We start from the raw sequence: 72,089 nt of genomic DNA, 5'->3' as shown, positions 1-72,089 counted from the left end.
GTGCAAGTTCCCTTCTGAAAGGGAACAGTTACTTTTTTAACAGAGGTTAATTTTGCTTTAATATAAAAATAAACTCCTCTTTTTCCCCTTTCACAGACACTGTGATCAAACAATTTCCAAGACGTCTGAGGTGCGAGCACTGATTCGAAGGAAATGCAACGAGGCAAACTCAAAGACCAATCACTCCAATTCACTTGAAGGATGAATATGGTTTGAGTTGTAAAAGTACTGTAACTGTTTGCAGTTATTAATGACTGCACTTTATTGACTGTAGTTAGATTTATTGACTCTAGTTAGTTTTTTTTGTTTGTTTATAATACCACTGCATATCACTGTATTTTATGTTAATGTATTTTTTTTTTTTTTTTTTACAGTTAACATATGCTGCTGTACTGATGTACACTGGGTGTAGTACGTTAAAGTTTACTAGCTTTCAAAGTGTGTGTGTGTGTTTTATACATATATTTTTTACTGTGTTTTACGGAATGATAATTTTTCACTGTATTTGTAATACATTAAAATATATTATTTTCATACTGAATGGTTTTATAAAAATGTATTTTTATTATACTAATAGTGGCTCTTATAGTGTTCTTCCAATACATTATTAATAATCTGATACTATATTTAAAATATACTGGGAACACATTAATGTGAAGGTAAAAATCGTCTCGGTTACGTATGTAACCCTCGTTCCCTGAGTAGGGAACGGAGACGTTACGTCGGATGACGACGAATGGGGTTTCGCTTAGAAATCCTATCATCTTCGAGTATTAAAACACGAGCCAATGGCAAAGAAATGCCATGGGTCTGCGGAATTTGCATAGCGTAACTCCGCCCCGCCCTGGGGGTATAAAGGAAGTCGCTGGCAACATGCAGATATGTCTTCGCTGAGGAGCCGAGACTGAACTCAGGCGTTCCAGCGGTACAGCGGAAGTGGCAGGGAGACGTAACGTCTCCGTTCCCTACTCAGGGAACGAGGGTTACATACATAACCGAGACGTTCCCTTTCGTTGTCACTCCGAGTTACGTCGGATGACGACGAATGGGGTTCCCGTATAATCACGCCACCTCTCGACTGTCTTCCAGTGCCCTGCGTAAGTCTGAGCTCCCTGTCGTGAGACTAGCACGGACGAAGGAGTCCTACTTAACACAGGAATACCAAGGTACACTGGGAAGCATATCCAGTGGAAATATGCAATCATGCCCAACCCGAAGGGGGGGACTTGGAATACACATATGACCCCGAAGGGCTGCATACGGAGTAAGGCAAGGCAAGGCAAGGCAAGTTTATTTATATAGCACATTTCATACACAATGGTAATTCAAAGTGCTTTACATACTATTAAAAATAGAAGAAATAAGAATATACAAAACAGTTTAAAATAAAGAAACAAGAAAGAACTAAAAATAATTAAAACAGTTTAGAATAAAGAACAGTTTAAAATAAAGAAACGAGAAAGAACTAAAAATAATTAAAACAGTTTAGAATAAAGACTAAAATAAGACACAGTATAAACAGTCGGACAAACAGTGACACAGTGCTCATTCATTAAATGCAAAGTTAAACAGATGTGTTTTGAGTCTGGATTTGAATGTGACTAATGTAGGAGCACATCTGATCTCCTCTGGAAGCTGGTTCCAGCTGCGGCTGGCATAATAGCTAAAAGCAGACTCTCCTTGCTTAGAGTGAACTCTTGGAACTTCTAGCTGATGTGATCCTAATGATCTGAGTAATCTGTTGGGTTTGTATTCCGTGAGCATATCTGCAATGTATTGAGGTCCTAGGCCATTGAATGATTTATATACTAGTAATAATACTTTAAAATCAATCCTATAAGTAACTGGCAGCCAGTGTAATGACCTGAGTACTGGTGTGATATGATCATATTTTCTGGTTCTGCTAAGAATCCTGGCTGCAGCGTTCTGTATGAGCTGCAAATGTCTTATGGTCTTTTTGGGAAGGCCAGTGAGGAGTCCATTACAATAATCCACCCTGCTGGTGATGAAAGCATGCACTAGTTTTTCTAAGTCTTGACTGGAAACAAAGCATCTAATTCTTGCAATATTTTTCAGATGATAGTATGCTGATTTAGTTATTGCTTTGACATGACTATTGAAACTAAGGTCTGACTCTAAAGACACACCAAGATTCTTGACCTGATTTTTAGTTGTTTGACCTTTAGAGTGAAGGTATGCGTTCACCTTGAGAACTTCATCTTTGTTTCCAAACACAATGATTTCAGTTTTGTCTTTGTTTAACTGTAGAAAGTTTTGGCACAGCCAGCTGTTGACTTCATCAATGCATTGAAGCAGAGAGTCAATGGGGCTGTAATCATTAGGCGATAGGGCTAAGTAGATCTGTGTGTCGTCTGCATAGCTGTGGTAAGAGATTTGGTTCTTTCTCATTATTTGGCTCATTGGGAGCATGTACAGGTTGAACAGGAGTGGCGCAAGAATTGAGCCTTGAGGGACTCCGCATGTCATGGGCGTCCACTCAGACTTATGGTCACCTATACTCACATAATAACCTCTCCCATCTAAGACCTGAACCATTTTAGAACTGTCCCAGAAAACCCCACCCAGTTTTCCAGCCTGTCTAGAAGTATTTTGTGATCGACAGTGTCAAATGCAGCACTGAGGTCGAGTAGAACCAGCACTGATAATTTGCCTGAATCTGTATTTAAGCGAATATCGTTTATTATCTTAATGAGCGCCGTCTCTGTGCTGTGATGCGATCGGAAGCCAGATTGAAAATTATCAAAGTATCCATTTGAGTTTAAGAATTTGTTCAGCTGGTTGAAGACAACTTTTTGTCAGACTCAGGGCTTATGAGGCTCACCTGAGGAATATTGCACGTATCCCGTCCGTGGAGAGGAATGGCGAGCAAGCGAAGACACCTGAGCAGAATCTAGCACCGGCTAGTTGAAGCGAGTACATGAGAAGAAACTGGCTCTACTCGGAGATTGTAGAATCTCGCGAATGTGTTAGGTGTCGCCCAGCCTGCAGCTCTGCAGATGTCTGTTAGCGAGGCGCCATGCACTAGAGCCCAAGAGGATGCCACACTCCGAGTGGAGTGGGCCGTCACACCAAGGGGGCACGGTCGACCTTGCTGCTGGTAAGCCAAAGCAATGGCGTCCACTATCCAGTGAGACAACCTTTGCTTGGAGAGAGCCTTTCCCTTCAGCTTCCCACCATAACAGACAAAGAGCTGGTCTGAGGTCCTGAAACACTGCGTTCTGTCTACGTAAGCACGAAGGGCGCGTACTGGACAGAGCAGTGCCAAGGCTGGGTCTGCCTCCTCCAAGGGCAGCGCTTGCAGGTTCACTACCTGGTCTCGAAAGGGTGTGGTAGGAACCTTGGGCACGTATCCAAGCCGGGGTCTCAGGATCACGTGAGAGTTAGCCGGCCCGAATTCCAGGCACGCTTCGTCAACCGAAAATGCCTGCAGGTCCCCCACCCTCCCGATGGAGGCCAATGCAACCAGGAGCGCTGTCTTCATTGACAGGAACCCAAGCTCCACTGATTGCAGAGGCCCAAAGGGAGCACTCCGCAGGGCAGCCAAAACCACTGAGAGGTCCCAAGAGGGTACGAGGGGAGGACGAGGAGGATTTAATCTCCTGGCTCCCCTCAGGAACCTGACGATCAGGTCGTGCTTTCCCAAGGACTTACCATCAACTGCGTCGTGATGTGCGGCAATGGCGGCAACATACACTTTCAGGGTGGAGGGAGACAGCCTTCGCTCCAACCCTTCTTGCAGGAAGGAAAGCACGACACTGATGGGGCATTTTGTGGGTTCTTGATGTTTAGAAGAACACCAGTTGACGAAGAGGTTCCACTTCAACGCATAGACATGTCTCGTGGACGATGCTCTAGCGGAAGTGATGGTAGCCACCACCGCTGGTGGTAGGGTACTCAAACCTGCCTCGTCCCGTCCAGGAGCCACACGTGGAGGTTCCAAAGACCGGGACGAGGGTGCCAAAGGGTGCCCCGTCCCTGAGGAAGGACCTCCTTTCTCAGGGACGGGGCACCCTTTGGCACCTCGTGGGTGGCCCACTTGCGGAGGCCCCGCGGCCAGCTGTGCGCCAGTGCATCCGTGCCGAGCGTGCCCTCGGTCAGGGAATAAAACAGGTCGCAATGGGACGAGTCGTGGGAGGCAAACAGGTCTACCTGTGCGTCGCCGAACTGATCCCAAATCAGCTGGACCGTCTGGGGATGGAGTCGCCATTCTCCAGAGAGAGGCCGAACTCGAGACAGCTCGTCGGCCGCCTGGTTCGGGTGTCCCGGGATATAAATGGCTCGAAGCGACCTCAGATGCTTCTGACTCCATATGAGGAGGTGGCGGGCGAGTTGTGACATACGGCGGGAGCGCAGACCACCTTGATGGTTGATGTACGCTACTGTCGCTACAGTACGCTACACTTTCAGGGTGGAGGGAGACAGCCTTCGCTCCAACCCTTCTTGCAGGAAGGAAAGCACGACACTGATGGGGCATTTTGTGGGTTCTTGATGTTTAGAAGAACACCAGTTGACGAAGAGGTTCCACTTCAACGCATAGACATGTCTCGTGGACGATGCTCTAGCGGAAGTGATGGTAGCCACCACCGCTGGTGGTAGGGTACTCAAACCTGCCTCGTCCCGTCCAGGAGCCACACGTGGAGGTTCCAAAGACCGGGACGAGGGTGCCAAAGGGTGCCCCGTCCCTGAGGAAGGACCTCCTTTCTCAGGGACGGGGCACCCTTTGGCACCTCGTGGGTGACCCACTTGCGGAGGCCCCGCGGCCATCTGTGCGCCAGTGCATCCGTGCCGAGCGTGCCCTCGGTCAGGGAATAAAACAGGTCGCAATGGGACGAGTCGTGGGAGGCAAACAGGTCTACCTGTGCGTCGCCGAACTGATCCCAAATCAGCTGGACCGTCTGGGGATGGAGTCGCCATTCTCCAGAGAGAGGCCGAACTCGAGACAGCTCGTCGGCCGCCTGGTTCGGGTGTCCCGGGATATAAATGGCTCGAAGCGACCTCAGATGCTTCTGACTCCATATGAGGAGGTGGCGGGCGAGTTGTGACATACGGCGGGAGCGCAGACCACCTTGATGGTTGATGTACGCTACTGTCGCTACAGTACGCTACACTTTCAGGGTGGAGGGAGACAGCCTTCGCTGTCTCGTGGGTGGCCCACTTGCGGAGTGCCCCGTCCCTGAGGAAGGACCTCCTTTCTCAGGGACGGGGCACCCTTTGGCACCTCGTGGGTGGCCCACTTGCGGAGGCCCCGCGGCCAGCTGTGCGCCAGTGCATCCGTGCCGAGCGTGCCCTCGGTCAGGGAATAAAACAGGTCGCAATGGGACGAGTCGTGGGAGGCAAACAGGACCTCCTTTCTCAGGGACGGGGCACCCTTTGGCACCTCGTGGGTGGCCCACTTGCGGAGGCCCCGCGGCCAGCTGTGCGCCAGTGCATCCGTGCCGAGCGTGCCCTCGGTCAGGGAATAAAACAGGTCGCAATGGGACGAGTCGTGGGAGGCAAACAGGTCTACCTGTGCGTCGCCGAACTGATCCCAAATCAGCTGGACCGTCTGGGGATGGAGTCGCCATTCTCCAGAGAGAGGCCGAACTCGAGACAGCTCGTCGGCCGCCTGGTTCGGGTGTCCCGGGATATAAATGGCTCGAAGCGACCTCAGATGCTTCTGACTCCATATGAGGAGGTGGCGGGCGAGTTGTGACATACGGCGGGAGCGCAGACCACCTTGATGGTTGATGTACGCTACTGTCGCGGTATTGTCTGATCGGACTAATACGTGCTGACCCCTGAGCAGCGCATGGAAGCGGTGCAGGGCGAGACGTACAGCCAGCAACTCGAGGCAATTGACATGCCATAGGCGCTGGGGTCCTGTCCAGGAGCCCGCGGCAGCATGCTCTTTTCCCAGTTGACCCGAAGGCCCAGACGGGCTAAGTGTTGGAGCATCAGATCCCTGTGTTCGCAAACCTGGTCTCGAGAGTGAGCTAGGATTATCCAGTCGTCGAGATAGTTCAGGATGCGAACCCCGTGTTCCCGGAGGGGAACAAGGGTTGCCTCGACGACCTTCGTAAAGACGCGAGGAGACAGGGCTAGCCCGAAAGGGAGAACCGCGTACTGGTATGCCTGCCCCTCGAAAGCAAACCGTAGAAACGGTCTGTGTCGAGGTAAAATGGAGACATGGAAGTAGGCGTCCTTCAGGTCGATCGCTGCAAACCAATCCTGTGGCCGCACACACTCGAAAATGCGTTTGGCCGTGAGCATCTTGAACGGCAGCCTGTGAAGGGAGCGGTTCAGGACGCGCAGGTCCAAGATCGGTCGTAACCAGTGTTGGGTGTAACGCGTTACTTTGTAATATTATTACAAATAATATTACTGTAATAATATTACTTATAATATTACTTACTTATTACTTACACAACTAGTAGTGTAAGGCATTACTTGTCTGAAAATAGTAATATTATTACAGTTTTCCCGAGCTAGTTACTTGCGTTACATTTGCCAGTAGCACCTTCATCACACACAAGGCACACAACACAGAGAACAGAAGGGAAGGGGAGGAGGGCGTGAATGGAACAGTGATTGGTCTGGGTTTGGCACGAGGTATCATTTACCATCACCGATTGGTCGACACGCGGCAGTTAAGGCCAATCAGGGATGACTTCCCTAATGAATATTCATGAGTCTTCCCCTACCATCCTGGGAAAAAAAATATAGCGCCCCGGACACCGCCTTCAAACAACACGAGCGCTGTATTGCTCTCTCTCCCTCGCGCATATAGTAAAAGGTCGGAAGACCGGTTGTGTTTTATAGACAATTTTGCATATAAATGACTATTTATAGGGCTTGAATTACAACCTGAAACTGCGCATGCGCGGGTAAAACTGCTGTGGTGAAACTGTGGCTCTGCGGCTCTGCAGACAGATATTATTGGGACAGATGGGGAAAAATGGAAGCGTCAACAACGGCAAGTACAAGTACAGTTGTTTGTAGTTATTTGTGCTAGACAGTGCCAGTCTGTTGTTGGCGTAATAAAGACCCTAAAGAACACTCCTCCTTTGTATGTTCTCCCTCCATCTGATGCATCTCAGGCAATTATAGAGTAATTAAGAAAAAAAATGTAACTAGTAATATAACTAGTTACTTTCTCCAGGGAGTAATAAAGTAAAGTAAGGCATTACTATTTTTGAGAGTAATATGTAATATATTACTTTTTTGAGTAACTAGCCCCAACACTGGTCGTAACCCACCCGATTTCTTCGGAACAATGAAGTAAGGGCTGTAGAAGCCGGACCTCATTTCGGCTGGAGGGACAATCTCGATCGCACCCTTCGCCAGTAGGGTGGCGACCTCCGCTCTCATGACAGGGGCATTGCCACCGACCATAGTGAAGCAGACCCCACTGTAGCAGGGAGGAGATCGCGCGAAGTGAAACGCGTAGCCGAGCCTGATGGTTCTCGCGACCCAGCGGGACAGTCTGGGAAGCTCTAGCCAGGCTTCCAGAAAGTGCACCAGCGGGGTCATACGAACCACAGACGTACCGTCGGGGGTGCAGCGAGGCGGAATGACCGGCCCAGGCGTGGGTGGCATAGCGGCCCGGTGCGGGGGCACGGTCATTAGCCGCGTCCTGCCAGAGGAGGCCAGGGGAGGACCAGCGTCCCACGGGGGCGTGCTCTGGCAGGGGTCTGGCGACAGAGGGGGATGAGAGGAGCGTGGCCCGTGGGCGGTGCGTGCTCTCATCCACACACTCCGTGTGCTCAGAGATGGGATAGTGAGTTCTTTCTTTAACCATTTTAGGGTGCTGCCCGTCGTGGGACGAGCAGCGGGAATGGGAAAACCAAGGATTCTCCCCCGGCCCTCCACCAGGGGAAGGAGCGGCCCTGCTACCGGCTCCTGTACAGAACTCATCGCCATCTCTGAGCAGCCCGTCTCAGGAGCGCCGCTTAGCCTGGTGTTTAGCGGGGCGCGGGGCGGGAGAGGGCTGTGGCGCCTTCCTACGGCTTCCTCTACGACGCGACCCGGGAGCAGCGGACTGCTGGGGCCGATCGGGAGGGGCGGGAACCGCAGGAGGGCGCCCCCGGCGGCGAGCGGGCTGAGGCACCTGTGCCGACGGCTGCGCCGCCGAAGCAGCGGGCCGCCGGGGCAGGACATGTTTTAAAGCCTCAGTCTGCTTCTGGGCAGTCGAGAACTGCTGGGCAAAATCCTCGACTGCACCGCCGAATAGGCCAGCCTGGGATATGGGGGTGTCGAGGAACCGGGTCCGCTCGGCCTCCCGCATATCAGCCAGGTTTAGCCATAGGTGTCGCTCCTGGACCACCGAAGTGGCCATCACCTGACCCAGCGAGCGTGCGGTCACCTTCGTTGCTCGGAGAGCAAGGTCGGTGGCGGCACGAAACTCATCAAAGAGTGCTGGGTCAGACCTCCTCCCCTCGTGCATATCACGCAACATCTGGGCCTGGTAGACCTGCAGAGTCGCCATGGCATGCAGTGAGGAGGCCGCCGTCCCCGCAGCTCTGTAGGCCTTCGCCACAAGGGTGGAAGAGAACCTACAGGCCTTGGAGGGGTGCTTTGGGTCCCCGCGGGAAGAAGCACTCTGAGGACACAGCTGCATCGCAACAGAGCGTTCAACCTGGGGAACCCCAGTGTACCCTTTGGCGGCCGCCTGATCAAGGGGAGGCAAGGCGGAGGCGGTCGCCGAGCGATCACGGGAAGACAATGGTGCCTTCCAGGACCTCGTGACCTCCTCATGCACATCCGGGAAAAAAGGCATTGGGGTTGACCGCCGACGCGGATCAGCAGCCGCACCCAAAAACCAATCGTCCAGCCGCGAACGAACCGGCCCAGGTGGCGGGGACCACTCAAGACCGATCGCCGTGGCTGCCCGGGAAAGCATGGCCGTCATCTCGGGATCAGACACGGACAATGCTGGGACACCCGAGGGTGGCAGCACAGCCGAATCCTCACTTCCCGAGGACTCCTGCCCACCTTGTGATGCAGCGATCGACATCACGTCATCCTCTGGAGCGCCGAATGAAACTCGCAGCAAGTCCGAGGACTGTACAGCGGTTTCCACGCGGATACTCGCGGGTTGCACGGGAACAGAGGGAAGTGTGGAGCGTGGAATAGTCGGCGCTTTGTTCCACACTGTAACCCTCAGATCACCCTGGCCGCCAGCCGAAGTACCAGCCCTCTCGGGACCAGTAGATCGGGGTGCGGATGAGGGGACTCTCACATGAAGATCATTGAGTCTCGATCTCAACCGTGCGATGGGCATGTTCCCGCAGTGGGAACATGACTCATCCACAAACGCTGCCTTAGCGTGCTCGACACCCAGACACACAAGACAGCGATTGTGCCCATCAGAGTCAGACACAAATAGACCGCAACCAGAAGTGCACGGGCGAGGCATCTTTAAAAAGACGTGCCGCGTGCAATGCTCTTTTGTGAAAGGAGATTTCTCCGCAGAGTGTTGAAGCGACCAGGGAGAGAACACACAAACTCTGGCAAATCACTGCACAGATCAGCAGGGAATGTGCACTCGCTGGAACTCGCTGTCACACCAACACCTGGAGAGAGGCTCGTCAAGAAGAGATGAAGAGATAAACTCAGGATTTAGCTGTGGAGTGAAGTACATCAACTTGGCTCCGAAGCGAAAACATATCTGCATGTTGCCAGCGACTTCCTTTATACCCCCAGGGGGGGGGGGCGGAGTTACGCTATGCAAATTCCGCAGACCCATGGCATTTCTTTGCCATTGGCTCGTGTTTTAATACTCGAAGATGATAGGATTTCTAAGCGAAACCCCATTCGTCGTCATCCGACGTAACTCGGAGTGACAACGAAAAGGAAATATAGCTGCGAGCAGCGATTACGGGCCCAAGCCGGTGGCACCGCAACCCCGGTGCCTTTAGGGTGGCGGTGCCGCCGGCTTTGGCCCTTCATCGCTGCTCGCAGCTATATATATATATATATATATATATATATATATATATACATACATATATATATGTATGTATATATATATATATATATATATTTATTTATTCATTCATTCATTCATTTTTTTTTTTATTATTATTATTATTATTTTTTTTTATTATTCAGATTTTATGATACACTCAAAATATTCCACAACAAATCCTTTAAATTTAATGTAAAAGTAAAAATGAAAGTAAGAAGTGTTGGGCTCACGTAACCCTCTCATCAGAATCAAAATGTTTCAACATTTGCGATGTATTTGGATGCTAAACTATTCTTTATTATAGGCTTTGTTCTTCACTCGTGTTCCAATATTGATGGAAAAAATCATCCTCTTCACATGCGCAAAAATTTGCTTGGAAACATCACAGTGGAGCGAGCGGTGCTTACTGTGAATGTACGAATTGTACTACTGACTATTTAGAGCAGTGTAATTTTTATATGTTAGGTTGACTATTTTATTATTATATTTTATTAAGGCTATAATGAACAGGCTGCGATGTCAAGATTGTAATGCTGGAGTGTGTGTGTGTGTGTGTGTTCATGTTTTTCTATCCCGGTGGGGACTTTAACCTGAATGCACACAGACTCATGGGGACTCGTGTCACAGTGGGGACCTAAATAGAGGTCCCCATGGGTAAACAAGATTATAAATCATACAGAATGAGTTTTTTTGGAAATGTAAAAATGCAGAAAGTTTTATGGGATAGGTAGGTTTAGGGGTAGGGTTAGTGTGAGGAGATAGAATATACAGTTTGTTCAGTATAAAAACCATTAAGTCCATGGAGAGTACCCACAAAGATAGTAAACCGTGTGTGTGTGTGTGTGTGTGTGTGTGTTTGTGGCGTGGGCGCGATTGAACAGTAGACACATAAAAACATACTCCGTCATTATACAGGACGACATTCAAACTGCAAAGTGTTAACTTATATTTGTGTACAGTTGCAATAAAACACAAAATTGTGCTTTTGTAAAATAATTTCAAGCAATCCACCCCCCGAAAGGCGCTAATTTTAAAATGAAACTAAAATGCTCATGGCTGCACGGGCATTCATAATGGTGCGCGTCCACGGCGAGGAACGAGCAGAACAGAGCGAACGTTTTTCAGTTAATTCCTACTTCCATAGGAATTAATTTGAAACGCTCGCTCAACCAATATAAATGTCAGTGCGGACGAACATATTTTACTTTCGTTTTTAAGTTAGCGATTAAAAAGCCCCCAGCGGTGTCACACGTCAGTTAACCGGTGGTAAAATATTCTCACCGTCACATACCTAGTATATTTTTATATAGATATAATAGGCCTACCTGATTTTGAACACAAGAGGGCAGTATAGCACTATGTTTGACTTTATTTATGTATTGTTTAGACTAAACAACCATTCTGGCAGTTTTTAAACTTAAAATTCATTCTTAAATTGAAAAAAAATAATAAAATGTTTAGTTGTGATGTTTGTATACTTTTATATAGAAATAAATGGTATATAATTACATTTTTAGAAAATTTGAGGCTTTTAGTTTTTCCTTTTTGGACATTACTTTAATCCCTCGCCATAGCAAAACCGTTTGAGATATTTATTATCCGTTCACAATTTAGCATATTTAATGTATTTTCATCATGTTGAAAAAGTTTGGTGGGAATAAAATAAATAGTTTAAGAGGAGTGGCTAAAAATTCATAGGCTGATTTTGCAAAAAAATCCACTTTCAGGCCAAAATATCTGACTTCCTTTTGCTCTGAGCTAATGAATGTAAATTAGAAAGTTGTCCGGCTTGATGAGAACAATATAAAAACATTTTTTTTTTTACTGTATTTAAAACTAACCCCCCCACTTTTGTCAAAAGTATGTTGAAAGTGACACACTTCCTGCTGCCAGTTAGTGGCGCTATAACTTTGACTCACAATAGTCACATCCATCTGATCGGCCTCTTACCACGAACACACTGCTGAAGTTTCATCAAGATCAGTTGATGTATGCAGAAGTTATAACACTTCGTGTCTCTCTTTTCTCGCCATAAATTCGTTTCCTCACCACGGCCAAACCGTTCAAGATATCAAAAATCCGTCCGCAATTTAGCATCCTCAATGTCTTTACTTCATGCTGACTGAGTTTGGAGGTGATTGAATGAATTCTCTAGGAGGAGTACATCACATTCCACAGCAAGCGTTTTCCAAACAACCCATAATAGCTGACTTCCTGTTGGGCTGGCGTGAAACTTGACAGAGGGAAAGTTGTTCGGCCCGACGAGATCTATATGTGTACCGAGTTTCATATTAATTCATGCAAGCGTATTTGATATATGGACCAAGTTTTCAGACCCTGTTCAAGAGGGCGCTGTTGAGCCCCCCTGCCACGCCCGTTTCTGAAACTTTTCACATGTCTACTGGCTAATAAGTGTTATGTGTCTGTCGAGTTTCATCCAATTTCAAGCATGGTAAGAGTCTCAAACGCATCCGAAAAGAATATTAAAACTTGATGCGTTGCCACGGCAACAGTATCTAAGGTATCAATAATCCTTTCACAGGTCTACATCTGCCCTGTGTTTACATTATACACAGAAAGTTTGAAGCAAATCGGGTAAAATTAAGAGGGTGACTTCAAAGCATTTTGAAAGTGACAAACTTCCTGCTGCCAGTTGGTGGCGCTATAACTTTGACTCACAATAGTCACATCCATGTGATCGGCCTCTTACAACGAACACACTGCTGAAGTTTCATCAAGATCAGTTAATGTATGCAGAAGTTATAACACACTTCCTGTGTCCCATTATTCGCCATAAATTCGTTTCCTCGCCACGGCCAAACCGTTCGAGATATCAAAAATCCGTTCGCAAGAATTCATCCTCAATGTCTTGACTTTATTCTCACCGAGTTTGGTGGCGATCGGATGAAATCCCTAGGAGGAGTATTTCACATTCCATTGTATGCGTTTTCCAAACAACGTATAATAACCGACTTCCTGTTGGGCTTTTGTAAAACTTAGAGCACGAAAGTTGTTCGGCCCGATGAGATCTATATGTGTACTGAGTTTCATATTATTACATGCAAGCGTGTTTGATTTATGGACCAAGTTTTCGGACCCCATTCCAGGGGGCGCTGTCGAGCCCCCCTGCCACGCCCCAGTACCAGCTTCAGCCAGACGTGTGTGCAAAATTTCAAGAGTTTTTGAGCATGTTAAGGGCCCCAAAAGTGGCAAAAAGGCAAAAAAAAAAATAATGAAGAAAAAAAAAAATAATAATCCTTACGGAAACAATAGGGCCTTCGCCCTTTCAGGGCTTGGGCCCTAAATATAGTAGTTCTAATAGCTGTAGTTCTAAAACATATTTAAAGTGTATTAAAAATACAATTTAAAGAAGTGCTATTAAATTACACTAAATGTACTTAAAATAGGTCCATTTTAACACAATTAAGTATATTAAAATATATTACTATTACCTTAAAATTGAACTTAAATACATATTAAAGTACATTTAGTATACTTTAAGATGTCTAAAAATAACACAATTAAATATATAATTAATACAGTACACTTAAAATACATTAAGTATATCAAAATAAGCACAATTTAAATATATTTCCTTTTCACCTGGGTACATTACCCACATATCTGTCATTCTATCAATGGAACAAGAAACATTGTGCTGTAGTTTATTGAAATGTGCAGACATGCTTAGGGTTAGGGTTAGGATCTCGTTAAAGGAGTAATTTCTCACAACATAGAGACACTTTATAGTTAGCTTAATGTATAACTAATGTAATAATAACACCAAACCATACTTTGTAACATGAAGCGCCATTTTATATGGGTTAAACGATTGTCCAATCACAGCGAGTTCTGCGATAAAGTCACAGCCAATAACAACCCAGCTGAACAGATGCGTCACACTTACATGCCCATTTATGGTAAATGATGACAGATCTCTTCTGGTTCCGGCTGCAGGGATAGATACCTTAAATATTTTATATTTAGGCTGTTAAACATGTATTCCTTCTAATTAAATGATAAAACTCATATTTAAAAACAAAAGACTCCTTTGTGTGGTTACCATCCAAAAACGAGTTCACATGATCAATGACACAAATTTGCTTATTTGATTAGACTGATGCATAAATACATTTGAAAGATAAACTTTTTCTAAGCAATGGCCTACAGCAGGGGTAGTTTTGCAGTATTTTAATTAAAGATAATTACATGTACTAAAGTGCTTCTAACATTTACAGTGTATGTATAGTATATTAAAGGTATATCAATTATATTCAAATAAATGTAACAAAAGCACAATGAATGGACACAATTTTGAAAGCTTATTCCAATATTTAATGTCAAACTGTTTATGTAGCGCCAAAACTACTGCACAACAGTATAAAAATCAGTTAATTAAAAATATCCAGATACAGGGGCAATCTATTATAGTGACACATACATTAAATGGATAGTTCACTTTGAAATTAAATTTTGGTATGTTTTAGCTTACCTCAAGGGCATCCAAGATGTAGGTGTCTTTTTTTCCGCAGTAGTTTCAATTTTGATATTTTTAGGTCAAACCGTTCTTGTCTGTCAGTCATATAATGCAGGTCTATGGTCACGGTCTCAAAGAGCATGCACAGAGTCCAAATTAAAACAATTCCCCATCGTCCAAATTAAACAATTCCCCATCGTAAGTACACATTGATGGCCTAAGACACGAAACGAGCGGTTGTTGTGAGAAAACGAACAGTATTTATATAGTTTTTAGCTCTTATACACAGCCACATCCAAGTGATCTGAGGGCGCGCGCGCATCCTGGTGTGTGACGTGTACGCAGACTGGTGCATAGATATATACCCTAGATGTCGCCTTAAAGACATTCGTTCCAATGAACTGCCATAGACAAGGCGACATCTAGTGTTTTATATGACTGACAGACAAGAACGATTTGACCTAAAAATATCAAAATTGAAACTACTTTGGAAAAAAAGACACCTACATCTTGGATGCCCTTGAGGTAAGCTAAAACATACCAAAATTTAATTTCAAAGTGAACTATCCCTTTAACGTTAAAAAAATTGCTATGATTAAGTTGTATATTTACAAACCAAGAGATGAGATTCAACTTTGTTATGTGAAAATACATTTGTTTCTTCGCTTTAATGAACAAATAGGCAAAAACATAAGCACTTAGACATATGAAATTTCATTCTATATCCTTGTGATTATTGGTCACTTTTATTGTAACTATGCAATGAATATGTCCTCTAACATATGAGCGGTTCATTCATTCATCCTTTGGTTTTGAATCACGTGACTCATGGCTCGGTGTATCTACAACAATGAACATTCCTTATGAAACCCAAAAAGCTTTTAGCCTCTGAACTCATGTATGTAAATCAGACTCTCTGCGAGCTAACTGACCAGCCTGGTGCCAGCATGGCTGGGTTAGATGGCTCTCTAACACTTTTTACGAGCCTCTAGACACACTCCAGAACCTAAAATCAGCATTCTTCTTCCCTCTGGGGAGCTTCAAAAGGACCCACAGAGAGATAGTGAAACTTTCTCCTGCTACGTGACATCACACCCACACACACACACACACACAAACAAACATCCCTTTGCATTTAATTCCGAATACAAGTGATTCAGAATTTGTAGGTGACATATTAAAGCACGCATGTTGATTAGTTTTGTGTTATTCTATAGTGTGATTCTCTAGTGTGTAGTTTTGAATTCTAAGTGGGTATTTTAAGAATGATACACTATATTTGCCTTGTACCCTACCTCCCACCAGACCATAAAATTTTATGGTCCTAACGGAATGTCAGCCAGCCAGGAATCTCACTGAGATTCTGGCAGATGTAAACCTGAATGTAATTTCCCCTTTTCATGATTGTTCTTCTATGTGAATGTGGTTCTGTATTCTTTTAAACCTTAATGGAATAATGCTCGAGAGGTGCACACTGTGGTGAGATCATAGATGTGTCGTGTTGGTCTTTCTAAAGTCCAATCTTCAATTCCCACTTATCAATGTACATCACATGTTGGGTTCATTTTATTCCTAGGTTGTTAGTTTAACCTTTAAGCTTATTTTTACAGAATAAGAATCTATCTCGACGTGTACCTTCGAAACATATCTAATTCGGTATCCACGTAAAGTTCTCCTTGTACTGAAACCAAATATATGCATCAGGATCTGGTAAAATGTATTATACTATTTTTACCATCGTTAGAGTATAACTGATCACATAATAACGCTGCCATAAAACATGCAAATTAAACTGGGAACTAAGACAAAGAAAGTTTCTTCCCGCTCGGAATGTCACGTTCCAATTGGCCCAAGCCCAGGGAGTGAAATTTCTGTACCCTAGAAAAGCGGTTACACGGCGCGTTCAGTGCAGTTCTGTATTTTCTTTCGTCTTGTTTTGTTCCTGCTTTTTCGTTATTTTTCTTTCTTTTACGAACCCTTCTCATCAGCGAGACCATCCATGGCTCCCTTTTAGGGAGCTTTCCTCCGTTTATATTTTCCTTTCCTTGCAGTCTTTTAGTTTTGTTTCGTCTTCGGACTTCAGTCGACAACTTCAACTTTAAAGAGACTTGAATCTCCCGCGGCGCGCGCTCCTCTTCCTTAAGGACGTGCACGAGCACTACGTCTAAGAGAATTCCTGGCTCCATGGCTCTTTAGGGAGTCCTCATCGCCGTTTTATTTTCTTTACTAAGTTTTATTTTCATATTCGTTTCTCCCTCCACAAAGGGAAATGAACTCTGAATCATGTTTCTGGCAACTTCATGTTCTGTGAACCTTTAAACCTTCGCGCGAGTCTACTTGCACCGGAAGACAGGAAAGACTGCACAGATCCAAAAGGACAACCCACGCACGCGCATCTTCTTCAGCAACAAAGAGAACCATTTTGCAAGATAAGTTTATTGAACTTTTAATGTGATTTGATTCCTTGTTGTCTCTCAAGGTTACACTGCCTGTGATTTTGCCATACTGAGATCATCTCGGTGATCTCTCTCATCCTGACCTTTAGTTTCCCTTTTTCCTTTCATCCTCTCTCTCTCTCATCTGTTATCCGTTTGGTCTTGTAATGTTTTCGTCCGTATGTTGCTGTTGTAAATATATGTATTTACTCTGTGTATACTCGTAGTTTCGATGTAGTCTTAGTCCAATTATTAAAATTCCATATATCTTTGATTGTCTCTGTTTTAAATGCCCATAGAACCAAGTCAATGAGATGTTTCGATCTTAAGCAACAAAGCTGATTTGTTACTTTTAAGTAACCTAATCTTATAAGAACAGGAGAGTTGTTTTTTTGGCCAGAAAATAGCTTTCTTTGAATTGTAAGAAAGAGATAATTTTTGTTGAGAAATTGTCAAGTTAATCTTACGGCCGTTTTGCTGGACAAATAACCGTTTGATGATTACATTCATTTCCATTAAGGGTTATCTCATAATCGATCTGAAATAGGGTTATTGATATATGAATGATGAATTTCTAATTAGTTGTGTTTGATTATTCATATATACAAATCGATCTATTTTCAACTTCGAATATATTAATGTAACTGTAATATGCAAAATATTAATCATATTCATGATTAATTATTAAAATTCCCTATAAATCATTTGAGCTAATGTTAAATGTACTACTAATGCCAGTGCGGTTACAGCACAATAACTAACTATATAAATATTGGTACTTTACAAGCCTGTAACTCCATATTTAGGACTGGGGGGAATAGTGAATGATCACTTGAAAAGACTAATGGCCCTGGTGGTTCCCTATGTGTCTGCATGGTTTTTACAACTGTAGTACTGAGGTGGGAAAACATAATTTCTTCAGAGTTTATCTGTAACTTATTCAAATGATTAAAATAATAAAAGCACAAATGGCATTGCCAAAGAACAGGACACGTATTTATGTGCTAAAGAATTTAAATGAAGAAAAGCATGTATTTATTAGAAGTGGCAATTGCACCAACTTTTGGGAATTTACAGAATCAACCCCCAATTTGCTCAAAATGGGGCTTAATGAATGACTGTTTATTTTTGGACGGTTCCTGTGTACAGCATCACAGTGATGCCTGCAGACACAGCAAGGTCAGACTAGAAAACAATGAAACTGACTCCTTTCAGCTTAACAGGCCAGGAAACATTCGAGGACATGAATATCTCTTCCAGCAATAAAAGCACTCAAGCTGCTTTACAGCTGGTATCAGCATGCAGCAATACACAGTACATAAACTGCCATCACACATAACATCAGTTTAGTTTTTGCACATTGAGAATGGCAGACCTTATCATTGTAGAATGTATCTGGATACCCTAGTGAAAACCTCTATACTAAAATGTACATTGCCAAAAGTATTGGGACACCCCTCCAAATCACGTCCAAATTATTTTATTCACTATCATCACCACAAGTGTAAACAATAATTACTGCCATCACACATAACATCAGTTTAGTTTTTGATCATTAAGAATGCCAGACCTTATCATTGTAGAACGTAGGCTATCTGGGTGCCCTAGTGAAAAAACCTATACTAAAATGTATGTAAAATACATTTATTTCATACTAAGTATACTACAAATCCATTAACACTGACATATTGCTTGACAGTAACTGATATAAATATAACATTTTTTTATAACTTTATTGCACAATGCACATTTCTTAATATTAAGCCTAACGTGTTTAATATCACTATTAGTAAGGATAGTTGTAAATATAGTTGATCACTGTATAATATTAGTCTTTAAATGCAAGATATGCAGAGTGTACCTAAAGTATACTTGCAATAGTTCCACTTTAGAACAATCAAATATACTTAAGTATATCTTTAGTTGGACCTCTTCAATATTTCTGGATAACTAAAGTGCATTAAGTACAAAATTAGAAGATCCATTTTAGCAGACTTTAAGTATATCAGTTTAGTATACCAAAAGTACAATTGCATTATTTATATAAGTACATAAATATGTAAATATATTTGCAGTATACTTAGAATAAAATAAATGTATTTCAAATAAATGTTGGTATATTTATTTTTCACTAGGGTGTAATGTTGTTATTTGCTGTGCCTTATATTTTTTTATTATTTATTTTTTTGCACCCACTGGAAATTGCATTTGACGGCCACATACGTCATTGGGACAGCCTCATTTCTGAAAAGTTACCATTACATTCCAAAGTAAGAAAGAAATTGCAATATCTTATGTTTCAGTGGAAACAGCAGTCAATTTTATGATGGTTACTTTCTGAAATTATACATCGTCAATGATGTATGTGGCCGACAAATGTGACCTTCGGAGGGCGCCACCTTTAAAATGAGATAGTTAGTTGCATGCATGTTCAGGGTGGTTGCTAGGGCATTGCTAGCCTTTTTCTGCCGTGCTTTGGGTGATAGTCAGTGTGTTGCTTGATGGTTGCTGGGGAGTTATGGGTTGTTGCTAGAGCATTGCTAGGAAATTCTAAGTGGTTGCTAACTGGCCCAAGGCCAAGTCTCTCCTTCAGTTTAAGGATATGGAATCTTTTCATTAGCTTTATCGACGACAGGCAAAAATCCTAAAATAATTTAGTTTAAATCTCTTACCCCAGGTATGAGCAATAGTCAAGTCAAGTATACTGTAACACTTTTCACAGTAAGAACTGTCTTTAAAGATTGTTTATTCCCTTTCCAGGAAAGGTCATCAGTAGCCGCGTTTCCACTGTCGGGCCAGGGCCGGGCCGTGCTAGTGCGTGCCAGGGCCAGTCGCGTTTCCACTGTCACTTCCGGGGCTTGATCGGGGCTTACTCGGGGCCAACGGCCAGGATTTCTGGCCCATCGAATACCTTGGGCCAGCTCGGGCTAGAGGCGTGGTCAAGGTAAAAGGTGGAATTTATCGGTGTTAGGGAAAGTTATGGTCTCACTTTTTTATATCGCGAAAAATAAATGCTGCTCGAAATGGAGAATCGCCTGTACTGGTCTGTCGAAGATACAGTACCAAAGCTCTTTTGAGCATTTGGGCAGAAGAAAGTGTACAACGTCAATTTGACGGCGTGTGCAGAAATGAGGACGTTATAAAATACATCGTTGCTGAACTTGCTAAGCTAAGCATTCAGCGAACAACGCTTCAAGTTCGGGAAAAATTAAAAAAGTTGCGGGTGCAGTACAAGGCGATTAAAATGCACAATGGACAAAGCGGTGCCCAGAGAAGGAACCTTCCATGGTTCGACTTGGACGGTGTGCTGGGTCACCGTCCCTCTGTTAGTGGAGAGACAAGTCGACACCCGGTATGCAAAAAATATACAAAATACACCACAGAAGTATAAACATTTTGTTAGTTTCTTGTCAGTATGTAATTATTCTAAATATATGTTTATTACAGAGAGACATGACGGCCCTGAAGATCTAACCATAATAAGAGGAGGATCACATCACATTCCACAAAGGACTAGACCAGGTATTTTTGCAATTAATGTACCTGCTAAATATATGTAACAAACTTTACAGTTTGGTATACTGTATGTGCTATACCACAATCTATAATCTATCAGAAGACATCCCAAATATCCTGCTTATTTTTGTGTCTGCTTTTACAGAGAGTCGCAAACGCAAAGCTGCAAATTTGGCATCAAGGGAGTTTTTGCTGTGTATGCGGGACATAACTGTCACGGTTTTCAGATGCATTGTTTCCTTCTTGTCTCGTGCTTTTGTTATTTGTGTGTGTGTCTGTGTCGCGTGGGTTGGGCGTGGCCCAAACAATCCTGTTCATTCATTCAATCTCTAATCAGCTCGGCGCCAGCTGCAACTCATCTCCATAGCCTATTTATACTCACTGGTTTCTTCTCTCCACTGCCAGATCGTTGTCGATGTCTAGATGTCTGGTGTTCCTCGTCTGTGATCGTGTGGTGTTGTTCGAGTTTCCTGTTACCTGTTCCAGTTCGTGTTCACGTCGGATTCATCATCATCATCACATCACCCTGCACCAGCTCATCTCACTGTGTTTGGCCATCGAGGTCCCTGCGCTGCCCACCCACCAGTGTTGTTTGTTGCCTCTGTTTAAACTTGTCTCTAATAAAGAGTTGACTGCACCTGCTTTTGCTTCCTCATTAATCCAGCATGACAGAACGATCTGGCCAGAGCATGGAAGCAGCGGGCGGAGCTCAGAGCGCCATGGAGGCATTCATCACTCGCAGTATTCAACGCATGGATGCCCAGGAGGACGGGCTGAACAACACTGGTCGTGCGGTTCAAGCTCTGGTGGCGCAGGTGTCCGAGCTCACCCAGCAGATCCAACAGCTGCGTGTTCCCACTACGCCGCCCACACCGGCCGCTCCTCCTATACCATCTGATCCTCTCTCCCAGTCGGAACCTCGTCTGCCTGCACCCGAGAGGTATGCCGGAGAACCCAGTTTCTGTCGAGCATTCCTGAATGCATGTTCCTTGCACTTTGCTTTACAGCCAAGAACCTTCAACAATGAGCGAGCCAAGGTCGCCTTTGTGCTGTCACTACTGACTGGGAGAGCGGCACTTTGGGGGACGGCGGTGTGGGAGAACCAAGACCCTTGCTGCGCGTCGTTCCAGGCACTCTCCGCCGCCATGAAGCAAGTGTTCGACCGGGCGGTCACTGGAAGAGAGGCGGCAAGAGTACTCGCCGAGCTTCGGCAGGGTGATCGCTCGGTATCGGATTATTCGATCGAATTCCGGACCCTCGCGGCAGAGTGCCGATGGAACGACGAGGCGCAGTGGGACATGTTCCTGCATGGGCTGGCTGACCGCGTCCAGAAGGAAATCTACGCCCTGGACCTGCCCACTACGTTGAACGGACTTATTGACTTAGCACTACGAGTGGATGCTAGACTGTCGAGAGTCGAGCAACATGCCCTTTCCGATCGTTCGTTTGGAGCTACAGAGAGTCTGCGGTCCAGCGGCATGGACGCGGTCAGCCCTACCCACGATCCCGAGCCCATGCAGGTAGGGCGAGCTCGGCTTTCCCGGGAGGAGAAGGAAAGGCGGAGGTCCCGTGGCCTTTGCCTTTACTGCGGTGGAGCGGGACATTTTTCCATCACGTGTCCGGTAAAAGGCCACGCCCGATAGTAACAGTGAGGCTACTATCGGGTGGGATCTCCGCCGAGAAGACCTCATCGACATCTACTCTCCTCCCGGTAAGACTAAGATGGTCAACACTTCAACACGACTGTCATGCACTATTGGACTCCGGGGCGGAAGGTAATTTTATGGACTACACTCTTGCACATAACCTCCAGATCCCCCTTCAGTCACTTCCTCAGGACATTTCTGTTCACGCTCTAAATGGTCAAGAACTTCCTAAGATTTCACTCTCCACTGGTCCCATCACCCTCATCACGTCTGGTAACCACTCAGAGACTCTGTCATTTTACATCATGGATTCACCTCTTGCACCCATAGTACTCGGACATCCCTGGTTAACAAGACATAATCCCAAGGTGGACTGGCTCCGTAAATCCATCACGGAGTGGAGCAATGAGTGTCATGAGTCCTGTCTTTTGTCTGCCTGTTCGTCTGTTCCAATGTCTGTGTTACAGGAGGAAGCAGTGGATTTGTCTAACGTGCCCGCGGAGTACCACGACCTGAGGGAAGTGTTCAGTAAGTCTCGAGCTGCTTCTCTACCTCCGCATCGTCCCTACGACTGTGCCATAGATTTATTACCAGGTAAATCTCCGCCTAAGGGCAAGTTATATTCACTTTCTGCTCCAGAAAGGGAGGCCATGGAGAAATATATTTCTGATTCTCTAGCAACGAAGTTCATTCGCCCTTCCTCTTCTCCGGCGGGGGCGGGGTTCTTTTTCGTGGGGAAGAAGGATGGATCTCTGCGACCTTGTATTGACTACCGGGGGCTGAACAACATCACGGTAAAGAATACTTATCCTTTGCCGTTGATGTCTTCAGCTTTCGAGAGGTTGCAGGGAGCGTCACTTTTCACGAAATTGGATTTACGTAATGCTTATCATTTGGTCCGCATCAGGGAGGGGGATGAATGGAAGACTGCTTTTAACACCCCCAGGGGTCACTTTGAATACTTGGTCATGCCCTTCGGGTTGTCCAACTCCCCAGCAGTCTTCCAGGCTCTCGTCAATGACGTGCTGCGAGATATGGTCGATCAGTTCATATATGTTTACCTGGATGACATATTGATTTTTTCTTCTTCTCTCCAGGAACATGTGCAGCACGTCCGACGAGTGCTTCAGAGGTTGCTAGAGAATGGGCTTTTTGTCAAGGCGGAGAAATGCGAGTTCCACGCACAGTCGGTTCCATTTCTTGGGTACATCATTTCGTCTGAGGGAGTACGTATGGACCCTGATAAGGTTAAGGCTGTGGTGGAGTGGCCAATCCCAGATTCTCGCAAGGCCCTGCAGAGGTTTCTGGGATTCGCCAACTTTTACCGACGTTTCATTCGTAATTTCAGCCAACTAGCCGCACCTCTGACTGCCTTGACCTCCCCCAGAACTACGTTCAGGTGGTCAGACGCGGCTGAAGCCGCGTTTGCCAAACTGAAGAGCCGCTTCGTTTCGGCTCCCATTCTGATAGCCCCTGATTCTTCACGTCAGTTCGTGGTGGAGGTCGATGCGTCAGAGGTGGGGGTAGGTGCAGTGTTGTCCCAACGTTCTTCCACAGACGAAAAGATGCATCCCTGCGCGTTTTTATCTCATCGTTTGTCCGCTGCCGAACGTAACTATGACATTGGTAATAGGGAGTTGTTGGCAGTCAAGTTGGCGTTGGAGGAATGGCGTCACTGGTTAGAAGGGTCGGGGGTACCTTTTATCGTCTGGACCGATCACAAGAATTTGGAATACATTCGATCTGCTAAAAGATTGAACTCCAGGCAGGCTCGGTGGGCACTTTTTTTCGGTCGTTTTGATTTTACTCTATCGTACCGCCCGGGTTCTAAAAACATCAAACCCGATTCCTTATCTCGCATTTTTGATCGCTACGAACGCCTGGTTACTCCCGAGTGCATTTTACCCGAGACCCTATTTGTCTCCACACTCACATGGGAGGTCGAGTCGAAGGTCAAGAAGGCCTTAGAAGGGGTAACGCCCCCGGTCGGTTGCCCACCGAACCGTTTATTTGTGCCGGAGGGATTACGGTCAGACGTTATTCAGTGGGGACATTGTTCCAACGTAGCCTGTCATCCAGGAGTGACTCGTACTAGTTTTCTGGTTAAACAACGATTCTGGTGGCCTCTCATGGCCCGGGACATTCACAGTTTTGTTTTGGCTTGCTCGGTTTGTGCCATTGGTAAGTCTTCCAATCGACCCCCAGATGGGTTACTTCAACCGCTGCCTGTCCCTTCGAGACCCTGGTCCCACATCGCGCTAGATTTTGTTACCGCCCTCCCACCCTCCCAGGGCAACACGGTAGTTTTGACCGTGGTGGACCGGTTCTCGAAGGCGACTCACTTTATTCCCTTGCCCAAATTACCCTCAGCCAAGGAGACAGCGGTGGCTGTCGTGGATCACGTCTTTCGTTTACATGGCCTTCCGATTGACGTGGTTTCCGACAGGGGACCCCAATTTGTGTCCAAATTTTGGAGAGAGTTTTGTAAATTACTGGGCGCGACTGTTAGTCTGTCCTCAGGGTTTCATCCCCAGAGCAATGGTCAAACCGAGAGAGCCAATCAGGATCTGGAGAGAATGTTGCGGTGTTTGGTATCCAAGAATCCTTCTTCCTGGAGTCAACAACTGTCTATGGTGGAGTACGCCCACAATACATTACCAGTGTCATCCACGGGTCTATCTCCGTTTGAGTGTAGTGTAGGTTACCAGCCACCTATTTTTCCCAGTCTGGAGTCCGAAGTCGCGGTTCCCTCCGCACACGCCTTTGTCCAGAGGTGTCACCGCACCTGGACTAGAGCCCGTGAGACTTTACTCCAGGTGAGGTCGCGCACCAAGGCTAAAGCCGATCGCCACCGGTCGAAGCCTCCCGTATACGTCGTTGGTCAAAAAGTGTGGCTTTCTACTAAGAATATTCCTCTCCGTTCCGTATCGAATAAGCTCGCACCCAAATTTATTGGCCCGTTTTCTGTCACCAAGATCATTAGTCCGGTGGCAGTCCGCCTCAACCTTCCTCCCGCGTACAGGAGAATTCACCCCGCTTTCCATGTATCCAAGATTAAGCCTGTGTTTCGATCAGCAATTAACCCGCCAGTTCCGGTTCCTCCCCCGCCGCGTCTCGTAGATGGGGAACCTACTTATTCGGTAAATCGTATTCTGGACTCTAGGCGGAGGGGACGCGGAGTCCAGTACTTGGTGGACTGGGAAGGTTACGGTGCGGAGGAGAGAAGTTGGGTTCCTACAAGAGACATTCTGGATCACTCCCTTATCGATGATTACAATCGACAGGTAAGGGAGTCTGGGGACGCCAGGAGGCGTTCCTAGGAGGGAGGGTACTGTCACGGTTTTCAGATGCATTGTTTCCTTCTTGTCTCGTGCTTTTGTTATTTGTGTGTGTGTCTGTGTCGCGTGGGTTGGGCGTGGCCCAAACAATCCTGTTCATTCATTCAATCTCTAATCAGCTCGGCGCCAGCTGCAACTCATCTCCATAGCCTATTTATACTCACTGGTTTCTTCTCTCCACTGCCAGATCGTTGTCGATGTCTAGATGTCTGGTGTTCCTCGTCTGTGATCGTGTGGTGTTGTTCGAGTTTCCTGTTACCTGTTCCAGTTCGTGTTCACGTCGGATTCATCATCATCATCACATCACCCTGCACCAGCTCATCTCACTGTGTTTGGCCATCGAGGTCCCTGCGCTGCCCACCCACCAGTGTTGTTTGTTGCCTCTGTTTAAACTTGTCTCTAATAAAGAGTTGACTGCACCTGCTTTTGCTTCCTCATTAATCCAGCATGACAATAACACAGCAACAGATGGAAGAAGAGCGGGAGCTGAGAAGAGAAGAAATGAAGAAAGAAATGATGATGAGACGAGAGGAATTGGACTATGATGCACAACTCAGACGGGAGGAGATGTCACAAAGACAGAAAGAATCTGAGTCTTTTGCATCAGTCTTCAGTAATTTGACTGCAGCCCTTCTCCAGCGGAAGTAGATGGACAATACATCTATCTTTCTGTTTGCCTTAATGCCTTAAAAGTTTTTTTTTCTGTAAATAGTAGGCGGCTACTTAAAATCACCTGCCGTTTCGTTTGTGTGCACATTTGTAATAGTACTTTTCAAAAGCACCTGTTTTGTTTCATTTGTATGTGTATGTATGCACATTTGTATGCACATTTTATAAGCACCTTTGTATTTTTGCACTCTGATGTGAACTTAATATATAAATAAAGTAATAGCTGTGCTATTATAACTGAGGCAAATGGAAATCATGCTTATTAAGGGGCACATTATCAAAAGCAAAATACACATTATTATAGTAAAATATTATACACATATTATAAGGCATACAGTATATGTAAAATGAATGTTGTGATGTTCTCATTTGAGTATTTGACAAGAAAACAGACGTGTGCATTCAGTATACTTTACTGTGATATCAGCCAGTTATTACACAGACAGCCGTCATCCCTCATGGGCTTAATGCTAGTGCTCTGTTGTTTACACAACGTAATACGGCAGGCGTACCCCCGTGTGTCATAACGTAAAACAGCACTGTCGTAAACCTCATACTGCATATCCTAAACACTACATCACTCCTTTTTTTTTTTTTAACAACTAGATCCACTACTTTGGACATATGTGACTTACTTACTTGTCGTCTGTAACAACAACATTACTTGTCATACGTAGCTCGGCAGTACAAATGTAAACATATAATTCAAAACTTTGCTAGAACAAACACATTCAGGTAACTTATCAAGTGTGCTTAGAATGAACAGTATCAAAGTGCAACAGTACTTCATAATCACTGAAGTACATTCTTATGCATTGTGCAAATGGTTTTGAAAAGAGAAAGAACAGTCCTTTGGGAACCTTTAGGTTAGTCTTTTAGACAGAACAGTCATTCAGAAACCTTTAGACTAATCTATTGCTGTATTGGGTGTAAACATTCTTCACTCAAGCTCGTAGTCTTTGAGGTATGATGGACGCTGGCGGTTAGCTCGAAAAGCATACCTTGGTTTCACAGCAACAATGTCCTCATTATCAACAATTTTCTCATCCTCCTCATCCAGAGCTGTGGGCGCATCTTTTGTCTTGGAGATTATTTTTTTGAAGAAAGACGAATTCCTTGTTATGGAATGTCCATCTCGGGTTGCTGTGACTATGGAGCCATTGACCTCTGCCACAGCGTATGGCTTAATGTTGTATGGGTAGTGAGTTTGTTGTGCTTGGGTTGTTGTTAGAGTACCTTGTCACCAGGGGTGAATGTGATTGGCTTAGCACGACGGCGCGCGTCCATATCTAAAAACATTTGAACAGACATATACTTACAACTGCAATAAATAAATAGAAACATACCTGTAGAGCTGAGTATTTTTGATTTTATATAAAAATAGTGAAAAGATTGTTTAATTGTATGTTATTTAAAAAAATATTGCAGTATTCACTCTGTATGCTTAAATGGCCTATTGCTTATTGATCAAATAATGTCTGATGTAACCATGTACCGTTTAGGATAAAGAATTGTATTCAAGTCACAAAACAGGGTTATGCCAAATCTTCATTTCAAATATTTTATTTGTAACAAACACAATATAACAACAACTTACAATTATTGCTGCTGCATGAACAACTGTTGCAGAGCACTTCTTTCATCTGAACGCTCATCACCAACATTGCAAGGTGAACGTTCAGCATCTTTATCACGATCACACCACTCTGGTATAAATCTGTCCATGTACAATTTACACAAGTTGTGCAGTGTACAGCATGTATCCACCATATCAACAACAACATTTACATTGCAGTCATTTCGCTTACTGAGACACTTCCACCTTCCTTTCAACCTCCCAAACGCATGTTCAACCACACAACGGACCCGACTTGTTCGCATGTTGTAAAGTTCTTGGCCCTCTGTAAGCCTGCCAGTATCAGGATATGGTTTTAGCAACCATGTCTGCAATGGGTAAGCAAGCAGAATCACCAAGAATGAAGTAGCCAACATCAGTTCCACATATGTTTTTTACTCTGCCAGAAAAACCATTACTGTTTGTGGCCCAAGCCCATAGGCGTGACTTTCTGAGGACACTAGCGTCGTGTTCTCTCCCTGGCTGTCCAACATTCAGGTCCCAGAACTTCCCTTTGCCATCCACAGTTGCTTGTAAAATTATGGAGTGCCTACCTTTTCTGTTTTGGAAATCTGATTGATATTGTGGAGGTTTTAATATAGGGATGTGAGAACCATCAATAGCACCCACGCACTGTGGAATTCCAAACCTCTCTTTGAAGTAATCTGCCATCTCAGATAGTTTGTCCTGGTCTGGTGTTTTGATGAACTTGGGCCGAAGTATTGCAATCACAGCCTTACAAAAGTCATGCACACAGCGGCAAACAGAAGTCCGACTGACAGCAAACAGGTTGGCTACCGTCCTGTACTCTGTTGTTGATGCTAGTTTATACAATGCAATGGCTACCCGTTTCTCCAGAGGAATGCATAATCGATATTTTGTATCTTGTCGCTGTAGTGCAGGCTTCAGAGTTGTACAAATGTATGTGAATGTTTCTCTGGAAACTCTGAATTCGCCCAGCCACTGCTCATCTGTAAATCTTTGAGCAGTGTTCTCCCACCAGTTACTTGTTCGCTGATAGGCCCACACCTCAGCGGTCCGCATTATATTGGTGTAGTAGTGATGCTTCATCTGGAAAATAATAGAATGAAGTGTAAACATTAATTCCATAATTATGTTACAGATCTGTACATGAACATAAATGAAAGGCACTTATTCTACATTCTAAATTCTACAGCATTTATAAATATTTGCTAACCTTTTTACTAATACATTATTACACTCCAATGTTTTATTTGTTAAAATCCGTTAACGCACTGTGAACTAACATGAACAAAGTGGTACTATAAACATTAGGCTACTTCCCTAATTATGCAAAATACATATGCATATACATAATCATGGGTATAAATAGATGTATTATCAGACGAATAATACAATGAAAGTTTAACATTACCTCCAAATTATATTAATATAGCAAGCAAGATATGATAAGCTAGCAAAATATTTGTGTCTTTTCAGCAGACAGTAACGTAGACAGTTAATGAGAGCTCATAAAAACAACTCCGTGCTATATGATTTGAAGTTATGCTCACATCGACTACAAGATACGAATTAACTATACTATAAATGGAAATATTTACCGTTTCCATCCACTGCTGGCGACTCTGCATTCGCTGTAACCGAATCGCACGTCGTTGGATTGCTCTCTTTCGCCTTGCAGCCAACATAAATTTTCGGCATTGTCGCCGCTGAACCTCCATCTTCGTATCTTGGCTTTGCTGCCTCATCTTCCACCAAGCAAACACCAAAAAGAGCAAACAAACAGACGCTTCGGTCCTCTCCATCTTGATCATTCTGTAATTTTAGCAAGCTATTGTCCTGCCTGAATGAACTTCATAATTCCCGCTGAAATGGGTGGGGTTGTATGACGTTTGATCCAGGAAGGCGTGTTAAGGGCGGGGTTTAGGGCAGCGCTGCAGGGCTAATGGCCCGGCAGTGGAAACACAAGCCCGGTGCTTGAGACTTGAGGCCACTGGCCCGGCTCGGCTCGTTGTTAGCCCTGGCCCGGCCCTGGCCCGGCCCTGGCCCGGCCCTGGCCCGACAGTGGAAACGCGGCTAATCATACAGTCACATACAGAGTGGTTTCAGAGTTTGACAACGAGAAGAGTGCATCCTTCCTTCTTTATAGTCCTGGCTCCCCCAAGGTTATTTCTCGAGGCTAAATAAAGATATGTCTCAGCCATAACTAACACATTGTTAGACTTGTTTATCATATGCTACCCTTGGAGTGGATGCCCTCTGTCTAGGTCATAATTAGTCACTAGGGCTGTCACTTTTGTGAAAAAATCCAAGTGTTCATTGAATCAATTGTAAAATCGATTTTCCATGTCTAAAGACGTTTCCATTTTAAACGCAAAATATGGGCAAATCCACGGACAACGAACAGGCATTAGGACGAACGTAAAGAGGCCGCTTGAGACGCGCACAAGTCTGCAATATTTCTGATGATTTATTGGCGTGAAGTTTCGTACACAATGACAAACAGGAGTGCAACATTCTCGAAAAACAATAAGCAGAGTGGACTGCCATAGCATAAATGAAAAACATTACCTCAGTCTTCAACATGGCTGTGTTTACGATTAGAAATGTCAAAGAAATTTCGCCTACGTAGGCGATTGTAGACGTGTAGCCCGAATTTGTATCTGAATGCATGAGACTGTCTGCATACCGGCAGAATTCACAGTTTTGTAGTAAAAAGAGATGCATTATGCAGAAGGATAATTTGCTGTTATGCGTGTTTGTCAGAGCCTGCAGTTGCTGTGTGACGCACGTTCGCTGCGGGCGTATCGTGACAAGATCGTGACGAGCTGGACGCGCTCCGAGAAAAGACCGTTAAAATCGATTCCCTATTTTCGTTTTCGAAATTTGCGTTGGTTGGTCCAATTGATTGTGCAATCGATTTTCGAACGTAAAGTGACAGCCCTATTAGTCACACATTACTTTATGTCAAGTCACGTATACAAGGTCATACACATACATACATTCATAATGGTATGTATCAACACATCATTGATTCAAGGCAGCTTTACAGAAAGGCATGCTGTTATGTCTGTAATTTCTTAGTGCTTTACCATAGAGCAGGTTTTAGGGCTGGGTAATATGACAACATAAAATGACGATCCTCCAGACTTGAGATCAAGCTGTATTGTAATTAAAGTGTTTCTTAGCACATAGGCTATATCAGCGCTGCAGTGACTTGTCAGAGCATCCAAAGGCAATTAAGCAATTTAATATTGGACGGTGTTGTTGTGCTATTAATACATTTAAATGTTGGTTCGTTTTGTTCAAAGTGAGAGTAAGCGATTATCAAAGTATTAATGAAAATATGATTGGATGTCATAATTGTAATAGTGACACTTACCTTAGCAAACACCACTTATAATGATCAATAATAGAATAACGAGCTAAAATTTTTCAGCTGTTAAAAAAGCGTTCTCTTAGCTGTGATACTTCTTGTTCACTGAACACTGTGCTGTGTTCTCTCTGCCCAGTCGCAGGAAGATGGGGAAATCTCTCTCTCTCTCTCTCTCTCTCTCTCTCTCTCTCTCTCTCTCTCTCTCTCTCTCTCTCTCTCTCTCTCTCTCTCTCTTATTCTTTCTTCCTTTCTCACCGAAACCAATGAGGCATTGCACAACCATTTTCGGGCTCTATTCCTCTGTCAGAACCACCATCTGAAGGTGTCCCCTCACCCTCCCCCTTCTCCTGAACCAAACCAGACCGGTCTGGATAATGAATTATGTAATGCCTGCTTTTGTAATCTTTGCTTCTCCTGCCTCCAGGCCAAGAGAAGAGAGAGAAAATATTACAGGCGGTGAATGTGTTGCATTAGGGATAACAATCACAATAAGGGCACCACAAAGCTGTTTAATAAAACGCATTAACCTCAGAGACACTTGGATGGTTTTATTGGGATTCCTGCTAAAATGGTGTCACCTTGGAGTCTTTCTGTGTGTGTTAACATGTCAGTTCATCAGGGGGGAAAACCTCAAGGTCGGGGCACCTTATCTATTCAATAATAGAATGTACTAGTAAAGTACTAGTCAAAAGACTTGTCCTCATTATGAGTTATTATGCCCAAGAACCGGCTTGCAAACAGGAAAAGAAAGTCTGACAGACATGCTAAATGACTAGTAACTGTTCATTCTATTATTAAATGGATACTTCACCGGTTTTTCATATTAAACTATGTTATTCCCTTAACTAAGACGAGTTGATACATACCTCTCTCGTCTCAGTGCGTGCACTCAATCGCTCTGGAGCGCGGCGACACTTTGATAGCACTTAGCTTAGCCTAGTTCATTCATTAGGGACCAAACAGAGATGAAGTTAGAAGCGACCAAACACCTCCACGTTTTACCTATTTAAATACAGTTACAGGAGTAGTTACACGACCAAGTATGGTGACACAAAATAAAACGTGGCGCTTTTCTAAGCGGGTAAAAAGGATAACTATAATGTATGATGGAATAGCACTTGAAGTTGGGAGCACTTCGACTCTACGCAGTAAAAAGTCACGCTTGAAAAATCCTCTCCCCTCTCACTTCTGTCATTAGAACCAACGTGACTTGCTAACGTGACGTGAGTCGAAGTGCTCCCAACTTCAAGTGCTATTCCGCCATACATTATAGTTATCCTTTTTACCCGCTTAGAAAAGCGCCACGTTTTATTTTGTGTCACCATACTTGGTCGTGTAACTACTCGTGTAACTGTATTTAAATAGGGAAAACGTGGAGGTGTTTGGTCGCTTCTAACGTCATCTCTGTTTGGTCCCAAATTAATGAACTGGGCTAAGCTAAGTGCTATAAAAGTGTTGCCGTGCGCCAGAGCGATTAAGTGCACGCACTGAAACAAGAGAGGTATGTATCAACTCGTCTTAGTTAAGGGAATAACATAGTTTAACCCTCTGGGGTCTGAGCTGTTTTCTGGGCACTGGAGGTGTACTGACATGCTCTGACATTTGTGCTTATTTCTGTTTCTTGTGACATTTTCATGGCTAGAGTCTGATTACACTGTATTCAGCACAAACTCTGCTACAATAATATATCAGCAGCATGTATGTAAAAGTTTGTAGTTTTGAGATAATGACATTTATGCGTGGTTTGTGAAAATACAAAAAAAAAAAATCTCACTGAAATAAGGCCATGAAACCCATACTGATTATTTATTCACAAGACTTTTGAAAATTGTATCACATAGCCTAGAATATTTACTCCAAAACTATGTGAAAATCACCCTGACTGCTCATTCAGATAAGACAATATATTGATTTAAAATGTGTACGACGTGTTTTGTGTGAGAAAGCTCTATGCGGGAGGTGTGATCACGTCATTAATATGTAAGCTTTTCACACCTGATAAAGACAAAGACCCTCCCTAATGGCCCTATTAGGAGCCATCAGGCCCTATCATTCTGAGCAACCTTGCACAAAGAATGAGGAGATTTAAAAAAGAATGGCTTTTTGATTGTTTGGATTTATTTACAACACAACATAATCCAAAGATACAAAACAAATGACAAAAAAGCACTTATTGAATACAATGATCCAAAGACAGAGACCTTTGTGCCATTCCTAAAACCATTGTACATACCTTTCACTTCCAAGGTGTTTGATTTTCACTTTACCATGTTCATGTACAGAGACTCATGTGAATGTTGAAGTCAGCAGGATTCAGTGGCATCTGGGCCCTGAAAAAAAAAAAAAAGTGAACATACTGATATCAAGAGAAAGGCCTGCACGATTTTGGGAATAAATTTGAGATTTTTCTGGTTAAAATTGCTTTTTAAAATTCACAGAATACAAACACACAAATGTTTCCAACAATATATAATATAATGAACACCAGGTTTGTTGTGCCTTGTAGGCATAGGCTATGCGTAGTGCTGCATAAAATAATAATAACAATAACCTATAGCAGCCTGTAAATCTTCCAAAAGATTTCAGTAACAACTAAGCTAGAGAAAAATATATTGATTATCATATGTTACTTCAAATGTTTCCATTCATTATGATGATATGAAATGAGATAATAGTAAAAACATGAAGCCGTTTGGTGTGTTTTGCTTTTCAAACACGATCGCGTTCCAAAATATGAAACATTACGGTTACCATATACATATCTACGTTTGAGCAGATATCCACAAACACAGTAACAGTAAACACGGGTCTAAATATTATAATATTCACCATATATCTAGCAACAGTTCAACTGCAATGTGAAATTTATGCAACAATAACAAACTAATATGTAATAATTTCTTACCTTACATCTTTGTTGTCTTTCTTCTTCTGAGGTAAATCCAATGTAAGCTCACGGCGCGTCTTTCAAACTCGACGAAAAGCAGAGACTTGTGAAGTTTTTCGTGCTTTGTTTTTGAGGTAACGAGCGCGTTCGCGTTCCATGTGGAGATTTGCATGTGAATCTCTTTTGCCCCTCCTCTCGCTGAGAGAGCTATTTACTGGGGCCTCCACTCTTCAGAGCTCTGCTAGGACAGCATTGTGAGTGGTAGGCCTCTGTGAGCCCCCTTGCAAGATGTGTTGAGCATTGGGTTTTGCAGGCCTCCTCTTGTATTTGAGAGTAATCAGTACTGAGGCCTCCGTTCCTAGAGCGTGGATAGGTGGTAAGGTAGTATGCTAGGTTGTTTATGATCACTGACCTTAGCTACTGACCTCAGTGAGTGTTGCTAGGCCTCCTCTTGTTATGAGAATCATCGTATTGAGGCCTCCACTCTGCGGAGCTTCACGGGCCAGAGTTTAGCTCCTTTCTGAGCTTTCTCTGAACTGTCCTGGAGTTAGTGTTGTAGTCTCTTGTTGAGGCCTCCACTCTTCTATAGAGGTTCTGAGTGTTAGGCTCTCTTGAGCCACGTTTATTCCATTACCCATAGTGACCCCTAGGGGACACAGCACGAGTACGATTTCAAAAGACAGCATCTCTACGCATGTAACCATGGTTCTCTGAGAACAGGGAATGAGACACTGCGTCCCTTTGCCATGCATCCGGCATTCGTGCACATGTCTCCTTCAGACAAGAAGTGGATGACGTACAGGTGCCCTTTCATATTCTCAGTCTCACCTGTAGTTACGTCATAGGCTGCCTATTCTCCATGGTTACATGCATAATCTGAGACGTTCTCTTTAGTCTTTCCATGTGTTCATAATTTCTTTATATAAGCCTGGCCAACAATATATGTCTGCACAATTTGGCATGTTTCATTATGTTATCTCAAATAAAACAACTGGCTCCAAGCACAACTAGGCAATATGCTTACAAAATCTTTAACAATTTTTTTATAATTTGAACTAACTTGAATTAATTTTAATATATAGATATCAAGACAGATGAATCTCTGGATTATGTGTGCCAGACACAGATGCTGAGGCAATGCAAACATTATGAGGATGTGCAAAATGTTGGCAGTAAAGAGACAGCATCGAAAGTGATGGAATATGAGGTAATGTCTTAGTCAGTAAGGTTGAGTAAGATTTAATAGGTGGTGTTCTATTGTAGGGATGTGTGGGGAGGAATTGTGTCCAGAGTTTAGCTAGGAGACAGCTCTGGGAAAGAAGTTCTTTCTGAGCCTGTTGGTGTGTGCATAGATGAGTCTATAACACCTTCCAGAAGATATGTAGCTACTGACAGTGCATGTTATTCAGGTCTTCAATGGCCAGTAGCTTGATGCAGTTGTGCAGTTTTGACTACCTTCTTTAGGGCTTTTCAGTCCAATGATGTGCAGCTGTCATACAAGACTGTAATGTAGTATGTAAGGATGCTCTCAACTGTGGACATGCAGAAGACGTCCAGCAGTCGACAGTCCACAAAAGTCTTTCTGTTGAGGGTCAGGTTGCTTTCAGCCTGTTCCAGCCCAACCACAGTTGTGTCATTTGCACATATGATGATGGAGTTATAAGCAAAAAACATGAGTGAAGAGTGACTACGGGAAAGGGCTTAGAACAGAATCTTGTGGTACTCCAATATTCAGAATAAGAGTGGAGGAGCACTGGCCTCCTAGTCTAACAATCTCTTCATTGGTGAGGAAATTTAGTATCTATTTAGAAAGACAAGAGCTCAATGATCATTAAATGAGATGAAAATAACTTCCAATTCCTCTACAAACAACAAGCCACTATAGCCATTTGTGAGGATAAAACCTATCAGCGGTGGACAAGTCCAGTCTTCCGGGGAAGTTCAAGGCATGGATATACCAGCATGGTATCCTGCCAAGACTCCTGTGGCCAGTACTGATTTATGAAGTCCCAGTATCCATTGTGGAGGGCTTTGAACGCAATATCAGCCAATACCTGCGTAGATGGCTGGGTCTGCCAAAGAGCCTGAGCAGCATTGCTCTGTATGGGCACAACAACAAGTTGCACCTTCCTTTTACTTGCCTGACCGATGAGTTCAAAGTCACCAGAGCCAGGGAGGTGTTGCTTTACAGAGACTCTGCTGACACCAGAGTCTCTTCCGCCGGCATCAAGGTCAGAACTGGGAGGAAATGGCGAGCGCAAGAGGCAGTCGACCAGGCAGAAGCGAGACTGAGACATTGGGCCCTATTTTAACGATCTGAAACGCAAGTGTCAAAGCGCAAAGCGCAAGTAACTTTGTGGGCGGGTCTTGGCGCTGTTGCTATTTTCCCGGCGGGATAAATGACTCTTGCGCCAGGCGCAAATCTAAATTGGGCTGGTCTGAAGTAGCTACATTAGTCATAGGTGTGGTTTGGGCGTAACGTGAAATAAACCAATCAGAGCGTCATCTCACATTCCCTTTAAGAGCAGGCGCGCTTTTTCTAAGCGGATTCCTATTATAACGGCGGATTTGCCAGGCGCGCGCCAGGAGTTGTTCACAGCCAAGGAGAGCAACGCTCTCGTCAGGGACGTTGGGGATGGAGAAACCCACCCAAATTAACTTCGGTTAAAAAGGCGTATGATAATTTGGGTAAATGTGTAAGCTAGATGTATGCTTTTATAATAAATTGTCTATCTATCTATATATCTATCTATAGTATCTATCTATCTATCTATCTATCTGTCTATCTATCTATCTATCTATCTATCTATCTATCTATCTATCGTAATAATGTATGATTTGAAAAAATGAAAACTGCTGCTTCTGTGTAATTGAGAGAATCAAAGTGTATGCGCGTTGTGCACTCGCTACATTGATTATGGCCAAGCATGTGCCCTTAAAATAGCATATTAATAACATGCGCAACGCGCCACTGACTTTAAACTATTTTTTCCTGGTTAGTGGCGCAATTGTTTTCTAAACCTGCAAAATAGCATGAAGGAACGTTTGCGCTGGAACACGCCTCCTTTTTTGCGCTGAACCGCCCAGGGAGCGCAAGTTCATTCCCTAGTTTAGCGACGTGCTTCTGTGGAGGGAAAAGCGCGCTTTGCGCGGGTGCAAAATAGGAATGATACATGCGTCGGTGTACAAAGTCAATTGCGCTGGGTGCAAGATAGGGCCCATAGTGTCTTAGTTGGCTCTGTGGCAGTTGGAAGAGCTGGTCTAGGTAGCCACACAAAACCACGCTACGACAAAGCCCAAGGACGAGAGAGACGCCAGATGGTGCAGGGAGAGATTCGTGCTGAGGTGGAGAAGGAACGCCTAAGCAGGACCGTGGCAATGCGCCAGCAAGGAGCCTGGGCCAATTGGAATCATGCAGCTGCCCGGAAGATCACCTGGACAGAACTATGGAAGTCTAAACCCGCAAGACTTAAGTTCCTGATCCAGTCAGTGTTTGATGTCCTCCCAAGTCCATCTAACCTTCACATCTGGGGCCTAGCAGAAACACCAACATGCCCTCTGTGCCCGGCTCATGATTCCCTGGAGCACGTCCTGAGTTCCTGCCCTAAAGCACTAGGAGAGGGGAGGTACACGTGGCGCCACAACCAGGTGCTGAAGGCAGTAGCGGACACCATCTGCACCGCAATCTGGGAGTCTAAACATCAAGTCCCGGTGAGGCACAACATCTCCTTTGTTAGGGCAGGGGAGAAACCTCAGGGAGAACATAAGGCCTCAACTGGACTGCTAACCATGGCCCGTGACTGGCAGTTGCATGCGGACCTCGGGAGGCAGTTAAAGTTCCCAGAGCACATAGCAAGGACATCACTGAGGCCAGATCTGGTCTTAACATCTGACTCAACAAAGCAAGTTGTGCTAGTGGAGCTTACTGTCCCCTGGGAGGACAGGATGGAGGAGGCTTACGAAAGGAAGAAGGCCAAATAACTTGAGCTGGTTGAGGCATGCAGAGGGAGTGGATGGAGGGCCCGCTGTGAGCCAATAGAAGTGGGCTGCAGGGGCTTTCTAAGTCAATCTGTGCATCGGGCATTCGGGCTCCTTGGCATCAGAGGGTTGCATGAAAGAAGAGCCACTAAAAACATCAGTGAGGCCGCCGAAAAAGCCTCAAGGGTGGTTGTTGATCAAAAGGGGAGAAGTATGGAGTAGCGCGCTGCTTGGACACAAACCCGGGCCTGATCAACCCCGGTTGGGTCGCCCAGGTGAGGGTGTCTGAAGATCAAAGACCCGAAACACCCTATGACCCTGGGTCCTTCACTGAAGATGTGTCCAAGCTGCACCTTCAAGGTGTTTCAAAATCCAAATCTAAGGTGTTAAAAAAATATCACTGCAGCTCTCAAACCAAATTACATGTTTGTCACATAGTATAAAGGATGATGATTTATGACAGAATACGTTCCTAATTGTGTCCATTCTAATGAATTTCACTGAAGCACAATTTTGTTCAACAGGTTCTACAGAAAGGTTAATTGGTTCCATGAGAGATCACACAGATTGTATTTCAATCAAATGTTGGTCTGCTAATCAATGACTGTGTCTTTCTATAGCTTTTTATATTCATTCAAGAGCAATTTCACAGTGCTTCAAAAAAATCTGGGAGTCAATTCATAAATATGTGTTCGGCAACCTCTGCATTGAAGCTTTAGATCAACTAATCATCAGCATTGCCAGACACGTCACTTTTGGCATTCCCGACAAGGACCTTAAGTCATCCAATTTACTTTGAATAAAACAGCTTACAGGTATCAGGTGGAAACATCTTTAGAAGACTGTCAAAATAAGTCTTGTGGAATGTCACTTCAGAGATATCACAATACTAAAGTGAGAGAGAGAGAGAGAGAGAGAGAGAGAGAGAGAGAGAGAAATGAGACGTATTGCTCTACAGAAGTGTACAAGAGGTCAAAAGAAGATATGAATTTCTGGAATTCTTTCTTCATACTTGTACATGTTGTAGCGTTTATACGCCCGTATAAATCTAATTAATTATTATTCATAACGAATTATGATCAATAATTAATAATTTAATTATTTTCAGAATTTACTGTAGCAGAATCAATAGTATGATTAGTCTATCAGTTCATCCCATGAACAGAAAGCATAAACAGTTATTAACTCTAGGAAATATAATATCTTCCTGGCCAAGAAAGAATAATCCCCAGCTAACAATAAATTACGAAGTAAATTAAGGGTAAAAGCATAGATAACTTAGATCGAAGTTCAAGACAATAAATTCATAAGCAGATACAGTAATCTCTTTTCAAATTCAAACAATATTTTATTGATTATATACTAACACATAAAGCTAATCTCTAACACACAAACACACACACACACACACACACACACACACACATTCATACGAGTTGTAGAAAGGAAGAGAGTGAGGAAAGAGTGAGATGATGATGAGTGAGATGATGAAATCTCAAGATTCTATATGCACTTAAGACATGACCTGGAACGAACCATAAATCATTAATTTAACCCTTCTATCGTTTTAAGCAGGTTATTAAATTTATATCAATGCACCAGTTAAGATTTTAGTCTGAAGGTACTTGCGTCTTTGCGTTCCTTTTTGGGAATTCCCTTCGTTGCGTAAAAGGGGGTTTCCCCGGGTTCGTTGGCTGGTCTCCTAGTCACGTGGTGTGCTGGCGGAATGAAAGTCTTTGTTTGAAGCTGGCTTTGCAGAAGAAACGTGGCTCGAAATCTTCTTTCGCAAAACTTAACTTAGAACCGAGACTCACAACGGAAAGTAAAGGACAACTTAGAAAAGAAAATTTAGACGAGAGTAGTAAGATGGCTTGAATAAATCTAACCCATCTGATCTTAATTTGGGTTGGTCTGCTCCTCAGTTACATGGTTACTTGTCTGGTTTAGATCTTCATCTTTTTCTGCCCATCTCTCTTGAGAGTGATAGCAGAGCGTTTCTTGAGGGTGAACCCAGAGAGCGAGAGCACGGAGATAGAGCAGCACTGTTTTTGGGTCTAAGGTTTTTAAACTATAAGTTTGTCCCCCCTCCTGAAGAGATCGGACCAATTAGACACAGCCTTTGTTTGTCTCATTGTAAATCATGCATTATCTGGGATCTCCTTACTAGCAGAGAGAACAGAGGCTACAGTTTAGCCATCATTAGTATTATAAGAATACGAAACATTTTACACAGATTTAATTCCAGCCATCTTGCTAGTTGTGTTCGTAAGATAGCATTGATATGAAACAGTACACACTTTCATTCACACATCTAATAATTATAACAATTAGATGAATTATATGGGATTAAAGCATGCTAGACACACACACAACACACATATTGCAGATGCAAAATAGACTCATGTAGTTGTATGATGTTGGATTATAAGTCAGTCAAGAATTGTTCTGGGATGAGTTTTATGGATTTTGATGTGTAAAGTCTTTTTGGTGTTTAAAGTTTAGACATTCCAATCTGAGGTCATGGATAGTTCCTGCTGAAAAGAGGTTTTGTTCATCTCTCATGGGACCAAGATGGGGTCTGTTAGTCGCAGGGGTCAGCAGAACCGATCCGTCTTGCAAAACTATCAAACGTTGACCAGTTCTTCCTTCAGTTAACCAATAAAAGTATTTGGTTAGAGACTCTCTGGAGCCTGGGTGATTTATGGCTCTGGTTTGTGATTTGAGTCTGGGATGTGAAGACTCTTTGTGGGATTATGTATGAACAAAATCACCTAAAAGCTTCAATTGTGTTTGGTTCATTCTCGTAGTTGTTACAATGTGATAGACTACTTTGCTGGAAAGGCCAACATTTTTCTTAAAATATTTTGCTGTATGACCATGGACTGGACTCAAACTTGTTAAACTGTCAGTTTTAACACATGTAGTGAGTGTGCTCAGGGACAACACATGTTGTGTCAAATTTAACACAATAAATGTGTAAGTAATTTTAACGCACAAATTGTGTCAGGTAATTACATACTCAGATGTAATTTTAAAAATAAAGTGAAAAGGGCAGATGTAAAAATATTAACCATTTAACCCCCTGAGGTCGACGGTATCGCCGGCGATACCAGCTCGCTTTTTTTTATCAGTGTAAAAGAAACTCATAAATACTCTGTTGACTTTGATTTTCCATAGGAGTTTCATACATCAATCGATTCTGTTAAATGTGCATTATTTTTGTGTATACTCACAATAAAAACAAAGTGTTGTGCTTTTCGCCAAATAAAGAAAAATAAACACGAAGCGAGTTCTGCCTTCTCTCTGTCCGTGTAGTCCATTCTGAAACGCGTCCGAAAATGAATCATAACTCAGCGAATACTTCTCACATAGGCACGCAAGATATGTCTTTATGAAGCTTGAAATCTCTTCTTTTAAATGAAGTAATTATTTATATATTTATAAATTATATATATAAAAAAACAAATGTTTTCAACTCATGTAATCCGTTTGAAAGCAAGGAGAGGTACAGTTTTTCCTTCTCCCTTCATTATCTCTAAATGAGCTGCAGCCGCCCCGCCCCCGGCGCGATTCACATGTAAATAGTTAGGTGATCTAGTATGCATCGCATACGCCCCCCGATCAATGCCATAAAAACACAGTTTCTTCATCAGACTTACTGATAGTTCATCGCGTTTTGTGTATGACACGCTTCTCCGGTAATAAAGACGCCCTTCAGATGATTCTGGACAGCGAGGAAGAATGCACCTTTTCCTCAGAGGAAGATTGTAACTCAGACGACGAACCGCAGCATTTTGAAGAGCGAATTCCGCCGAGAACACAATTTCGGAGTAAGTTTTACTTAAAAGTCTTTTGTCTTTTATTTTTCGTGTTCGCATTTATGAGGAAAAAACAATATTACGTGACAGTTCTCCATTATGGACGCGAACGCTCTAAAAAAAGCACTAAAAGACTTTCAAACTTTCACAGAGACCTCAAAACAGAAAGTACAAATCCTTTCTTTAAAACGAATTTTGTTTTGTGTCAATTGTATCTTAATTTTAATATTTTTTTCATTAACACATTTCCTGGATTTAAAGTAAATATAGGCTAGCAATCACAACATAAGGTGCTTGAACTGGAGATCATCATGAACCAGACTGTAGCCTACTCGCCTCACATGTCTTAAAAATGTGAAATATATTTACAGAAAGCTGGTTCTAAACAAAACCATCCAAAACACTAGCCTACTGCGAAGATCGTAGAAATTGTAATTATTGTTGTAATTGTAACCTTTTTAATAAAATAGCAAAACATATTTACAAGATAGATATAAGCAAAATCTTAAATGGTCAATATAAGTCTTCTTCTAAATATATCTTTTGTCCTTGCATTGTGGCTCAGTCAGTTTCACACCTGAATGAACGGCTAATTATGCAGAGTGGGTGGGACATTGTATTCTAAGGTGTAAACCACTCCTCGTTCACGCCCCTCTCGCATATTGGCTTTCCAAGCAAAACCTGTTTTACATCAATTTAAATCAATGTATGGTTTTATGTGAACGATAAAGCAAGACTATTTTCACATAATTTTGAAGAAAAAACTCTAGGCGAGGACATCCATTAGTCAAAAGTCTTATTGACACATATTTACTATGTGTTTTGTGGCCTTATTTCAGAAATTTTATTTTTTATTTTTTTCAATAACCATGCATAAACATTATTCTCTCAAAAATGAAAACATGTACATACACGTGGCTCACATATTATTGTAGCCCTGTTTGTGCTATATAGAGTGAATTTACACCTTTGCCATTAATATGTTTATAAGCAACTGAAAAAAGCACAAATGTCAGGGCATGTCAGAACATCTCAAGGGCCCCAAAAACAGCCCAGACCCCAGAGGGTTAATCAATAGTCGAGTACAGAATGCATGTGCACACAAAGTACAAGACAATGTTTCAAGCTCAATGACTGTACAGACTCACTGTACTGTACATTATTCAATTATTCACGCTTCAACCCCCTTATTGATAATGCTGCTTTTGAGAAAGTTTATGAAGAGATAACAGTTAACCGAGTTTGCACTTTGAATTAAATTAAAATATAGCAACTGACAAAATATTGTATATAAATAACTTTTATTTACACTGGCCTGTTTGTTTGAGAACATAGCAAACACTGCATACAATGCACATTGATGGTGAGTGTTGGCATCATGCTCTTATAAAATGATGAGTTGAAATGAGTTGAGTAGTGATCGACCGATGTATCTAGACTAGATTCAGGCCCCGTTTACACGATGAGAAAACGCAGATATTTCCCTGCGTTTTGGCCTGTCATTTACACGAATACGCCGTTTTTATCACAGAAAACGATTATTTCTAAAAACTCCGGCCAAAGTGGAGATTTCTGAAAACGCCGGTTATGTGTTGCCGTGTCAACTGGGAGAAACGGGATTTTAGGTTCTCAAACGTCACATTATGCGCCAGAAAATGCTTACGTCATGTGAGCGCCCTATGTTTAGTGTTTGTTTGGCTACTATTTGATCATAGATGCTGTTAAGGTGGTGCTCATTTTTACTTTTGTGCAAACGTTTTGGCCTGTTTGCATTTGCTTCGCTGTCTGTCCACACAAACGAACCTCGCGCCATGTCTGTTGTTTTGAAAGGAACTGGAAGTCGCTCGTGCTATTCGTTGTTGTCGATTTTGAGGATTCTGATTGGCTTGCATGGCTTTATCCTTCTCCCTACACTGCTACCCATAGGTTTGGCAGTTATGATGTTGCTCGACGGCATATTTATGCAGGTTGATGTAAACGACAACTTTTTTGAAAACGATGTTGTGTGCACGATGTTATTTTTGAAAACGGAGGGGGAGAAATATTCGTTTCTCTAAATACTTTATAATAATATAAAGTCAGAATTGCGTGATATAAAGTCGCAATTGCGAGAAAAAAAGTCAGGATCCTGATTTTATAAGACGCAATTGCGACTTTATTTCATGCAATTCTGACTTTATATCTCGCAATTCTGACTTTATAACACGCAATTGCGACAATTCTGACTTTATAACACGCAGTTGCGACTTTATTTCACGCAATTCTGACTTTATATCTCAAAATTCTGAGAAATAAAGTCAGAATTGTGAGATGTAAACTCGCAATTGTGAGATAAAAAGTCGCAATTATCTCTTAAAATGTTTTATTCTGTGGCGGAAACAAGCTTCCATAGATATGACTCCCGGATTATGACTCCAGCTATGCAAAAAAAGAATTCAGGTAATTTAGAATTTTTTCCCCCAAATAAAATAAAATAAAAGCTTTGATGAGGTCAAAAATAAAGCACAAAAATGATTCTAACATATTATGTTCATTTTTGTGCTTTATTTTTTACCTCATCAAAGCTTTTATTTTTAAACAAAGACACTTAGTAACAGTGCACTTTATTTTTTGGACTCAGACCCCTCTATTTATTTGTGTATAAATATAAAGTTGTTTTTTTTTGTATGCAAGGAGGGAGTGATTGTTATAAATAAAATGGTTTGTTCAGTTCATTTGTGTTGTAATAATTGTGTCAAAAACAGAAGTATAAAAGTAAATAAATATCGGTTCTGCATATTGGTTATCGGGCACATAAAAATGCAAATAATCAGTATCGGTATCGGTTATAAAAAATCTATATCGGTCGATCACTAGAGGTGAGTGTTTTAGGGACAACACATGTTGTGTCAAATTTAACACACAACCTGTGTCGTTTCTTAACACATCTCTGTGTTTATATAAGGACTACACATTTTGTGTTACCTTTAACACAACTACTGTGTTATTACTCTTACACAGAGGTGTGTTGAAACCTTTTACACACTGGTGTGTTATAGTTACACAAATTGTGTCAGATATGTGCCAGAGTGTTTGGATGAACACTGAAACGTATTGTTAACTTGTATATATGTAGTCCAGTGATGTTTAATAAAGAGTTTGTTTGAACATTTTATTACCTGGATGTTTTAGACATCATGAGTCAAGTCAAGTCATCTTCATTTATATAGCACTTTTAACAATGTAGATTGTTTCAAAGCATCTTTACAGAGATAAACGTATAATTTATGGTAACAGAGATTGTTTTGGCTTTATAGCGGTTCTTTAGTAAAGTTATTTTCCAGCTAAGGTTAGTTATGATTAAATCGCTTCCGTCGCAACAATCATTTGTTATTAAATTAGGGGCCGCTAAGACAACACAATTCCAGTGGTGGACGAAGTACACATACCATGTACTTGAGTAAAAGTAAAGATACTCAAGGTAAAATATTACTCAAGTAAAAGTAGAAGTGCTGCCTTTAAACATTCACTTGAGTAAAAGTACAAAAGTAGTTGCCTTCAAATGTACTTAAGTATCCAAGTACTATGATTTTTTTATGGCTATAATTGTCCTATTATTATTTTTGTCACAAGACTCTTGCTTAACTCAGTCTACGTGAAGACTCCAATGTCACTCTTGGCACATCAATCTATTAATAAAATGACATTAATTAGTCTATATATATATTTATATTATATATATATTTGAATTGAATACATTTTTTGTGTGTTTAATTTTGGACGGAAGGGGACTGTTCCCATAAGGTATAATACATTTACAGTATTTACTGTATATATTTTTCACGAGCGTCTAGTTATAATAGGCCTATTATAAACATCCTAATGTTATGATACATTCACATAAACCTGCACAATGCCATTAAACACACACACACACACACACACACACACACACACACACACACACACACACACACACACACACACACATTTATACATATATATATATATATATATATATATATATATATATATATATATTAATTTATTTATTTATTTTTTTTCTACGTTATGGGAGCAGCCCATTTCCCTCCAAAATTAAACATCAAAACGTATTAATGCAGTGTTTCTGCTACTCCCCAGAAAAAAAAAATGCTATTATATGCAAGTAATTTTAGTGTCAACGTAATAAGCAATGATCATTATGCGTCAATATTTACCGATAATTGCTGCAATAATAGCTGCTGCTCTCTGCCCCGCTTAAAATCATTGGCAACGTCATTTATCACGTGACCGCGCGGCGGCGAGATTACAGCGGCTGCACACTGCACAGACCATTCGCTGAATGATATTAAAATACTGCGACTCGAGATAGATCGATTAGAGTGTACTAGTGTAGACGGCTCTGTATGCTTTTCAATCACTCTCGCGATGTCATAAACGGATCGGTCTGTGCAGCTCCGGTTCAAGTCGAACAAGCCTATAGTGTGTCGCAACCTTATACTGTCTATGGTCGCAACTCTCATAACGGCTCTGGTTCACGCAGATAGCGCCAAGGCAAGTTCAAAACAAAGCATGCAAGTTGTGGCTCGTTTGACCAGTTAAGTTTTTATCCACTCATAAATAAAAAGGAACGACTGATTTTGAAAATGTAATAGAGTAAAAAGTAAGATATTTGACTTTGAAATGTAGTGGAGTTAAAGTAAAAGTCTTCCCAAATTTAAATACTCAAGTAAAGTACAGATACACAAAAAAACTACTTAAGTACAGTAACGAATTACATTTACTTCGTTACTGTCCACCACTGCACAATTCTCTCTACATAGACTTTAAACACGAACCTGTGAGAAACGCTGATGGCGTTCACATGTGCATTAAGAATTGGTTCTATAGTTATGTGCGTTTGAATATATGTACCAGGTTTGTAATTCCCTACAAACCAAGCCTAAACAAAGTACTGGTGTTTCCTTATAATTTTTGATACAGAATTTTATTTTATTTTATCATTTCGGGGTAGATACGCGAATTGAGTTTCCCGACAACGCTTTATCTGTAGAGTGGTAAAGGGATCCTCCATAGGGAGAGACTAGTTGGCACTTCAGCACTGCGTTGTCATCGGGTCCAGGCGAAGGTCCTTCATCAGATCTGGATACGGCCTGGATCCGGCAGGCTGCGGGAAAACCTCGGGATAAACAAAGACACTAAAATTAGCGTAGATGCCATTCTTCTTATGATGTAACGAGTACATCAGGATTTATGGGAAGTGTTCCCGGTTCCAGCTGACCTAATCTATGCAGCCTAACATTGAATTATAGAAGTCTATAATGTATTACGTGAACGCTAGGTCAAAGAGATGTGTTTTTAGTCTAGCTTTGAACTGACAGAGTGTGTCTACTTCCCGGACAATGGTAGGAAGGCTGTTCCAAAGTTTTGGTGCTAAATAGGAGAAGGATCTACCGCCAGCGTTCGATTTTGATATTCTAGGTATTATCAACTAACCGGAATTTTGAGATCGCAATAGACGTGAAGGACTATAATGCATTAAGAGCTCGCTCAAGTACTGCGGAGCTAAACCATTAAGTGCTTTGTACGTGATCAGCAATATTTTAAAATTGATGCGATGTTTAATAGGGAGCCAGTGCAGTTTTGACAGAACTGGGCTAATATGGTCATACTTCCTGGTTCTGGTAAGAACTCGAGCTGCTGCATTTTGAACTAGCTGTAGTTTGTTTATTAAGCGTGCAGGGCAACCACCCAGTAGAGCATTACAATAATCTAGCCTTGAGGTCATGAACGCATGAACTAATTGTTCCGCATTTGTCAATGAGAGCATATGACGTAATTTAGATATATTTTTAAGATGGAAAAATGCAGTTTTACAGATACTGGACACGTGACTTTCAAATGAAAGATTGGTATCAAAGAGCACACCCAGGTTCCTAACCGACGACGAAGACTTAACCCTTTCGCACGTACGATCACACCGGTGTGATCAGTCTAGGCTGGTCCCTGGAGCGTACGATCACACCGGTGTGATTAGAACGGTCAGTGCATCACGTGATCAACTGCTAAATTCAAATATGCTTTCGCGCGTTGGCTGGCGCTGAGCCAGAGACAGGCGCGCTCAGAGCTGTCATATATCACAACTTTTCAGTGTTTTCAACCACATAATGTTTATTTTAGGTTTCAGACATATAAGTACTAAAAAAACAATACATTTAGAGTTTGTAAAATACACACTGATGTCAAAGGAAGAGGCAATAATAATCCTTTCCATTATAATTAGACACGTTTTATTCATATAAGATACACATTGTGTAAGTAACTTTAAAGTTTACTCTATTCTTCTCCCAGTTCACCGGCCACTTACTTTCATGTACTTCGGGAGAAGTGGATGAATTCACGTGTTGTAAATCCAACAGATCTGATTCTCTGAACTGCGTCTGCGGCACAAACTAAGATGGCGGCGCCCATCGCGCATACAGCTCAACTAACGCGATCGTTATAAAGGTGTTTAAACAACAAAACACTTCCACTTGCATATATTTGACAATCGGAATATCAGATATTTCATGACATATCTAACAAATTTGTGAATATTTTGAATAAAAAAGGAAAAATGACATAAAAGCAGATCATCATTCATTCAGCTCTGTTGTTGCTGCGGTGTGTCACGTGACAAGCAATGACGTGTCACCATGGAAAAGTGACACGTTCTAAATAACGGTCGCCTTGAAAAACTCACGCTGGGGGGTCAGCCAGAATATTTTAAAATTACGTGTGAAAGGGTTAACAGAGCAGCCATCAAGTGTTAGACAGTATTCTAGGTTATTACGTGAGGAAGTTTTTTGTCCAATAATTAGAAACTCTGTTTTTTCAGAATTTAGAAGTAGGAAATTACGAGTCATCCAATTTTTTATATCCGCTATGCATTCCGTTAATTTTGTGAATTGGTAAGTTTCGTTAGGTTTTGAAGAAATATAGAGCTGAGTATCGTCGGCATAACAGTGAAAGCTAATGCCATGTTTCCTAATGATATCTCCTAATGGTAGCATGTACAGAGTGAACAGCAGCGGTCCTAGTACTGAGCCTTGTGGTACGCCATACTGAACTTGTGATCGATAAGACATCTCTTCATTTACTGCTACAAACTGTAACGGTCAGATAAGTATGATTTAAACCATGCTAGTGCAATTCCACTAATGCCAACATAATTTTCGAGTCTATTTAAAAGAATGTTGTGGTCGATAGTATCAAATGCAGCACTAAGATCGAGTAACACTAATAGAGAGACACAACCACGATCGGATGATAAGAGCAAATCATTTGTGACTCTAACGAGAGCAGTCTCAGTACTATGGTACGGTCTAAATCCTGACTGAAAATCCTCGCAGATATCATTTCTTTCAAGAAAGGAACACAGTTGTGAAGATATTGCTTTTTCTAATATCTTTGACAGAAAAGGTAGATTCGAGATCGGCCTGTTATTGACTAATTCTGTAGGATCAAGTTGCGTTTTTTTAACAAGCGGTTTAATCATAGCCAGCTTAAAGGTTTTTGGTACGTATCCTAGAGACAAAGATGAATTAATGATATTAAGAAGAGGATCTATGACCTCTGGAAGTATTTCTTTCAGTAGCTTAGTCGGTATAGGGTCTAACATACATGTTGTAGATTTAGATGATTTAAAGAGTTTAGTAAATTCTTCCTCTTCTATAGCAACGAACGAATTTTTCCTCCGGGAGACTAAAATGCACTGCCTGATGCGATACTGTAGTACAGTGGTTTTCAAACTGTGGGTCGCGACCCACTTGTGGGTCGCACAGTGAGAAAAGGTGGGTCGCACAAAGGCACTTAGCTGCAGCTAAATTTACGTTACAATGGGTGAAACAAAACCAGTCCGATTAATGACCAAACGACTCTTAAGTGAGTTTTAGCGCCCGCCAAAGTGAATTTTTGTCCCGCCAAAATCTTATTTGATCGGTGAGTAATTAGATGAACTGCTGCGCTTGTCACAGTGCATGTTTAACTGAAAGAACGTCGAGCAGAGAGAGAGAGACTCGGTCGCGCGCGCGCTCTCTCTCTCTCTCTCTCTTCGGAGCCAGGCGAAAGTGAAACAAGACTTCACCGTCTCCAAACTAAGCGCTGTCTTGCTCTCTCTCTCCCTCGCACATATTAATCAAAATAAATCAACATGGTGGTAAAAGGTCGGAAGTCCAAAGTTTCATGTGGAGCATTCTGAGATTTTTTTTTTCTGAATTACTGCTGGGTGTGAATTGTGCTAAATAAGTTGCCTTATCTTCTCTGAAAAGCGTCCCAGACATTCAGCTGACATAAAACAACACTTTAATTAAACGAAAAAAAAAAAAAAACTATCCAGTGATGAAATGTTTTCTGTGTTGACACAAATCTTGGATGTCCATGTCCTAACTGCTGGGATAATCACACAACGCGCACATGCACACGTCCAATTCGCGAACGAATGACTCCTTTGAACCGATTCATTTTAATGAATGGTTAAAACAACTGATCTTTCCAACAGTGAACTCAGGAGACGTCTGAATCGGTGTATAATCAGTAACACTTTACAATAAGGTTCTATTTATTACATAAATTACATAAAAAGTACAGTTTGCTTACTCAAGCTTAAGCTTTAAAATAAATAAAACCCCTTGTTTTTTTTGAAAAGCATATGAAATTTTTCCACACAGTGCTATCAAGAATCGATAAGAGAATCGTTAAAGAATCGGATCGATAATCAGAATCGTCAGTGGCATTATTATTATTGATAAAATCTTATCATTTCCCATCCCTATGTGAAGACGGAAAAAATTATAATCAAACATTAAAGAACATTCATGTTTTTTTTTAAGTTTTTTTTAAGAATTAAAAGTTTAAAATATTTTGCTAACATGAGGTCTTGTCACTGTCAGTCTTTTTACATCAGTGCAAAACTAGGGTATACAGATTAAGACCATCAGCATGCATTGATTAATCCCATGGCAAGTAGCAAAAAAAAAAAAATGTGCGACCAAATCATGCTGGTGCGACCAACTGAGAAAGTTGGTAGCACCAGTGCAAGTGGGTCTTGAGATTGATTATACTTGTCTAGGTGGGTCCTCGAATGAAAAAGTTTGGGAACCCCTGCTGTAGTAGACGGTAGCATAGTTATAATTTTCTCCCTGATATTATCCATCTTGTAAGTGAAGAAGTTCATAAAGTCATTACTGCTGTGTTGCTTGGAAACTTCGGTGCTTGAAGCTTTCTTTTTCGTTAGTTTAGCCACCGTTTCAAATAAATACCTAGGATTATGTTTATTTTATTCTAATAGGTTTGAAAAATAAGCAGATCTAGCAGCTTTTAAGGCCTCTCTGTAAGCAATCAAGCTCTCTTTCCATGAAATGCGAAATACCTCTAGTTTTGTTTTCTTCCAGTTGCGCTCCATTTTTCTGGCTGCTCTCTTAAGGGCCTGAGTAAGCTCATTGTACCACGGCGTTGGACTATTTTCTTTAATCTTCTTTAAGCGCAACGGAGCAACTGTGTCTAAAGTGCTGGAAAAGAGAGAGTTAAAAGTTTCTGTTGCAATATCGAGTTCTTCTAAGCTATCTGGGATGCTGAGATGGTGAAACTGATTAGGAAGATTATTAATAAAGCAATCTTTAGTGGCAGAAGTAATAGGTCTAACATATTTAAAACACGGAGTCGGCTTTGCAGCCTTGGCTAAATTAAGTTTACACGAGACTAGATAATGATCTGAGATGTCATCGCTCTGCTGCAGAATTTCAACGCCATCAACATCTATTCCATGTGATAATATTAGATCTAGAGTATGATTACGACGATGAGTAGGTCCTGACACGTGTTGTCTAACTCCAATTGACTTTACAATGTCTTTAAATGCCAATCTCAATGCATATTTTTCATTATCGATGTGTATATTAAAATCACCAACAATTAGTACTTTATCTGCAGTCAATATTAATTCTGATAGAAAGTCCGCAAATTCTTTGATAAAATCTTTATGGTGCCCTGGTGGCCTGTATACAGTAGCCAGCACAAATCTCAAACGTGATTTATCATTTATACTATATATTTTTACATTAAGTACTAACACTTCAAAAGAATTATATTTAAAACTTGATTTCTTAGTGGTTTTGAAAATATTACTATAGATTACAGCAACTCCTCCCCCTTTGCGTTTCAGACGAGGCTCATGTTTATAACAGTAATCTTGCGGGGTGGACTCATTTAAAGTAATGTAATCGTTTGGTTTTAGCCAGGTTTCTGTCAAACACAGCACATATAGGTTATTATCTGAAATCATATCATTAATAATGAGTGCTTTTGAAGTAAGCGATCGAATATTCAGCAACCCAAGTTTTAGCATTTGCTCATCTGTATTATAGCTGTTTTTTATTTGTTGAACATCAATTAAATTTTTAACCTTAGATGGGTTTAAACGTTTTTTGGATTTCCAAATTCGGGGAACAGACACAGGGCCCTATTTTAACGATCTGAAACGCAAGTGTCAAAGCGCAAAGCGCAAGTAACTTTGTGGGCGGGTCTTGGCGCTGTTGCTATTTTCCCGGCGGGATAAATGACTCTTGCGCCAGGCGCAAATCTAAAAGGGGTTGGTCTGAAGAGCTTCATTATTCATAGGTGCGGTTTGGGCGTAACGTGAAATAAACCAATCAGAGCGTCATCTCACATTCCCTTTAAGAGCAGGCGCGCTTGTTCTAAAGCGGATTCCTATCATAACGGCGGATTTGCCAGGTGCGCGCCAGGAGCGGTTCACAGCCAAGGAAAGCAACGCTCTCGTCAGGGACGTTGGGGATGGAGAAACACACCCAAATTAACTTCGGTTAAAAAGGCGTATGATAATTTGGGTAAATGTGTAAGCTAGATGTATGCTTTTATAATAAATTGTCTATCTATCTATCTATCTATCTATCTATCTATCTATCTATCTATCTATCGTAATAATGTATGATTTGCAAAAATGAAAACTACTGCTTCTGTGTAGATGAGAATCAAAGTTCGCGTTGTGCACACGCTACATTGATTATGGCCAAGCATGTGCCCTTAAAATAGCTTATGAATAACATGCGCAACGCGCCACTGACTTTAAACTATTTTTTCCTGGTTAGTGGCGCAATTGTTTTCTAAACCTGCAAAATAGCATGAAGGAACGTTTGCGCCGGAACACGCCTCCTTTTTTGCACTGAACCGCCCAGGGAGCGCAAGTTCATTCCCTAGTTTAACGACGTGCTTCTGTGGAGGGAAAAGCGCGCTTTGCGCGGGTGCAAAATAGGAATGATACATGCGTCGGTGTACAAAGTCAATTGCGCTGGGGGCAAGATAGGGCCCACAGTCTCTATATGATGATAGCTAGGTGAACGAGGCTCTATGTGATGGGATTTATCTGACCTTGGTGACGTGAGGCCGCTAGCAGACGGTCGGTTTAGCCAGTCTGTCTGCTTCCTGACCTGAGCCCCAGATTGTCATGTTTGAGCTCTAAGACTATGTGCCATATTACTAGAGAGAAGAGCAGCACCATCCCAGGAGGGATGAATACCATCTCTTTTCAACAGGTCAGGTTTGCCCCAAAAACTTTTCCAATTGTCTATAAATTCTATATTATGTTGCGGACACCACTTAGACAGCCAACCGTTAAGCGAACACAATCTACTAACTATCTCATCACCCCTGCGAACAGGAAGGGGGCCAGAGCAAATTACAGTGCCTGACATCGTACTTGCGAGTTCACACACCTCTTTAATATTAATTTTGGTGATCTCCGACTGGCGGAGTCGAACATCATTAGTGCCGACATGAATAATGATCTTAGAGAATTTACGATTAGCATTAGCCAGCACTTTTAAATTTGCTTTGATGTCAGGCGCTCTGGCTCCCGGCAAACATGTGACTATGGTGGTTGGTGTCTCTATTTTCACGTTCCGTGTAATAGAATCGCCAATAACTAGGGCACAATCATTCTCAGTGGGTGTTTCACTGAGCGGGGCAAATCGATTTGTTATGGTAATCGGAACGGATGAGTGGTTTTTTGATCCGCGACTAGAGCGATCCCTCACTGTCACCCATTTGCCCGGCTGCGCAGGCACTAATTCAGCTGGAACCGCATCATGTAAAGAGTTCACTATGCTAGGCGCATCCAAAATAGTATCTGAAGCTCTAGCACTCTTACTATCCTCAATTGAAGTTTGGATGCGTGTTTCTAGTTCTGAAATCTTCTCTGTCAGCCTAACTGTCTCCCTGCATTTATCACATATAAATCCTATATTGCCAACAGAGAAGGCTATACTAAACATGTGACATGAAGTGCAGGTGACAATAACAGGACAAGACATTACTCACCGTGTTTGCTGAGTGATTCTTACTCACCTGAGCTTTTATGAACTCAAAGGCGCGAGCGCGCAAGAGAAAAATAAACAAATAAAAATAGCTGAGCGCACGGGTGGCGCGTTAACAGGCTAGCGAATTACTAGCGTGTTGTGCTAGTAGTAACGGAAGCTAGCGATGTCAGGTTAATCTGAGATGTTGGGTAAGCTGTATTTAGTAGTAGTATAAACAACTAGAAATTGTAGTAAATGATGGTTCAAAACAAGGAAATACGAGGCTAAGACGGAGCTTACAGCACCGAAGCAAACACACTCACAGCAGGCAGCGAGGCAGACAGGAGCAATCGATCAGACAGGAGCCCAATATGAATCTACATTGACAAGCTCTTATTGAGAATTAACAGAGGTTTGACGTTTCTTTGAATGTTTTATTTGAAGTCATCAGAATTGTGATTAATGGCACCTTTATTTGGACTCTTGACCCTTTACTTTTCTTTTAGTTTTTCTCTGGCTGCTGTAACTGTGTTATGGCGAGAGAAAATCTTCTCTGTCAGCCTAACTGTCTCCCTGCATTTATCACATATAAATCCTATATTGCCAACAGAGAAGGCTATGCTAAGCATGTGACATGAAGTGCAGGTGACAATAACAGGACAAGACATTACTCACCGTGTTCCCTTACGAGAACGTTCTCTCGTACTGCGTTGAAAACGCTGTGGGAAAACTCCTTTTCTCGAGAATATTGAAGCCTTTATTTTAAAACGCATTGCTGCAGCACATGCGAGAGCTAGAAGCTCGCGTGAGCGTGCTGATTGGCTTGTGCAAAGCAACTGCACGAACCAATGGCGGATCAGCAGAGGAGCGCGGACCAATCGGGGCGCTTGGCACTCTGCCAGAGTCAAGCGCGCGAAACCGCACGTGACAGAAGAGTATAAATACACAGAGAATCCGCCATTTGACAGATTTTATCTCCTTCAGCTTTCGACTCACCTCGTCGCTGATTCTCTCCAGAGTGAAGCCGCTCGTCGTCGAACAGCCTTCCAGCGGAACTGCTTCGCATCTCGGCGTCTGCCAAGCTGAGCGTTTCCCTGTGGCATCCGACGAGTATCCTTTTTTCTAACTCAAAAAGAGCATTCTAAGAGAGCAAATCGGTGTTTTCACAGCGCGCGGCGTTGTTTCAAATGCCGCTCACCGTGTGTGACTCATGTGGGGTCTCCCTGCACGCCTCTGACACACACTCTCGGTGTGTTGCCTGCCTCGGCCCTGAGCACGCCGAGGCAGCGCTCACTAAAGGCGGCTGCCTTCACTGTGACGGAATGCCTGTTGCCACGCTCCGTGCCAGATCTTCCGCCGCCTCGCTGAGTGTTCCCGCCCACCTTCCATCTTCGGCGCCCCGTGAGCCCCGTAGGAAGCGGCGCGACCAGAGGCCTCCTGAACGCGCTCATCTGGACGAATGCACGCCGGGTCTCTCCCCGCACGCTTCGCCCGCGCCTTCATCTCCAGTCCTGTTCTCCCAGAGCGACCAACGCCCCTCTTCTGAAGCGGCAGGTCTCGTCTCTTTCGGTTTGTCAGCAGAAGAACTGGACGACGCTGTTTCTATGGCGGCATCTGAAAGTGAGGAATGGTCGGGCTCCGCGGACCCCGCCCCCCTCTCTCAGCTGGATCCCACTGACACTCGAGCGAGCATCGACGCCGAACTCTTCCGTGTCATGTCTCGCGCTGTCGGAGAACTGGGACTCGACTGGCTTTCCCCAGCTGAGCCTACCAAAAGCCGCCTCGACGAATGGTACCTGCCGGGGCGCCAACAGGCCCCTCGTCAACGTGCCGCCCCCTTTATGCCCGAGGTCCATGATGAGCTCACTAAAAGCTGGCGCGCGCCCTTTTCAGCGCGAACGCGCTCTTCAGCTTCTTCAACGCTCTCCTCTGTCGACGGCGCTGAAGAGAAGGGGTATGTTTCTCTCCCTCCATTAGAGGAAGCGGTCGCTGCACACTTATGCCCTCCCACTGCTGGGAGTTGGAGGGCTAAAACCGTGCACCCCTCTAAGCCGTGCAGGACCACTTCGGCTCTCGCCAGCCGCGCTTATGCTGCCGCCGGTCAAGCCGCCTCTGCACTCCACGCTATGGCGACCCTGCAGGTGTTTCAAGCTAAGCTCCTCCGCACTATGGACGAGTCTGGCCCGGACCCAGACACCTTCAAAGACCTCAGGAGTGCTACAGATTTGGCGCTGAGGGCCACGAAGACCACCGCGCAAGCACTGGGCCGCAACATGTCTAGCCTGGTTGTCTTAGAGCGCCACCTGTGGCTTACTTTAACGGAGATCAGGGACGCTGACAAAACCGCCTTCCTCGACTCTCCTGTCTCTCCATCCGGTCTCTTCGGCCCTTCTGTAAATGGCTTCGCTGATCGCTTCACGGAGGCTCAGAAAGCTTCAAGTGCTATGAGGCACTTCCTGCCCAAGCGCTCTAGCTCGGTCCAACGGCGCCCCAAGAGCACGCCGCGACCGGAAAAGCCCGCGTCTCAGGTTCCCCAGCCCCACCCCGCGGCTGACACCACTCGACGCCTGAAGCCTGCAAAACGATTCCCGTTACCCAGGCGCCAGGGCCCTCGACCGAAGCTGACGCTCGACCATGAGCCCAAGAAGCCGTCCTAACCGGCAGGAAAAGGGGTCTATGTCCCGCCGCGGCCGGACCAGCCCCGAAGATCGCTCGAGTGCTTCTCACAGCTCCCTCTTCAGTTCAGGCGGCTGGAGCAGTTGTGTATGCAGAAAATGGGCCCCGTCACGTGTTACGCACCCCTGCACCCAAACGCTGTTTTAACAGCGACCCACACAGAGCACAAAACGAGCAAAATTTCTCCCCTGACTTCATATCAGTTCGAGCCCCCGTCTCTGGGCATTCCAGATATGATGATGCCTCTGGCTCTTCGGGCTCTAGCCTGGCAGGCTATCCCAGGAGTTTCAGAATGGGTGATAAACATCATAAAGCACGGCTACTCGCTTCAGTTTGCACGCAGACCCCCGCGCTTTCGCGCTGTGGTTCGTTCAAACCTCGGTCAGCAGCACACTGTGTCATGTCCTCCGCACCGAAGTATTAAGTCTGCTAGCAAAAGGGGCTATCGAGAGGGTTCCCCCTTCTCTAAGCGAGTCAGGCTTTTACAGCCGTTACTTTCTCGTTCCGAAGAAAGACGGCGGCCTGAGGCCCATTTTAGATCTCAGACATCTGAACAAGGCTCTCATGTCACGGCCGTTCAGGATGCTCACGACCAGACATATACTGGCGCAAATTCGCCCAGGCGACTGGTTTTTCTCAGTAGATCTGAAAGACGCTTACTTTCACATTCAAGTGAATCCCCACCACAGGCCATTCTTGAGATTCGCCTTCGAGGGGCAGACATACCAGTACACGGTTCTACCGTTTGGACTGGCACTGGCACCTCGTACATTCACGAAGTGCATGGATGCAGCTCTCTCCCCCCTGAGACAGCGGGGAATGCGCATTCTAAACTACCTCGACGACTGGCTCATTCTGACTCAGTCAGAGGCGGAGTCACATACTCACAAAGCCTGGCTCCTCAGCCATCTAGAATGTCTAGGGCTCAGGGTGAATTTTTCAAAGAGTATTCTGTCACCCAGCCAACGTATCATGTTCCTGGGGACAGTATTCGACTCCGTTCTTATGAGAGCATGGCCCTCCCCGGCCCGTGCTCTATCGATTCAGCGGCTCAACGCATCGTTCACGGAGGGCTCTCATGCACCCCTCAGAACGTTTCAGAGGATCCTTGGCCTTATGGCCTCAGCATCATCAGTACTCCAACTAGGCCTACTGCGCATGCGTCCTCTTCAGCTATGGCTAGCACCTCAGGTGCCACCCCACGCCTGGCACTCAGGCCGATTGATTATCAAGGTGGATCAGCGCTGTGTTCAAGCCCTGGCCCCTTGGACGAACGCCAGCTGGTTTCAGCAGGGCGTGAGTATGGGGGTGGTCTCCAAGAGGAGGGTGATTTCAACAGACGCTTCCAACTTAGGTTGGGGAGCCCTGTACGAGGGCAGGCCTGCCTCCGGCCTCTGGTCGAGCTCGGAGAAACGCCTACACATCAACTGCCTCGAAATGAGGGCAGTTTTTCTGGCCCTGAAAACCTTCCTCCCATACCTGGCTGGACACCATGTATTGGTCCGGACGGACAACATGTCAGTGGTATCTTACATAAATCGCCAGGGCGGCCTCAGGTCCCGCAACCTGCTTGCCATAGCCACCCAGCTACTGTTATGGGCTCACACCAATCTGCGCTCGCTCAGGGCAGCTCACGTGCCGGGCACGTTGAACACAGGAGCAGACATGCTCTCTCGAGGCAGGGTTCCCCCAGAGGAATGGTCTCTCCACCCTCAGACGGTTCTCCTACTTTGGGTGGTCTTCGGGAAGGCAGAAGTAGATCTCTTCGCCTCAGAAGACAATCGTCACTGCCCAATCTTCTTTTCAAAGAACAGGGATGCGTTGGCCCACGACTGGCCCAGCCTTCCCCTCTATGCTTTTCCTCCGGTCTCGATGCTCCCTCAGGTCATCGAACGGATCAGAGACACGAAATGCGCAGTGCTCCTGATAGCTCCTCTCTGGCGAACCCAATCTTGGTTCCCGGAGCTGATACGGCTGTCTGTGACAGACCCTTGGCCAATCCCAGTGAGGCGCGACCTCCTGGCTCAGGCCAGCAGGACTATATGGCATCCCCGTCCCGATTTGTGGGCCCTACACGCTTGGCCACTCAACGGGTACCCCAGGACCCCCCAGAGGGCGTCCTGAACACGATCAGGGAGGCTAGAGCTCCGTCTACCAGACGCCTCTACCACCATAAATGGTCAGTGTTTTCCAGCTGGTGTTTAGCTCGAAACCTCGACCCACACACTTGTGAAGTACCAAGAGTGCTATCCTTTCTCCAGGAGATGCTGGATGCGGGTCGTTCCCCCTCCACTCTCAAGGTATACGTAGCAGCCATTGCTGCACAGCATGTATTGGAAGCCGGAGCCTCCTTAGGAAAATGCGGCCTTATAGTTCGCTTCCTTAAGGGCGCCAGAAGGCTTAACCCGCCTCGGCCGCCATCTGTCCCAGCATGGGACCTTTCTTTGGTCCTTTCTTAAGGGATCTCCCTTTGAACCACTTCAGTCAGCCGACCTAAAACCTCTCTCCCTGAAAACCGCCCTGCTGTTGGCACTGGCGTCAGTCAAGAGAGTAAGTGACTTACAGGCGCTCTCTACTAGCGCTTCCTGTCTGGAATTCGGCCCCAATGACTCTAAGGTCATCCTTAGGCCAAGGCATGGATATATTCCTAAGGTGCTCTCAACTCCGTTCAGAGCCCAGGTTATTTCTCTGTCAGCTCTTCCCACTTCAGAAGAGTTCAGTGATGTTCTCACACTCTGCCCTGTCAGAGCTTTGAGAATTTATTTAGAGCGTTCAGCCTCTTTCAGACAGTCTGAACAGCTTTTTGTTTGTTTCGGGGGCCGAACCAAAGGTCTTCCCGTCACGAAGCTCACGCTGTCCAGATGGATAGTGGATGCCATTGCTCTGGCCTACACCTCACTGGGCCTTACATGTCCCATAGGTGTTAGAGCTCACTCCACGAGAGGCGTCGCCTCCTCGTGGGCCTGGTCAAGTGGTGTTCCTATCGAGGACATTTGTGCGGCGGCCGGATGGTCCGTCCCGTCCACATTTGTGAGATTTTACAACCTGGAAGTTCCTGCTCTGCAGGCACGAGTTCTCTCTATCTAAGCTCTGGCTCTGCGGACCCAGGCTAGTTTTGACATTCCTTCTGGCACATTTGTGCGATGACCGGCTAGTCTGTTTCGTCCACATCTGTGAAACGTTACAACCCAAAAGTCCCTGCTCCGCAGGTACGAATTCTCTCTTGCTAGGCCCTGGATCTATGGATCCAGACTAGTTACGAAATTGCCTATGTAGGACGTTATGCGGCGGCCGGCTGGTCCGTTCCGTCCGCATCTTAAACCTCTATGGTACCTGCCTTATAGGCATGAGTAGTCTCTATCTAACGCTGGCTCTGTGGACCCAGACTAGTTTTTGACTCAGACACTGGTTGTCATCTCGAGTTGTGGGATTCTTAAGACTGGCCCTTGGCCCAGCTTTATCTGTTTGGATATCTAAGGGCCCGAAGATTCGGTCTCTTTATCCTAGGCTATTCTGTACTTCCTGGAGCTCTCGGTGAGTCAGATTGGCCAAAGACGACAAGCACGGCGTTTTAAATAGTGTTCCCACAGCGTTTTCAACGCAGTACGAGAGAACGTTCTCGTAAGGGAACGTACTTGGTTACTTACGTAACCTCGGTTCCCTTAGAGATAAGGGAACGAGTACTGCGTTGCCTTGCCGTGCTATTGTCTCTTATGGCAGGTGTCTTTTCGCTTCAGTCGATTTAAACCTGTCAAATGGCGGATTCTCTGTGTATTTATACTCTTCTGTCACGTGCGGTTTCGCGCGCTTGACTCTGGCAGAGTGCCAAGCGCCCCGATTGGTCCGCGCTCCTCTGCTGATCCGCCATTGGTTCGTGCAGTTGTTTTGCACAAGCCAATCAGCACGCTCACGCGAGCTTCTAGCTCTCGCATGTGCTGCAGCAATGCGTTTTAAAATAAAGGCTTCAATATTCTCGAGAAAAGGAGTTTTCCCACAGCGTTTTCAACGCAGTACTCGTTCCCTTATCTCTAAGGGAACCGAGGTTACGTAAGTAACCAAGTACGTTTGTTGAGTGATTCTTACTCACCTGAGCTTTTATGAACTCAAAGGCGCAAGCGCGCAAAAGAAAAATAAATAAATAAAAATAGCTGAGCGCACGGTGGCGCGTTAACAGGCTAGCGAATTACTAGCGTGTTGTGCTAGTAGTAACGGAAGCTAGCGATGTCAGGTTAATCTGAGATGTTGGGTAAGCTGTATTTAGTAGTAGTATAAACAACTAGAAATTGTAGTAAATGATGGTTCAAAACAAGGAAATACGAGGCTAAGACGGAGCTTACAGCACCGAAGCAAACACACTCACAGCAGGCAGCGAGGCAGACAGGAGCAATCGATCAGACAGGAGCCCAATATGAATCTACATTGACAAGCTCTTATTGAGAATTAACAGAGGTTTGATGTTTCTTTGAATGTTTTATTTGAAGTCATCAGAATTGTGATTAATGGCACCTTTATTTGGGCTCTTGACCCTTTACTTTTCTTTTAGTTTTTCTCTGGCTGCTGTAACTGTATTTTAATAAAATACTTGTGTTATGGCGAGAGAAAATATGATCAGATGTGTCTTGATGATGTCAAAATCAGCAATTTCTGATCAAGTTTTTGAGTATATGGATGGTGTGCATTTATTTTATTTATGTGCTGTTAGTTATGATCGGTCTTGTGAAACTACATCATGCTATCCAGCAGTGCAGAATGAATTCTTAAAGGTCCCATTCCATGGATTATTTTTATTATTTTATAATGTTTCCAGGGGTGCCCTTATAATGTTAGTATGTTTTTTAGATCAAAAATTGTTATAATTTAGAAATAAAAGGCATATTTCCTAGCCTGATTTCATTCCCTGGTTTGAACACTCTGTTTGAAGGGGCGTGTCTGCTGTGAGACTTCAATGTAAACGCCCTCTGCTGTGATTGGCTGACATGTTTGCATATGAAATATCTGGCATTACATGTGGAACTATCTGGAAAACTTTTACTATTACAGCTATTGTTTTACGTTTTTACTATTACAGCTATCTGGATTAACGAATCGTGAGAAGTTTTTTAGGTATTTAGATCTATTCCCATCACATAAAAAATTGCAGTGATGATGAGCATTGAGCAGATGACAGTCTTTTGATCGCGTGAAAAACGATCTTATCATTGCAACGCAGTTTCTGCACTCTCACTAATGATTTCACCAATGCAAATATGAGGTATATAAATACAGTAAGAGCTTCGTTGTGCAGTGTAACAGCGTCATTGATTTCATAACGAGGTTTGGCAAGTGTCCAGATAAACTCGCGCTGTGTGATTAAAAGCTTGGGCGATTGGAAAGGGATTGTTCTTTGATCGCTTTCTGTATATTAATCACAGTTTAAGTAAGATTATTTTCATCCTACTAAGAGAAACGATGTGAAGTTGATCGCTACTTCCATAGTGAATCACTACTTACCGCTTGCTGGAATATAGTTGAAATTGTCCCCTTCGTCAGTATGAAACGCTGAGAGAAGCCTGCTTGATATTATCCCAGGTTAGAAAAACAGTCCGTGGTGAGATGGACAGAGCAAACTAACAACTTTGAATTAAACTTTTGCGGTATCCGATTATAGATAAACATCAACCATGTCTGTTGACATTTCACCATCAATACGCCTGTGTTCCTGTGGGCAGAGGTTAGTCAAAACACGGTTCTGGTGATGTCTCTAATGAAGGAAGTAGAGGGGTGTAGTCCAATCCAGCCGTTTTTTGTAGTCAACTTCTGTTAAATAAAATATCTCGCTTGGCATTGAACTTTGAGCTTTATAATTTTACAGATATTATTTATACTCTAACAACAACATTACACACTAACTAAAGTTTGAAACATGGGATCACGAAGAACGGGACCTTTAAAAAAAAAAACAAAAAAAAAAAAACATGTTTTCAGAAAGTTTTGAGCTGCAGCAGAAACTAGTCAAACACAGACATCAAGAATCAACACATGAATCTCAACAATGGTGACAAACGAAAAGCTTCATGCCACAATGCATGTTGGGAGTCATGGATGAGTTTTGTACTATGGTGGCACCCAGCATGCATTGCGACATGAAGCTTTTCGTTTGTCACCATTGTTGAGATTCATGTGTTGATTCTTGATGTCTGTTTGATACCGTAGACTCTAAGATCCTGTACGCACTGTGTATTTAAAAACAAATTTTAAGCTAATTGCAACATGCTAATCTTGCTAAACTTTTTTTAAAAGACATCTTTCAGATATTAACCTGTTAAGCTGCAACCCCACTTTTGAAAAATCCCCAGAAATGACATACCCAAACTGAAACAGATACAGTTCATGAACCCTTTGTACTAAAAGCACAAGTATGATCTCATTTGAAAGCTGACACCTGGCAGTTTATTGTAAATGTAGAATTAATTATTGTCATAATGAAAAAAAAATGTTATAAATAGCTTTAAAGTTTTGTAAAGTTATTAGAAATTTATTTTTATGAAACATCTTCATGAAAATAAAATTGAAGTTGACACTGTAGCAATCTAGAAATGCACTACAGCTAAAGCCACATGTCTATACATTTTATGTTTAAAATCTGAAGATGATAAGTCTAAAACTCTGTATTTAGTTAAATTTTTTTCAAGATAGAAGCACCTAGAGCTAGCTAGCATGTTAGCTTAGCACACCATCAATACATGACAATTTATGAGATTAAAACCATGTTTGTGCTCCAAACTTACTTTAAAACGCAAGTGAAGTGTTTTAAATAATCTTCTGTGATCTAATTAGACATCAGATAAAAAAATCAGACAGAAAATATACTATTTGATCATATTCTGCACAATACTGGTCTATATAGATTAGCATTACATTATAAATATAATCTATTATTATGAAAATACCTAGCATGGCTTGAAAAACACAGGTAACTCAAATATCATTGCAATCATGTTTATTGTCTTCAAAACATCTGTATCTGCATGATACAGCGCAATCTCTTGTTAGCTTTGTGTGTAGCAGTGACGTCCTGGAATGTCACATGATTATGGCTCTTCTTCATGTTCCATATCGTCACCTTCCTAAAATAATTGCCTATGTCATTTTTTTCAGGTTTCTCAGAAAACACAAAAACGGAACCAATAATTGAATATCGTCACCTTCCTAAAATAATTGCCTATGTCATTTTTTTCAGGTTTCTCAGAAAACACAAAAACGGAACCAATAATTGAATATCGTCACCTTCCTAAAATAATTGCCTAAGTCATTTTTTAGGTTTCTCAGAAAACACACAAAAAAATGAAAAATAACTTCAGAGGTTCGTTCTTCTTGATGCAGCTCCCACCTTGAAAAGCTTGTAAAATTGCCTTTTAAAATTGCTTGTAAAATCTTTTGACTTAGGCCAAATAAAACGGCCTAAGTCACACTCTTGACATAGGCCATTATACTACAGGGGTAGAACTGCATGATCTGTTCAACTGAGGATGTGGGGATTTTACCAGAGGTGGCCAGCATCATGAGGAGATGACTTATGCAAAAAAATTTTTTGTCAAAAAATGACTTAGGCAATTATTTTAGGAAGGTGACGATATATGGGTTATTATTGTGCATATAGCGCCCTCAGGCTATTGGTATGAATTGAAAACACAGTAAATGAGAGTGCCAAATGCTCATAAAGATTACATCGACGCATTTGGGTATAAATTCAATAAATATTATTCCTGTCTATAGAAATCTGATGTAAACCTATGATTATCTATCAATATTTCTCCAAATATGCACATTTTTGAGCTAAAGCCCTGAGGGAAGTTGTTTTGTGTATCGCTGTCATGACGACAGCACGAGAGTTTTTTATGAATGAAATGACGCGCATAATTCATATTAAGGCGAGACACTACAGGTGAATAGGGTAAAATTTTAAAATAATAGATATCACCATGAAACTTCCTCAGTTGATTACTTTCACAAGTATATAAAAAAAATGTATTACAAGTTTTAGAAATTTGTATGTTTAATTATGCAAATTAGGCATTATCTCATTAAATATGCACGATTTTGCATATATTTTCGGTAGATAGATCTGAACATATGATAAAGCCAGGTGAAAAATTATTTTTTCATTTTGTTTACACACAAGATGAAAATAAAAACTCAGAGGGATTTCAGGATATATACTTTTATTACCTATAAAATCAAAATATACTGTCCATAGCCATAAAACATAGATTTTCACCATATTTTTTTGATTAAAATGTCACATAAATCAGGCCAGGAATGATTTATTAACAAATCCCTCTGAAAATATCTTCAGAATACTGCTAAGTGTATAACTGGAAAGTTTGGTGTACACAGGTGCTACATAGGCTGAGATGTTTCTACTGGAGAATGACAAAAACTCATTTTGAGAAAACGGCAGTTAAAGATTTAAATAGCTCTAAATGAGAAATCGTCGTAGCTTTAAATCCCCCTTTGGACATTCACGATTGGTTACTGATAGAAAGGAAATGCCCATATTTGGGTTACATAGCGTTGTGCAGGAGACTCAGAGCTTCACGGTGATACCGGTCATGACAGACTTCAGTAAACAGATGGAGCTCGGCGCGTCGTATTGTAATGTAACTTCCTGGTAAATTCGAGAGAAACTTACAGCCGCAAGTAAACAAAATGTAATAAAATAAACATCTTAATGTATATTTTCAACGTTTTCTTTATAGCAGCTTGAAAGAACACATATTGAAGGAGTAAACTAGCCCAAAATCTCAAAATTGACCACTGCATGAAAATCGATGTTTTTGCCTGCCGTGTCTCGCCTTAAAGGTATCGACTCATTTTTTCATTTCATAACTCCTGACAGAAATTAAGAAATAACTGTCGCTATAAGTTTCTCAGAATACAATAGTGGTCAAATACTGAAACTTGAGTCTTATATCTTTTTAATGATGTATAGTTTGTCAAGGTATAAAATTAAATCTGATAGTAAATCTGAACTAAATAAAAAAAAAACGCTTCAGTGCGCGGGCGCACTGGCAACGGTTAACAGGTTAAGCTCTTGCTGAGCTTAATAAAACTACATGATGATAATATTATCATCTGATCATATTTTTCTTATGGTTATTCCTTCTGTTTTAGAAGTGCAAAATAAATACAGTTACAGCAAACAGAGAAAAACTAATGTTAAAGAGTCAAGGGTCAAGAGCCCAACTAAAGCTGACACTGTTACGTAAGACAGAAACAGGATGTAAATGCAATAACGCTCTTTATTAGTAGAAACAATACTGGTCAGAACACAGAACTCAGAGGGCAGCCGACAGGCAGGCGGACACAAACACAGGTGGAACTGTGACGCAGGGACCTCGGTGGGCAACAGGTGCTGGTGCTCAGTCCAATGGTGATCCCTCGTGACGGTGCTCTGGTCCCGTGAATAATCCCTCGTGACGGTGCTCAGTGATCCAGTGCAGTGCAGAGACTCCAGGAAATGAACACGACGAAGACACGGGGAATCCAATCCACAAGAACAGACACAGGAACAGGCACAGGAAACAAAACGGGAAACCACAACGATCTGACAACATGAGACACTGGTTACTGAACTTATAAAGGGAACAAACAATTGAATCCAGCTGGCGCTACTGATCACCGCTGATCAGTGACCACGCCCACAGACACATACACACAACAGCACACTAGACGAGAGAGAGACAGTGAATTCATGAACCGTGACAGACACTAATCACGATTCTATTGATTTCAAATGAAACATTCAATGAAACATCAACACCCAAACCTGTTAATTCTCAATAAGAGCTTCTGTAGTGTCTGACAGAAATAAAGTCAATCTGGTTAGTAATAACAAGCGAAGAGGTGAAAGCAGCATTTGAAAAAGACATTGAAAAAGATGCATGATGTGATTGGCTGCCAAAAAACACCCGTTATTCTTTGAGTTTTTATGAATTAATTTTTTATGTATTTATTTTAATGTATTGTTTTATTTATTTTAGAGCTTTTTATGGGATACCATACACAATATACCTTTTTTTTTTCATAAACACAAACTGCCCTCCACCCAGTGCTATTCTATTCAGAGTTATATTTTAACCAACATTGTGTGTTAAAAAATTACACAATGTGTCAAAATACTATCAACACATGCTGTGTGTTTTTTTTTTTTAACGCATCTCTTTTTAGAGTGCAGGATGATATATAGAAGGTGGACAAGCTTATGGTGTGATGAGGATATCTACAGTGACAGTTAAACACACAAAAAAAGATTGGAATTCTAGAAACACAAAACATTTATCTCAGTAACAAAATCCATTATTGATTACACTAAAAAAATATAGCTGCGAGCAGCGATTACGGGCCCAAGCCGGTGGCACCGCAAATCCAGTGCCTTTAGTTACCTAAAGGCACCGGGGATGGCGGTGCCACCGGCTTTGGCCCTCCATCGCTGCTCGCAGCTATATATATATATATATATATATATATATATATATATATATACACACACACACATATATACACACACACACACATATATATATATATATATAAATATCTATCTATCTATCTATCTATCTATATCTATATCTATCTATCTATCTATCTATCTATATCTATCTATCTATCTATCTATCTATCTATCTATCTATCTATCTATATATATATATAAGACAGAAAATATTACTTGTCTTACCTTATTCTGATTTTATGATACACTCAAAATATTCCACAATAAATCAGTGTATTATAACTTCAGCATACATTATCTGATCTTGATGAAACTTCAGCAGTGTATTCATTGTAAGAGGCCGAACACAAGGATGTGACTATTGTGAGTCAAAGTTATAGCGCCACCAACTGGCAGCAGGAAGTGTGTCACTTTCAAAATGCTTTGAAATCACTCTCTTATTTTTACCCGATTTGCTTCAAACTTTATGTGTATAATGTAGACACACGGCAGATGTAGACCTGTGAAAGGATTATTGATATCTTAGATACTGTTGCCGTGGCAACGCATCAAACTTCAATATTCTTTTCGGATGCTTTTGAGACTCTTCATATGCTTGAAAATGCATGAAACTCGACAGACACATCACATTTATTATCCAGTAGACATGTGCAAAGTTTCAGAAATGGGTGTGGTGAGGGGCTCAGTAGCGCCACCTTTAGTCAAAAATGGGGGCTTAGTTTTTCCTAGAATCACAAAAATCGGTATGTATATTGTTCTCATCGAGCAGGACAACTTTCTAATTTACAGTTATTAGGTCCGACCGACAGGAAATCAGATATTTTGGTTTGAATGTGATTTTTTGGAGAATTCTCTCTCTCTCTCTCTCTGTATCTGTGTCTCTGTGTGTGGGAGGGATTTGTCTGTTAGGAGAAAGTTGCTTTTATAATTGTTTTTCAAGGTTTCAGGGTCTTTTGGGGCCCTTAACGTGCTCCAAAACTCTTGAAACTTTGCACACAGGTCAGAACCTGCGGCCATCAGGGCCGGGCTGAAACTGGTACCTGGGCGGGGCAGGGGGGCTCGACAGCGCCCCCTTGAACGGGGTCTGAAAACTTGGTCCATATATCAAACACGCTTGCCTGAATTAATATGAAACTCGATACACATATAGATCTCATCAGGCCGAAACACTTCCGCACTCTAAGTTATTAGCTCCGCCCAACAGGAAGTCGGCTATTATGGGTTGTTTGAAAAACGCATGCTGTGGAATTTGATGTACTCCTCCTAGAGAATTCATCCAATCACCTCCAAACTCGGTCAGCATGAAGTCAAGACATTGAGGATGCTAAATTGCGGACGGATTTTTGATATCTCGAACGGTTTGGCCGTGGTGAGGACACGAATTTATGGTGAGAAAAGAGAAACACGAAGTGGTATAACTTCTGCACACATTAACTGATCTTGATGAAACTTCAGCAGTGTGTTCGTGGTAAGAGGCTGATCAGATGGATTTAACTATTCTGAGTCAAAGTTATAGCGCCACCAACTGGCAGCAGGAAGTGTGTCACTTTCAAAATGTTTTTGACAAAAGTGGGGGGGTTACTTTTACCCACAGTTACACAAATCAGTACCTATATTGTTCTCATCAAGCCGGACAACTTTCTAATTTACAGTCATTAGCTCCGACTAACAGGAAGTCAGATATTTAGGTCTGAATGTGGATTTTTTGGATATTTCAGACTCTGAGTTTTTACCTACTCCTCCTAAGGAACACGAGTAAAGTACAAATCCTATAATAAAGTATAGTTTAGCATCCAAATACATCGCAAATGTTGAAACATTTTGATTCTAATGAGAGGATTACATGAGCCCAACACTGCTGACCTTCGTTTTTATTTTTACATTAAATTTAAAGGATTTGTTTTGGAATATTTTGAGTGTATCATAAAATCAGAATAAGGTAAGTAAAGTAATATTTTCTGCCTTTTATATATACTGTATATATATATATATATATATATATATATATATATATATATATATATATATATATATATATATATATAAATATAGCTGCGAGCAGCGATGAAGGGCCAAAGTTAAAGCTGCACTATGCAAGAATTGTACCTTAATATAACAGCTTCAAAGTCATTTCGGTGGTAAACAAACTCCTAGTAGGGCGAATAATCCTGGTAGTAAAGCTCGGGGGGGACGCCTCTGGAAAAACCAGCAATGCAAGTTTGAGAGAGGCGCCCCCGACAAATCTCGCGAGAACACGACTTGCTTTACGGCAACGATGTCACACACATCAACAACAACATGAAGCACGAAGACACTTGCGCGCATTTCAGACGTGATTCTTGGAAGACTCGACGATGGAAAAAAACAAAGAAAGCGCAGTCGGAAGAGTGTAGGAAAAGGAAGAGAGAATCTGACTGTGTGAGGAACCGGACAAGAGTCCCATAGTCCCACTCGGTCAGGCTTTCACTCGTTGGCGCGATCTAAAAAGCAGCACTGGATGCAACAGCGATGCTGACCTGGCGATCTTGTTGATGGACTAGTAAGTAAATCTCTTTTTTGGAAACGACGCTGTTGAAGTTGATTCCTGCGATTATCATGAGAACAGTTGTCAATATCTCACACAATTATCAGGACATAAATAAGCCTAGAGGTTGTAAATAGTGTAAACGAGCACAATTTACAAACTATCACAAACAGGACAAGCGGTCAGTGGACGCGGCGAGAGCGCGCAAGTGATTTTTCTAAATACACCAGTTCTGCTGTTATTCAGTGTTTCATTTGACTCAAGGTAAGCCTATCTTCGATTCTCTGCTTATTTTTAATTTTTACCTTCTCACAAATCCGTATTTTATCTAGACGCGTTATAACTTAAATAACAGCCGCGAGTGAAAATTATTATTGCAGTTTAATTGCACTGAAATATTGCCTGCTAGCAGCTAGTTTCGATTTGGGCCATTTTCGCTGTATTTGCTTAATTGCTCGCCGAGACAGCAACTGTCGAAAGATATAAATACTAGGAGATTCAGATCACAAACAGGACAAGCGGTCAGTTAGTGGACGCGGCGAGAGCGTGCAAGTGGTTTTTCTAAATCCACCAGTTCTGCTGTTATTCAGTGTTATTTTTGACTCAAGGTAATTAGCCTATCTTGGATTCTATGCTTATTTTTCATTTTCATCTTCAACTCTCTAGTCTACCCCCAGCTGAAAACCCATCTCTTCCGTGAGCACTTGAAACGCAAGTGAAAGCGCTCTGAAAGCGCATAAGACTTTCAAACTTTCACAGAGACCTCAAAACAGAAAGCACAAAGCCTTTCTTTAAAACGAATTTCGTTTTGTATTAATTGTATCTTAATTTTAATAAATTAAACAATTTCCTGGATTTACATAAAAAGTATAGGCTAGCAATCACTGAACTGGAGATCATCATGAACCGAACCGTAGCCTCGCCTCACACAGGCCTAAAAAATGTGAAATATATTTACAGAAAGCTGATTCTAAACAAAACCATCCAAAACAAAATAAAACTATGTAGCCTAATAAATGTGCATTTCTCCGGTGCGTTCACTAGCCTACTGCGAAGATCACGAGTCAATCGTCAACTTCATCTTTGCAGCCGACACAGAAATTAATAAACAACTAAAATGTCTTATTTCAATATTTTACATATTCATAATTATTACTTTTGCTGGTTCTCTGAGGCAGCTTTTTATGTTTATTGCGTTTTGGAAAAGACCTCTTCACATACAAACACGTTTCACCAAGGCACAGCGGCCCATCAGCACATAAGAAAAAAAGCACGGACTTACTAATTACGAAACTTTGATGTGGTTGAACAGGTGAAACAGTCACAAATTCCACTGCAACTCAAACCTTCTCAGTATGAGTTATGAAGGAAGAGAACAGCATTACAGTTTTCAGCGCGTCTTCCTCTGATTGCTGTGTTGTGACTGAATTTATGACAGTGCAAGTATTCCACAGCGACTCTAGGGGTCGTTGTTTGACAAAAACACAATTCCTGCATAGTGCAGCTTTAAGTAACTAAAGGCACTGGGGTTGCGGTGCCACCGGCTTGGGCCCGTAATCGGTGCTCGCAGCTATATATATATTTTTTTGTTGTTGTTTTTTTTCGGCCTTTTTGCCACTTTTGGGGCCCTTAACATGCTCAAAAACTCTTGAAATTTTGCACACACGTCAGAACCCGCGGCCATCAGGGGCGGACTGAAGCTGGTACCCGGGCGTGGCAGGGGGGCTCGACAGCACCCCCTGGAATGGTGTCCGAAAACTTGGTCCATAAATCAAACACGCTTGCATATAATAATATGAAACTCAGTACACATAAAGATCTCATCGGGCCGAACAACTTTCGTGCTCTAAGTTTTACAAAAGCCCAACAGGAAGTCAACTATTATGGCTTGTTTGAAAAACGCATCCTCTGGAATTTGAAATACTGCTCCTAGAAAATTCATCCAATCACAACCAAACTCAGTGTGCATGAAGTCAAGACATTGAGGATGAAAAATTGCCAGGTTTTTTTTGATATCTCGAGTGGTTAGGCCGTGGCGAGGAAACGAATTTATGGCGAATAATGGAAACAGGAAGTGTGTTATAACTTCTGCATACATTAACTGATCTTGATTAAACTTCAGCAGTGTGTTCGTTGTAAGAGGCCGATCACATTGATGTGAGTATTGTGAGTCAAAGTTATAGCGCCACCAACTGGAAGCAGGAAGTGTGTCACTTTCAAAATGCTTTGAAGTCACCCTCTTATTTTTACCAGATTTGCTTCAAACTTTATATGTATAATGTAAACACACGGCAGATGTGCACCTGTGAAAGGATTTTTGATATCTTAGATACTGTTGCCGTGGCAACGCATCAAACTTTA

The 72,089-nt window shown here is 42.7% G+C and overlaps 1 protein-coding gene across 1 annotated transcript; it reads right to left on the bottom strand.

Annotated features, from left to right (window-relative positions):
- Positions 1-27,597: 27,597 nt before the first annotated feature.
- On the bottom strand, positions 27,598-31,368 carry LOC308698588 (uncharacterized protein). Its single transcript, XM_081378756.1, has 3 exons — positions 31,028-31,368; positions 29,247-29,721; positions 27,598-28,734 (listed from the first exon to the last, which is right to left on the bottom strand). Exons 2-3 carry the CDS (start codon positions 29,457-29,459, stop codon positions 27,967-27,969), a joined length of 981 nt encoding a protein of 326 aa, XP_081234882.1. The 5' UTR covers positions 29,460-29,721; positions 31,028-31,368; the 3' UTR covers positions 27,598-27,966.
- Between the last annotated feature and the right edge of the window lie 40,721 nt (positions 31,369-72,089).

Source organism: Scardinius erythrophthalmus, assembly GCF_964197995.2.
Source record: "Scardinius erythrophthalmus genome assembly, chromosome: 11".
Lineage (NCBI taxonomy): Eukaryota > Metazoa > Chordata > Actinopteri > Cypriniformes > Leuciscidae > Scardinius > Scardinius erythrophthalmus.
Note: the sequence above shows the minus strand (reverse complement) of the source record. Positions and strands in the feature narration are given on the sequence as shown.

Excerpts from the sequence above, each read along its gene's own strand:
- LOC308698588 (XM_081378756.1), bottom strand. The coding sequence starts at position 29,459 with ATGATCAAGATGGAGAGGACCGAAGCGTCTGTTTGTTTGCTCTTTTTG. Across the intron at positions 28,735-29,246 it reads GCCAGCAGTGGATGGAAACG|ATGAAGCATCACTACTACAC; the intron begins GTAAATATTTCC and ends ATTATTTTCCAG.